The sequence below is a fragment of the Lepus europaeus genome, chromosome 23, assembly GCF_033115175.1.
Source record: "Lepus europaeus isolate LE1 chromosome 23, mLepTim1.pri, whole genome shotgun sequence".
Classification (NCBI taxonomy): domain Eukaryota; kingdom Metazoa; phylum Chordata; class Mammalia; order Lagomorpha; family Leporidae; genus Lepus; species Lepus europaeus.
The window spans coordinates 23,320,023-23,379,922 of NC_084849.1; the positions used below are offsets into that span (position 1 = coordinate 23,320,023).

General features: G+C 58.4%; 2 protein-coding genes across 3 annotated transcripts; both read right to left on the minus strand.

Moving 5' to 3' along the window:
* Nucleotides 1-14,117: 14,117 nt before the first annotated feature.
* CASTOR1 (cytosolic arginine sensor for mTORC1 subunit 1) lies at nt 14,118-17,951 on the minus strand. 2 transcript variants are annotated; one of them, XM_062182117.1, is made up of 9 exons: nt 17,753-17,951; nt 17,246-17,316; nt 16,226-16,413; nt 16,007-16,139; nt 15,689-15,815; nt 15,187-15,300; nt 14,983-15,065; nt 14,811-14,905; nt 14,118-14,720 (listed from the first exon to the last, which is right to left on the minus strand). In XM_062182117.1, the coding sequence occupies exons 1-9, from the start codon at nt 17,863-17,865 to the stop codon at nt 14,652-14,654; spliced, it is 993 nt and encodes a 330-aa protein (XP_062038101.1). In that variant the 5' UTR covers nt 17,866-17,951; the 3' UTR covers nt 14,118-14,651. The 2 variants fall into 2 exon arrangements, with proteins under 2 accessions (XP_062038101.1, XP_062038102.1); XM_062182118.1 differs by having other exon boundaries at nt 15,689-15,812; nt 17,753-17,949.
* A 2,503-nt stretch (nt 17,952-20,454) lies between these two features.
* On the minus strand, nt 20,455-51,436 carry TBC1D10A (TBC1 domain family member 10A). Its single transcript, XM_062182799.1, has 9 exons — nt 51,176-51,436; nt 30,756-30,855; nt 26,864-26,971; nt 23,535-23,641; nt 22,849-22,963; nt 22,706-22,771; nt 22,254-22,443; nt 22,009-22,163; nt 20,455-21,280 (listed from the first exon to the last, which is right to left on the minus strand). Exons 1-9 carry the CDS (start codon nt 51,382-51,384, stop codon nt 20,816-20,818), a joined length of 1,515 nt encoding a protein of 504 aa, XP_062038783.1. The 5' UTR covers nt 51,385-51,436; the 3' UTR covers nt 20,455-20,815.
* Between the last annotated feature and the right edge of the window lie 8,464 nt (nt 51,437-59,900).

Genomic DNA, 59,900 nt, shown 5'->3' on the forward strand with positions numbered 1-59,900 from the left:
TCCCGGAGGAGACAGGTGGCCCCGGCTCAGCGAGCCGAGCCGGCGGGAGGAAGTACTCACTGAACAGCGACCTCCATGTGAGCTGTGCCCGCATGCTGGGTGCCCGTGCTCCAGCCTGCGCCCGCCGCGGGTGACGCCTCCCGGCTGGGAGCCCTGCGGGCTGGCAGCCACTTTATGCCCGCCGGGGCGATTGGCCAACACCTCGTGAGGTGGGTGGGGAGGGGGTGGGGGGAGGGCAGGCCTTCTGGGAACATGACCCCAAAAACCAAACTTTCCACGGGCGGCCAATGGGCGCTGGGCGCGGTGCTATGCCCGCTCCTCCTCCTCTTTTCTTCGAATTCGTTCTTCGAGGTCAGCCCCACGCCCAAGGGTGATGCAAACTGTAGCCTCAGCCCTTCTGGGGTGACAGCGGGGAGCAGGGGGGTCCCTGCCATCCCTGGGGAGGCCCGGAGCGGTGGGGGGAGGGGCCGGGAGCCGCGTCTCTCTGCAGGCCCCGGGCCGATGTCCGCTCAGTACGCGGCGGCCTCGCGGTCACGGAGGTTTGGGGCTGAGGGCAGCGAGACATCCTCCTTCTTGGGTGCCTATCCCGCCCTCTTGCTGGGGCAGTTGGGACATCTGTGAGCGGAAACCACTGGGCTCTGGGCACAGAGCCAGACCCAGGCCAAAAGCCTGGTTGTGGTTCCAGCCCTGGGACCAGCATCACCACGGCCTAGGTTCCTGCTGTGTCGCTGTCTCCTTCTCCCCTCCCATGCACCACTACTCAGGCCCCTCTCTGCTCACCGCGTCCTCTAGCGGGGACAAGAGGCTTGGGTCAAGGGAAACAGGAGGCTGATGTGCTGTGTGACCCGAGGCAAAGCAGTTACCCTCTCTGGGCAGCTGTGGAATGAGGGAGAAAAGCCCTGGCCAGCCCACTTCCTAGGGCTGCTGCTATCATGGACATAAAAGGCAAAAGGCCTTCGAAAGGAAAAGGAAAGATGAAACCAATTCCAAGTATTTGCTCTGGGGGATGGGATGGAGGGGGTGGGCGAGGACATGGGGAAGCGGTGAGCTCCGAGGGGAAGCTGGGGAGGGGAGTCGCCCGCCCGGTGACGGTTGAAGACCAGGTTTCACTTTCTCTGAAAGATAGCGATCGTGGGTTGGTTCTCTGCTTGTCTGAACATCAGAGAGGGAACTTGGAGAAGGCACCTCCCCAGCCAGGTGCCGCTGTGCCGTGGTACGAGGCCCAGGGGACCGCAGACAAGGCGCCCGGAGGCCTCAGCACATGCACAGGCCCGGAAGGGGGTCCCTGGCCCGCCCCCTCTGGAGCCAGGCTGGGGTCCCTAGTGCTGCACGGGGAGGAGGGTTGGCTGGGCTGCTCCGGCCTGCAGAGCCGGAACTGGGAATGGCACAGACCGAGGCTGTGCCCACCACCCTCCACCTCCGCACACACGCCCCCGTCAGTGCCAGCTACTCGCAGGTGCATCCAGCCACAGCTGTGACCACACCAGCTCCCCGGTGCTGTCCACCCGCTGGGGGACTCCCCGCTTGGGGCTAGGACCCACCGTAGCCACGCCCACTCTCATCCTGAGAAAGATGCCTTCCGCTAAATTCCTTGTGTCTTCGCCTACTCCTGCCCACCGTTCCCTGGGGCCTGTGCCCAGCTGGGATTCTTCTCCATTTCACATCCCTGAGCTCACCTGCAAAGGCTCCCGGGAGAAAGAGAGGAAACCCAAGTCCTGAGAAGTTCACGGCTGCTGAGCTCCTTGGCCCGTCTCGGGTAGGGCTGGGCTGGCTGCACGGGAACCCAGCGCTCTGCCCTCCCTGCAGTCCGGGGAGGCCACCTTGTGGACAGGTAAGAGAGAGGGCTTCAAGCCCAGGACCAAGAGCCCTCAGATACCCACATCACCAACAGCCAGGAGAGCTTGTTTATGGCTTTGCTAGGGGACTCTGCACGAGGGGCCAGTTTCTGGACCCCCCCCCCTTCCTCCTCAGATACCCAAATCCATGGATGCTCAATTCTCTTCTGCAAAACAGCATGGTCTTGGGGCCGGGGCCGGCGCTGTGGCACAGCAGGTAAAGCTGCCGGCTGCAGTGTCAGCATCCCATATGGGCACCGGTTTGAGTCCCGGCTGCTCCTCTTCCCATCCAGCTCTCTGCTTTGGCCTGGGATAGCAGTGGAAGATGGCCCAAGTGCTTGGACCCCTGCACCCACGTGGGAGACCCGGAAGAAGCTCCTGACTTCTGGCTTCAGATCAGTGCAACTCCGGCCATTGCGGCCAGTTGGGGAATGAACCAGCAGATGGAAGACCTCTCCTCTCTCTCTCTCTTTCTCTCTCTCTGCCTCTGCCTCTCTTTAACTCTGCCTTTCAAAAATCTTAAAAAAAAAAAAAATAATGGCAGTCTTTGCATCAAACTACACATCGCCTCCCCTGTTCATCAAATCACCTCTAGATTACCCACGATGCCTGACACATTGCAAACGCTGTGTAATAGCTGTCACGCTGATTGGCTTAGGGAATTATTTCCGAATGTTTTCCATTGTCGGTTGAATCTGGGGATGTAGAGCCCTCAGGTGCGGGGAGTGGGGGAGGGGAGGGCAGTAGTGGTAGCAGGTGCGTCATAGATGTTGCAGCTTAAGCCGCTCAGATTCGATTTCTTCCACCCTGGAGGCTTGGAATCAGATTTGAGCAGAGCACCGCTGGTGACTGCTGAGCCTCCCCCACCCCTGCTTTTTTTTTTTTTTTTTTTTTTTAAGATGTATTTATTTGAAAGGCAGAGTTACAGAGAGAGAGGTCTTCCGTCTGCTGGTTCACTCCCCCAGATGGTCGCAATGGCCGGAGCTGTGCCGATCTGAAGCCAGGAGCCAGGAGCTTCTTCCGGGTCTCCCACGTGGATGCAGGGGCCCAAGCACTTGGGCCCTCTTCGACTGCTTCCCCAGGCCATAGCAGAGAGCTGAATCAGAAGTGGAGCAGCCGGGACTCGAACCGGTGCCCATATGGGATGCCGGCACTGCAGGTGGCAGCTTTACCTGCTACACCACAGCGCCAGGCCAGAGACCGCGGTCTTTGGTTTGAAGATGGCTCCTCGCCACATCCTCACGTGACGGTCGCTTGCTCTATGCATCCGGGTCCTTGCCTGCTCTTCTGAGGCCCCCAGCCAGGTCGGATGGAGCCTCCCCCAATGACCTCCTTCTACCCTAACCACCTCTTTCCAGGGCCCCACGTCCAAATACGGCCACTCTCCGAAACAATGAGGGTGGGGGCTTCCACGTCGGAGCTTGGAGGGGCCCCAGTTGGGCTCCTAAGAGCTTGCGAAGGAGGCGTGGTTGGGGGCGGCAGGGAGAGGGGCTCAGAGCGAGGTGGTGCCTGGAAGAGGCCTCGCAGCCGCCGCAGCGCGGGTGAGGGAAGGTGCGTCAGCCGCGCTGGTGAGCTCAGCGCCCAGTGACGTCTCTGCCGCCAACAGGAAACCTTGCAACACAGCGCAGCCAGTATAAATAGGCTCCCCGACCACAGGCCCCAGGCTGTCCCCTCTGCCCGCCACGTCAGTCAGGTCCTCGTGATGCGGAGAGGAAGAGCAGCCACTCGGTTCCTCAGAATCACTGTTGGCTCGCTTTTCCGGCCCGCCCTCCCATGGTGGGGACAAGGACAGAACCTGCAGCGGCCTGGGGGTCAGGGTGGGGGTGAGGAGTCAGGGCAGAGCTGGAGGGGGTGGGAGGAGGTGGCTCGGCAGCTCCCGGGTCAGATGGAGGTAGACTCCAGGCTCTAGACGAAGTCTGCTTGGGAGCCCGCTGTTCTCCGCCCTCTCATACCCCCACCCCCGTCTCAGCCTCAGTTTCCCCTCTGCAACACAATCAACAATAACAACGAAGACAGATAATCCCGTTTAATAAAAATGGACAAAGGATAGCCGGCGCCGCGGCTCACTAGGCTAATCCTCCGCCTTGTGGCGCCGGCACACCAGGTTCTAGTCCCGGTCGGGGCACCGATCCTGTCCCAGTTGCCCCTCTTCCAGGCCAGCTCTCTGCTGTGGCCAGGGAGTGCAGTGGAGGATGGCCCAAGTGCTTGGGCCCTGCACCCCATGGGAGACCAGGAGAAGCACCTGGCTCCTGCCATTGGATCAGCACGGCGGCCATTGGAGGGTGAACCAACGGCCAAGGAAGACCTTTCTCTCTGTCTCTCACTATCCACTCTGCCTGTCAAAAAAAAAAAAAAATGGACAAAGGAGGGGCCGGCACTGTGGCTTAGCGGGTAAAGCTGCCACCTGCCAGTGCTGGCATCCCATATGGGCACCAGTTCAAGTCCCGGCTGCTCCACTTCTGATCCAGCTCCCTGCTATGGCCTGGGAAAGCAGTGGAAGATGGCCCAAGTGCTTGGGCCCTGCACCTGCGTGGGAGATCCAGGAGAAGCTCCTGGCTCCTGGCTTCAGATCGTTGCAGCTCCGGCTCTTGCAGCCATTTGGGGAGTGAACCAGTGGATGGAAGACCTCTCTCTCTGTGCCTCTCTGTAACTCTGACTTTCAAATAAATAAATAAATAAATTTTTTTTTTGGACAGGCAGAGTGGATAGTGAGAGAGAGAGACAGAGAGAAAGGTCTTCCTTTTTGCTGTTGGTTCACCCTCCAATGGCCGCTGCGGCCAGCTCATTGCGCTGATCCGAAGCCAGGAGCCAAGTGCTTCTCCTGGTCTCCCATGCGGGTGCAGGGCCCAAGGACTTGGGCCATCCTCCACTGCACTCCCGGGCCACAGCAGAGAGCTGGCCTAGAAGAGGGGCAACCGGGATAGAATCCGGAACCGGGACTAGAACCCAGTGTGCCGGCACCGCAAGGCGGAGGATTAGCCTGTTAAGCCATGGCGCCGGCAATAAATAAATTTTTAAAAACAAAATGGACAAAGGCTTTGAAGAGACACATCTCCCCGAAAGACAGAAAGCAGCCGACAACCACGTAGAAAGGTGCTCACATGTTTTTATCCAGCCTGGGGTGGGAGTGGTGGAGGGGAATCCAAACTCTACGAGATGCCGCATCACACCGCACATGGTGGGAAACCAGTGAGGACACACAAGGCTGGAGCCCCGGATGTCAGTGGCAGGGAGGTGCAGTTGGAGCTCCCGGAAGGGTCACAGATGGAGCAGTCAGGGGCCCGAGGACCCTACTCCCAGACACAGACCCTGGAAATGCCATGGGCACGGAAACCCTCACAGGTTGACGAGAGCAACTATTCATGGCAGCCAGCCAGCGAGCGAAAGCGGCCCACGTGGCTGCCAGTGGAAAGTGGACTCACACAGGGGGAAAGCAGTTTTTCATAAGGTTTTTAAAAACAGGTTTTATTTGTTTGAAACACAAAGTGAGCCAGAGAGAGAGAGAGAGAGAGAGCGAGAGAGCGAGAGAGAGCTTCCATCCATAAGTTCACTCCCCAAAGGCCCACACCAGCTAAACCAGGCTGAAGCTGCAATGAACTCTATCCGGGTCTCCCACACGGGTGATGGAGGCAGGACCTCGAGCACCTGGGCCATCTGCTGCCTCCCAGGCGCATCAGTAGGGAGCTGGATCGGGAGTGGAGCAGCCGGGACTTGAACCAGCGCTCTGATGTGGGCTGTGCGGGAGTCCCAAGCAGTGGCTTAAACCTGCTGTTTTTCAACGCCCGCCCCAGTGAAAAAATTGCCAAGTATCGAAAAGGAATTAAAAACTGAAATGAGCTCCAATAGGAATGAAGCTTGAAACGATGATGCTAAGTAGGAGAAGCCAAGACCCAGCAGTCCACGCACCTTGTGGTCCCACTTACATGAGACATCCCGAAGAGGAAAACCCGCAGACGGACAGCAGCTGCGCACTTGGCGGGAGCTGGGGGATCCAGAGCAGGCGAGCGACAGCCAGTGGGTACAGAGCTCTCTGCAGTGATGATAAAGACACCCTGGAGTTAGATGGCAGTGGTGCTTGCACAATCGTGTGCAAATGCTCAGGCCCACGGACATGCGGCTGCAGGTGTGCCAATCGCATCGGAAATTTGAGTTGAGAAATGTGGTGGCGGTGCGGCCGAGCCGCATCTTCAGGGAGACGCCGAGCGTGAGCGCCTGGCCCGCAGCAGGTGACCCAAACACACCTACCCAGAGGCCTCTGTGGCCGAAGAAGACTTTCGCTTATGTCACAGGGTGGCTGCGAGGGCGGTTGGGAAAGGCCTTGTTACATAAACGCCTGGGGTGAGTGTGTGTCCGCCAGGCGCCTGCCCCGAGAGGTTAGTGAGGTCACTCCCGGCCTTGGAATCCCAGCCTCACAGCCTATGCAGAGTTCTCCCTGGGCCCTGGCCTGTCCCCTGCTCCCAGCGCTTCCCCCAGACTGGGTAACTGACCCCTCCCAGGAGCTTGAACAACTATTCAGAGAAGTATAGCGTGGGGTATTGGGGGGGGGGGTCCCTCTTTTTTTTATTTTTATTTTTTTGACAGGCAGAGTGGACAGTGAGAGAGAGACAGAGAGAAAGGTCTTCCTTTTGCCGTTGGTTCACCCTCCAATGGCCGCCGCAGTAGCACGCTGCGGCTGGCGCACCACGCTGATCCGATGGCAGGAGCCAGGTGCTTCTCCTGGTCTCCCATGGGGTGCAGGACCCAAGCACTTGGGCCATCCTCCACTGCACTCCCTGGCCACAGCAGAGAGCTGGCCTGGAAGAGGGGCAACCGGGACAGGATCGGTGCCCCGACCGGGACTAGAACCCGGTGTGCCGGTGCCGCAAGGCGGAGAATTAGCCTAGTGAGCCGCGGCGCCGGCCAAGGGGGGGGGGTCCCTCTTTTTAGGTTTACTTATTTATTTATTGAAAGGCAGAGAGGGAGAGTTTTGCTATCCATTGATTCACTCCCCAAATGCCCATAATAGCCAGGGCAAAGCTGGGGGTCTGGAACTCCATCTGGGTCTCCCACACGGTGGCAGGGACACAGGCACTTAGGTCTATCCTCTGCTGTCTCCCAGGCACATTAGCAGGGAGCTGGATCGGAGGCGGAAGAGTTGGGATTCAAACCAGGCACTCCCGAATGGATGTGGAGGTCCCAAGCGCTGGCTTAAGAGGCTGCACCAGGACCTCCCTCTTCTTGTCCACTCACTCCAGCTGTACCCCAGACCAGGCTGGTCACGGGGAGCCCCCAGACCGTGGGGTGACCGTCACCACGCAGGCAGGGTGGCAGGAGGCAGCACTGGCCTTCTGTTGTCTCCAAGCCCAGGTCCTGTCTGTGAGGTGGGGACTAGCGATGACCCCAGGGGTGTCAGAGCCAAACCCTCACGCTGAGATATCAATGCCAAAGAAAAACAGCCCCCTGGGACCAGCCCTGTGGCACAGCAGGTTAAAGCCCTGACCTGAAGCACCGGCATCCCATATGGGCACCGGTTCTAGTCCTGGCTGCTCCTCTTCCGATCCAGCGCTCTGCTATGGCCTGGGAAAGTCGTCTCCCCTGCACCTATGTGGGAGTCCCAGAAGAAGCTCCAGCTCCTGGCTCTGGATCAGTGCAGCTCCAGCCATTGTGGCCATCTGGGGAGTGAACCAGTGGATGCAAGACCTCTCTCTGTGTCTCTACCTCTCTCTGTAACTCTGTTTTTCAAATAAATAAAAATAAATCTTAAAAAAAAAAAAATCAGTCCCTGGGGCGGCTGTGGCTCTGCAGTGGGTTAAGCTGCTGCTTGGAACACTGTGCCCCCTGCAGGAATTGCCTGATTCAAGACCTGGCTGCTCCGCTTCCAATCCAGCTTCCTGCTAGCGCACCTGTAGGGCAGTGGGTGGTACCTCAAGGACTTGGCTCCCTGCTACCCACATGGGAGGCCTGGATGGAGCTCCTGGCTCCTGACTTTGGTCTGGCCTAGCCCCCGCCATTGCAGGTAGTGGTGGAGTGAACCAACAGATGGAAGATCTCTGTTGCTCTTTCAAATAAGTAAATCTCAAGAAAGAAAAAAAAAAAAAAACACTAAACAAGGAGAAGGAAGTCCATGGAGCCCTCACCCTTCTCAGGGTGATGACATGCAACACGTATGTTGAAACCCGAGGTCATTGCCAAGGACGTTTTTGGGCACATTTCCGGAATCTTCTGTGGGCTGGGCCCAGTGCCACGCCTTCCAGGTGAATCTTTGCAACCACCTTAGGAAGCCAGTATCACTGTCCCCATTCTACAGATGGGAAAGTGGAGGCCTGGGAAGCAGAGTTCAGGGCAGGTCTGAGCCCCAGAGCCACGAGATTAGCCAACATGCCCCATGGGCTTCTGGGGTGGTGGGAGGGGCTTCACTGAAGAGGGGGAGGGAGGAGCAGGTCAGTCAGAGAATGGTGGGGAGGAAGCCTGGAGGGAGGGGTCCCGGCAGCCCCCTGCGGGAAGGGCTCATACAACACAGCCTGTGCTTAGGACAGTCCCCTGGCTCGCACGGCCACTAAGACCTGTCCACCTCCCCAGCCTCCCTCCTACCTCTCTCACCTGCTGCCTTCTCTGGCCATCTTTGGTCCCTAGGGGAAGTTGAGTGCTCACCTTAGGGCCTTTGCACAGCCGGTGTCCACCTCCTGCACAGTTCACCTAGTGAGGTGCCTCCCAGACGTCCAAGCCCAGTCCATGCTTGACCTCTTCAGGGAAGCTGTCCCTGACCTTCCTCCACGCCAGCCTGGCTGGTCCCTGTCCCCTGGGACCCTTCCTAGAGGACTACACACCTCTCCATGGAGCACTCTCACGAGGCGCAGACTGCAAGTTCCAAGAAGATGTGCGTGGAGCTGGCGGCTGCCATTCTCCACCGCCTTAGGATAGGTGTGTGGTGGCTCCCCCTGCAGGGCCCCAGTGTGGTCCATCCCACACCTGTGGCTCTAGGGGGCGGGGCCTGTTGCCCAGGCGCAGCCTCCTTCCAAGGAAGACCCCGCCCCAAGGAAGTGCACACTTGCTCCTTCCAGCTCGCCTGGGCACGTGATGTCCTTTCTGAAGTCTCTCGTCTGGAAAGATGCTGACTTTTTCCTTTATGTTACTTTTTTTTTTAAAGCAAATTTGAGATCTGCGTCTTTGTCTACTTGCAGATTGCAACACTTTCCTGGAAATCAAACCCCCTCCCCCTCTCCAAAAAAAAAAAAAAGAAAAGAAAAAGCCGACGCATTTCCCAGGCCTCCTTTAAGGAATTCATTCAGAGCCAAGGGCACGTAAGCTGCACCGGGAGCGGGGCTGTGCGCTCGCTGGGACGGGACAAGCCCACGTTTTGCAAAAAACAAAGACATTTCGCAAAACTAGAGCAGACGTTCAGCCTCTGTGGGAGTCCCTAAGGGCCGCTGTGTGTGCTGGGCTCGGGGCTGGCGACAGAGCACGGCTCAGCGAGAAGAAAGTGCAGTGTCAGGCGAAATCCGCTGGGGGTGCCGTTTTACACCTAAGTTCTGCGCGAGTGCACGTGGTACCCCAGGGTCCAGCAATGTCCCTGTATCCTGGGCGGGAAGCAGATCTCTGTGGCTCAGCTGGGGGGTGGGGGTGGGCTCGGAGCTGGGATGACACCACCGTCCTGGGAAGCCATCTCCTGCCCTGCAGGGTTGGGGGGCTTTTCTTGCCGGGTGTCTTTGCACGTGGATCTGTTTCCTGTGGCACTGGGAGCTGGGAGTGCTGGGTCTGGGAGGCGCAGGCCGGGATGGGGGTGGGGGTGGGGGTGGGGGGGAGGAAGGAGGGACAGCACAGAGCTCCACAGTGCACGACGCTGCAGTAAGCAGGAAAGACCAAAAGCTTTGCTCAACAGAAAAGGCAACTGGAGAAAACTGCTTGGAAGAACCCCGGCTTGGCTTCCGGCGGGGCTGTGGGTGGATGAATGACAGCGTCTATCCCACGGGCCAGTCGGGGACGCCCAGGCGGCCGCACTGGAGGAGGAAGTGACCTGGAGCAGATGTCTGGAACGAATGCTTTCTCCCCACCCTGTTCTCGGGGAGGTTCCCAGGAACTTTGGGCATGCACTATATTGTATTTAAGACTTCCTGGGGCCGGCGCTGTGGTGCAGCAGGTTAAGGCTGTGGCCTGCAGTGCTGGCATCCCATATGGGCGCCGGTTTGAGTCCCAGCTGCTCCACTTCCAATCCAGCTATGGCCTGGGAAAGCAGTGGAGGATGGCCCAAGTCCTTGGGCTCCTGCACCCATGTGGGAGACCAGGAAGAGGCTCCTGGCTCCTGGCTTCGGATCAGCTCAGCTCTGGCCATTGCGGTCATTTGAGGAGTGAACCAGCAGGTGGAGAACCCCTCTCTCTCTCTCTCTGGCTCTGCCTCTCTCGCTGGCTCTGACTTTCAAATAAATCTTTAAAAAAAAAAGACTTCATTATTTATTGAAAGGCAGAGAAACAAAAAAAAGAAGAAGAGAAATCCTCCATCCATTGGGTCACTCCCCAAATGGCCCCCAATAGCCAGGTCTGGGCCAGGCCAAAGCCAGAAGCCAGGAACTCCATCCAGGTCTCCCATGTGGGTGGCAGGGCCCCAAAGACTTGAGCCATCCTCCACTGCTCTTCCCAGGCACATCAGCAGGGAGCTGGATTGGAAGCTGAGCAGTCAGGACTCGGTGCTCCCATGGGAGGCTGGCAGGTGGTGGGTCAACCTGCTGTGCCCCACCCTGGTCCCCAGGCGTTCATCTTCACAGGTTTCCCAAGGGGAGGGAAGGCCATGGAAGCTCCCTCTACCCCAGGATGATGGGCATCAGCAGCTGGGGTCAGGGTAGCTGTGCACAGAGGCAGCGCGGGGGGAAGGCAGGCATTGACACTGCACAGGTGCAGGGGAGCCAAAAGCTGCAAACAGACGATGCTTCCACAGGTCACGGGCACAGGAGCCAGGATGGCAGCAGAGCGCCCGAGTCTGGTCCCGGCTCCACTTACGACTCCAGCTTCCCACCAACGTGCACCGTGGGAGGGCTCGTTTTAGCAGCAGGTGTTGTGACACAGAGGGTTCAACTGCTGCCTGTGGCACCAGCATTCCATACCAAAGCACCGGTTCGAGTCCCGGCTGCTCTGCTTCCAATCCGGCTCCCTGCTGATGGGCCTGGGAAAGCAGCAGAAGATGGACTAAGTGCTCGCACCTGCATGGGAGACCTGGAAGAAGCTCCTGGCTCCTGGCTTTGGATCGGCCCAGCTCTGGCCATTGCGGCCATCTGGGGAGTGAACCAGCGGATAGAAGACCTCTCTCTCTCTTTCCCTCTCTCTGTAACTCTGCCTTTCAAGTCAATCAATCTTAACTCACTTGAAAACACATCAACCCCAGGAAACCTAATGGAGCTGGGATGCCGTGAGTCGGGGCGGGGGGGCAGGAGAGAAAGTCGCAGGCCTCCCATGGCCCTTCCTGTTCCACAGCCGGTGGGCAGTGGAGGCAAAGACAAGGCTCGCTTCAGTGTTGAAGCCCAGGGCCCAGGGCGGTCTGGAGGGCCAGGCGGCTGGCGAGGGTCTCAGGGTGGCCTTCACAAGCAGGGGGCTGTGATCAGGCAGGGAGGGGACATGTGCTGACTGGGTAATGGAGGCTGGGGCGGGGGGTGGAGGGGAGACCAACGGGGCGGCAACCCAGGTGAGGAACCATGTGGCTGAGCGAGGGCCGGGGGCAGGTCCTCCGGGGTCAGGACAGGAGCCCGGGCTTGGCGGCTCTGGGCACAGGGTAGCAGGCAGGGGCAGGCCGGCTTCAGCCGCAGACAGAAGAGGGAGGCAAAGAAGGAGTGGGCGGAGAGGCTACAGGGAAACTGGGGAGGCTGAGGACGGGGCGGGGGGGGGTGGGAGGTGGAAGGCGGGGGAGGGGCACCCGTCCAGCGCCTCCACGCCCCTGTGGCCACAGGTGAGAGCTGGGCTCTGGGGGAGGCGGTGAATGTGGCAGGGAGAGGCAGGGCGGCACGCACAGGCACCCACGTGACCATGAGAACACCAGAGACGCCGACCCGTGTTCCTCCCGTGTGCACCAACATACAAAGCGAGCCGGGCCCACGTCAGCACACACACTGGGAACCAGAGGCCCCGATGCTCACGCACGCACACACAGGCACAAGCAGGCACACACATGTGCAGCCATGCGTGTGAACTCACACACACACACACACCCCGGCCCCTGCTCATTGCCAAGTGCCAAGTGCCGCTCTACAGGGGACCACGACCAACCCCTCCTGCTGCCCCAGGGAGGGAACTCTGGGCATCCCCACCAGCGGCAGCCTTGGTCTTGGAACCCCCAGCACCAGGGCCCAGACCGTGGCCATTGCCCAACACGTACCCCCCCCACACCGGGGCCGGGGGGCGGGGAGGAGCCAAGGCGGAGGCCACCAGCAGCAGACACTGGATTGCCACCAACGCAGACAGCGGGGATTGCAAGGGGATCTTGCAAAATCGTCCCGATCCCTCAGGGGTCAGCTCGAGTGTGACCGTCCCTTGGGGGAAACTTCCTGGGTTCCTGTGGGCACACTGCTCCTTCTTGTGGAATTCTGCCGCGGCCACGCCCGGGCTGTGTGACCGTGGACGAGTCGCTGGGACCACAGGTGCACGTGCTGAACACAGCTATGAGGGTGTGGGGGGGCAAATGAGGCAGGAGCTTCCGGGTGCCTGCCCTGCGGGCCAGCTGCAAACAGGGCTCCCCGTTTTCCCTACCCCCTCTCCTCTCTCTCCTGCTCGGGTCCCAACAACTGGGGAGCAACTTGGCAAGCAGGGGCCAGCAGGTGGCTCCGCCTTACGGACACAGACCCCACAGCCCGAGTGTCGCCTGGATATAAGCGGTCACTTCCTCTGTATCGCCGTGGAGATCACAGGGGGTGTGAACGGGCTGCTGCCTCTCCCCGCACCCCCACGCCCACATCCTCCCACACATGCTGGACATGGGGCGGGGTGGGGGGAGGTCCAAGGCCCCAGGGGCCCAGGCGTCACGACTGGTGGGGCAGATGGGGGCTTCCCAGGGCTGGGGGGGGGGGTTGCCACATGGGCTGCAACCTGGAAGCCGCACCCCCTCCCCGTGCCGAGCCCGACCTGCTGTCTTACTTCCTGGGGCTCCGCATCGCCTGGCAGAGTGCAAGGCCTAACTGACCGGACCCTGAGCATCGGTTGGGTCCGGGGCCAAGGTCGCACCATAGCTGAGCGCCCAGACCCCTTTTCAGGTTTTAAACCGCTACCCCCTCCCCGGCACTCACAGAGAAGACCCTCCCATGCATGTGTGAGTTGCTGGAGGCCCAGAGACCCCCTCCCCCCACCGCCCAAAGACCCTAATCCCCTGGGACCCGCCTTGAGACACCTGCGGGAGCCCGGGGGTGCAGCGACACCCGAGGCAGAGGCTGTCAGCCCCACAGAGGTCAGATCCTCAAGCCAGACACAGGGCCAGGAGCCTCTGGTGGCTAGCTGCGGGGGACACTGCCCTGGGGCTGTGGATCCCGAAACCCCCACCCCAGTCACGCCCAGGACACCCCCCTGAGCCACAGGCAGCGAGGGAAAGGAAGCAGGCACTCTCCCCAGCCCAACCCCTTCCCAGGCTTCCTGAAGGAGCTGCCTCCTAGGTTTCCAGGCCCAGGGGACACTGAGGCTGGAGGGACGAGCTGGCTTGGGTGCTCCCTGCTCACTCACCCGGCCTCAGCTCTGCTCACGGTCGGCTCCCCCAGTCTGCAGCCTGAGGCCCCAGCCCCCCGGGGGGCCGCAGGGGCGAAGGCAGGTGGGCGGACTGCCAGAGGCCCGGCCCCCTGTTCTAGCTTTTTCCAGGAGGCCACCACGACCTCTGGGTACACAGAAGTCACACCCTTTTCCCTCCCTGCCCGAGGCTGAGGGCACCTGATAACCTCCAGTGCGCATCAGACCTCGGTGGGGAGGTGGCCCCTGCGGCAGGAAAACCCAGGCCCAGAGAGACCCAGGGCAGGAAGAACTGACGAAGGGCTGGGCCGACTTTCGGAACACAGGCGAGGCCCCCGAGAAAGCAGGCGGCGGGGCGGGGAGAGGTGCCTCACGTGCCTGCCTTGAGGGTCTCCTGGCCACACCCACGCGGCAGGGAGGGGACGCCCAGGCAGTTTCTGCCCAGGGGTCCACAGCTTCCTGGGCTATTCTGGAAGCAGCAAGGAACCAAGGAAGAGCCCCCCACCCCCATCTCAGAGGCAGACAGCGCCCCCTGGTGGGAGTTACGTGACCCTAGCTCAGCCCAGCCAGGTCAGACCCAACCAAGAACAGAAGCCCAGCCCACGCACTGTCAAGTCCTTTATTAACTGTCGATTAAAAAAAAAAAAAAAAAGCGATAAATGTAAAAAAGACTTTCTTGGAAGCCCTGGAAGGAGTCAGGCACTGCTAGAAGCCGCCTGGCCGGGGAAGGCATCCCGGCCGGAGGCAGGAACGGACATCAGAGCCCCGCCCAGGGGGGCAGCCGGCCCTGGGAGGGCAGCGAGGGGCTTGGCTCAGGCCTCAGGCGGGGACTGTGCAAAGGCCAGGGCAGCACAGGCAGGGCTGGGTTGAGGGGCGGATCCCCCGAGCACCGTGTTCCCACTGCCACCTGCCCACCCCACTCGTGGGCACGCACCCGTGTCCACGTGCGGGCTGGTGTGCATGGGCACAGCTTATACATACGGACAGCAGGGTGAGGGGCCCCCTAGCAGGAAGGGGGGGCGCTCATCCCAGAGCTTGAAGAAATAGCTTAGAGAAGTCTTTGGAACCCCCCCAACTCCCGGGGGTGGGGGGAGCATGAGGGAGGGGCAGGAAGCCAGCTCTGGTCCCCTCCCCCCCCCCCGCGGGGCCTCATGGGGCCAGGCCCTCCTGCCGCCGCTGCAGCACCTCGATGACGTTGCTAATTCCATCCTCTGGCACCTGCAGGCAGGTGGGCGGGAGGGAGGGGGTCAGCGCTGGTCCGAGCTGCCCCGCCCCCCCACCCCCGCACCCTCAGCCTCGGGCACTCACCAGGGCGTGGTCGAAATTGAAGGTGCTGATGTAGTAGGCAGAGATGTCGGCGGCCGCCAGGGGCCCAGCGATCTGGGCCACGATGCCACACTCATCTAAGGGTTGCAAGAGGGCCCTGAGTGGCTCACCCTGGCCGCCCCACCCCCACCCCAGCCTGGGCAGCGGCCCTCACCGAAGCCCAGCGGCTGCCCGCCGATGCGCACCATCCTCCACAGCTCCCCGGAGGAGCTGGTCAGCAGCAGGTCGCTGGGGAACCTGGGAAAGGCAGGGCGGCTGAGCCGTGGCCACACGGAGTCCCCAGGGCAGGTCCCACCTCCTCCCTCCGGTGAGGCCTGCGGCCCCAGCTGGGGTGGGGGCGGGGGGGGGGGTCACGTACTTTTTCTGTGTCTCGGCGTCCATGACGATGGAGATGTAGCCCTCAATGAGGGAGAAGGCGAAGAACGGGATGGAGCTGGACTCCAGGGAACCCGAGGCGGGCTCCTTGGGCGTGCTGGGGAGGGACAGCCGGGTGAGGGGCTCTGAGGGGCCCCCAGCCCGCCCCTTCTGCTCCCCAGCAGCCTACAGCCCCCCTGGGAAGGGACTGGCAGGGGTGGTGCTGGGCCAGGACCTCTCATCGCTGCTCCACTGCCCAAGGGCCCTGACTTCCTGTAGCTGTGGGTGGGGCCCTGCAGGACCCTGGGAGAGAGGGCCTGGCCAGGGTTCGGCTCGGGAGTCGCTCTGCAATGCCAGTGGAGACGGCACTTCCCCGAGCATCGGTGGAGGGCCCACGGGCTCCCCAGGGGGCTGGGAACCCCCCACCCAGGACACAGGGCAGGGTGGACCCCAGAACCAATGGAGGAAGATGTTGGGGGTGGAAAACAGGGGCTCACAGGGCTCACCTGTGGGAGTAGAAGAGGACATCGATGAGGGTGATGGCGATGGCCGGCAGCGTCTCGGGGTCCACGGTGAGGACACAGAAGCGGTTCTGGGGGCTCTGGATGGGGTGCACCGTGGGGCTGGGCCCTGCTGGAGACAGGGCAGCCAGTGACGAGTGTCTGGAGCAAGCGCGCCCCCTGGTGGTCAATCAGGGAGGCACCGGGCCCGGTCGGCTCCCACCTCCTCAGGGTGTCAGGTGCAGGTGCACAGACCCACCTGCAGGGCCCCCGTGGGACAAGGCAGGCCCCGCTCCGGTATGGGTGTCCGGGGGCAGCCCTCACCATGCTGGGCGCGGGGGAAGCCGTTGCTGGAATCGTCCCTGACAACAGGCACAGCTTCCCCGCCCACCTCACGGTAAATGGCGAACTCCTGGGCCAGCGTGTGGATCACCACGGACAGGTCCTGCTCCCGCACCTGGGCCACAGGCAGACGGGCACATCAGGCGGGTGCCGGCCCGGGCGCCCTTGCCCCGTCCCGCCACGCCCCCGCGGGAGACTCACCAGGATGAAGTCCGTCTGGTAGGTGGACAGCATCAACACGGACACGTGATGCTCGGCCAGTGGCGCGATGACGGAGCGGGCGATCTTGGTGACCCCGGCGGCCTGCACCGCCGCCCCGCTGGAAGACGACACGTTCAGCACCAGCCACGTGGCCTCAGCCACTTGCAAAAACTCGGAAGGGGGCAGCTCTGTGGGCGGGGGCACGTGCCTGGTCAGGGCTGCCTGCTGGGGCCTGAAATTTCCCAGCAAGTCCAGAGCTCCAGGCTCAGATCTGGACCCAAACTCAGATTCGCCATTTACTTGCTGTGGGGCACTGGGGCTAGCGACTTGAGAGTTTCCTCATCCGTGAAATGGGTTCCACGGGACTCCTCTCTACTGGCTAAGAGGCATTACGCCAAGTGGCACCACCAGGGGGCGCCAGCAGATCAGGTTGGCCCCTTCTTGGCAAGACCCAGGGTTCCCTGCAGCACAAACAGGTAAACTAAGGCCTTTCGGGGAGACCCGGGCAGGGGCCAAGCCCCACTTGGCTGGCCTGAGATCCCAGGCCAGGACTGCAGGAGCCAGAGTCAGCTCCAGGGCCAGGCAGGGGCCAGGCTTGGCTTTCGGCCCTGAGCTGGGGGGTAGGGGGGCCCTGCGCTGGGATGCCCACACACTCTAGCATTCCTTCCCCCACCCTCAGATTCCCAGAGTCCCCTGAGCAGCCGGGTCCGAAGGTGGGCGATAAAACTCGGAAGGAAATAGAACGCCCACGGGGGTTCTAACAGCGCCGGGAACCCTAACCCTGCTGCAGGCCCAAGACCGCCCGGTGCCCCTCCCTCACACACAGTCCTCGGAGGAGGAATCCCCCTAGGTCAGAACCCTGTCTACACCCCTTTCACACAGCGCACGGAGCTCAGAGAGGGGCAGCCAGTTGTTCAAGTAGGACCCGAACCCAGGTCCATCAGCCTTAAAAAAGGCCGCAGCTCCTGGGACATCAGAGCCCCCACGTCTGGCGAGAACCCTGCAGCGCCCAGCCCCCACCTTTAAAGCCCTCGTCGTCCACCATGAGCGTGTAGTCCTCGGGCGTCTCGGTCAGGCTGAAGAACTTGCACCTGGTGGGGGGCGGGCGGGAAGCGTTCTCAGCCAGGAGTGCAGGGGGCCGGCCTTGGCCCTATCCTGGGGCCAGGAGTACCCTCCTCCCCCAAGCTGAAGTTTCCTCCCCAAGGCACTGGGGAGGGGGCCGCCTCCCCGAGAGTCCCCCCCCCCGCTCCTCCATCCCGCAGGACAGGAGCGGCCCGAGGCGGACCCGTGTCCCCCTGGGGTGGCTCCGCGGGCCAGGGTCCAGCACTGTCCACCCTCGCTGGGGCTGTCTGCGCCCAGACGGGCCCTGGGACAGGGGCCCCCGCCAGGCCGGATAGGCGGCGGTCCCGGGGAGGGCAGGCCCGGGCCGGATGGCGGCCGGAGAGGGAGCGCCTTCCCCAGCCACGGCCCCCCGGTCTCGGGCCGCCCTCGTCCTCCGCGGCCGGACCCCCGAGCCAGGGCACGCACCGGCTGCGGTGGGACAGGAAGAGCAGCTTGACGAGCGGGTGCGTGTAGAGCCAGAGCCCGGGGCGGGCGAGGCTCAGCACCCGCACCCGGTGCTCCAGGATGCGCAACTCCATCGGGGATCGCGTGGACCCGACCCCGCCGTCCACCCGACCCAGGCCTAGCGGGAGGCGGGGCGGCAGGGGTGGCGCCCTGCGCTTAAAGGAGCCGCGGCGCGCCAGCGACCACGCCGCCAACTACGCCCCGGGCCCGCCCCGCCGGGCGTCCGGCCCGGAGTCCGGCTCCTTGACTGCCGCGCCCTGAGGGCCGCGCGGCCTATCCGGGCTGGCCACGCCTCCCCGCCGCGGCTCCGCCCCGCCGCCTCCGACTCGGCGAGCCCCGCCCCCACGGCCGCGCCGCGTAGGCTCCGGCTGGGATCGCCTCCTGGCTCCACCCCGGTCCCGCCCCCTGGCCCCGCCCCGCCGCCTCGGACTCCGCGAGCCCCGCCCCGACGGTCTCGCCGCGTTGGGTCCGGCCGGGATCGCCGCCTGGCTCCACCCCGGCCCCGCCCCCGCCCCGCCCCCAGGCCCCGCCCCGCCGCCTCCGCGAGCCCCGCCCCGACGGCCCCGCCGCGTTGGCTCCGGCCGGGATCGCCGCCTGGCTCCACCCCGGCCCCGCCCCCGGCCCCGCCCATTCCGCTGCGCGGGGGACGTGGGTGGGGCGGTTTCTGGCCTTGAGGCCCGCACGTGGTTTTTATGCCTGGGACGAAGCGGAGCTCCGCCAGCGGGGTCAGCACGCTGCCCTCGGGCCGCCGGGGCGTTGCGGGGCAGCGGGCCGGTGTGCCGTCGGTCCGGCCGTGCCCCGGTGCCGTCTGCTCACGGTTCAGCAGGCGCGGGGACCCCGGGGCAGTGGGCTGGGCGGCTGTGCCCGAAGCCCCTTGTCCCTCACAGCCGGGGTTCCTGGGATTGGTTTTGGTACATACCCCTCCCCACTTTATTTTTCAAGATTTTATTTATTTGTTTGGAAGGCAGAGTCACAGGGAGGGAGAGGGACGGAGATGTCCATCTGCTGGTTCACACCCCACATGGCCACGGTGGCAGCGGGGACTCGAACCCGTGTCCATACGGGCCCCCACTTCCCCACCTCGTCGTGGGCTGACCGGGTGAAACCCAGGTGGCCTCACATGTTGCTCTCAGCCGACTTCAGAGTAGGAGGCTCCCTACCAGGGGCAGAGAAGCCAGGGGCGTCCTGGCCGGCCGTGCCGAGCCACCCACGGTGGGGTAGAGGGCTTTAGGTGAGTGGGCTGGGAAGGCCCAGGGCCACACTCTAGGGGTGCATGGCCGTGTGCCAGAGCAACTTCAGGCCAGAGCCTTGAGCCTGCTCAGGCCTTCCCGAAGCCTGTGGCCCCTGGGACCCCCATCTAAGCTGCTTCAGGCCCAAGGCTCCCAGCTCCCCCCTCCCCCCCCCCCCGGCAGGTCTAAGAAGACCCCTCAGGCTGAGCAGGCATGAGCAAGCCCAGGGTGGGCTTCATAACAGGGCAGGGCACGCTCCGGGGGGGCCCTTATCTGGCCGGATCATCTGCAGGCCTCTGGTTTGCGGCTTTGAACCGAGTAGGTTGAGGCAGGCCTCAGGGTGAGCGGGCAGGCCTGAGCAAGCCGCCTGCCCGCTCAGCGCCTGCACCGTAGGCAGATAGAAGCCTGGATAAGCCTCCTGCCTGGCCTCCTGTGGACAACAGAGCAGCTGCCTGTCCCCTGGAGGACCAGGGAAGGAGGGGTGTTTCTCAGGGGCTGGGCCCAGCTCATCAATGGCAGGTGCAGTTAGAGTGGGAAACAGCAGGGGCTGGGGGGCGGGGGGCAGGAAGTGGCTGGCCTGCCCGGGCCTCAGTATCCCCAGCTTGGCCGGGACAAGATGTTCCAGGCCCTGGAGATGCCTGCAAGCTCCCGGGGAGGCTCTGCCCCTCCCTCCCCCGCCATGTCTAACCCTGCCTGGGCCCCTGCCAGGAACAGCGGCTATTGTTTGACTGGGAAAGCTGCTTCCTCAGCAGTGGGGTGGGGTGGGGGTGCTCCCTGGGACACGCCGTCCTGGCTCTTGCCAGTCATCAAGGGATGACCACCGGGCCTGGGATGGTGGCCGGGAGAAGGAGCTGAGTGAGGGGCTCGGGATGTAACGGGTTGGCGCCCCTCTCCAGGGGAGTTGCTTTCTTCCCCATCAGCTGTACGAAGAGGGCGGCCACAGAGCTACCTGATGAGCCACCTGACAGAGCCAGCCCAGCCGGGCACATGGGCACACGGCGAGGGCTAGTGACCAGCACCCAGACTTCTCCCGCCGCCTCCGAGGGCGGGAGGCCTGGGCTGAACAGGTGAGGATACTCACGGGGCCCCAGCCCTGGTGTCGGCCTGTGACCCAAAACGGGCATTCAGAAGCTGGTCAGGGCCTGAGGGGCGTCCCGGCCAGGCCTGGAGGAGGAAGCTCCTGCAGCCCCCCTCAGAGTCTGCTCCCCCTGGCAGATGGTCAGGGACCAAGGCCTGGGACGCACCTGCTGCTTTGCCCAGCACCAGGTTCTAGTCCCAGTGGAGAAGGGGCCGCAGGGATGGGGCGAGGCTGCCCCTGGACTTGGCATCTCTGGTGCTGGGCTGGAGGGCCCAGCTGGGGGGCTCTGGAGGGTGTGGAGAGGATGCTGAGAGCCAGAGTGGCACCCCTTTCCCAGCCCCCAGCTGCACACCAGCTCTCTACACAAGCTGTTTATTTCTGTACAAAACCATGTTTCTATTTTACACAAAGAGCACCCCACCCTCTCCCCTCACGGCAGCGCCCTAGCCCTGGGAGCAACCCCCCAGGAGGCGGGGCTGAGTGGGGCCCCACCCACTTGGCCCTAGCGTTGGCCTGCACTGGCTGGGCCAGCCTGAGCTCCAACTCTAGAGAAAATAAATAAGGAGGCTCAGGCAGAATCTGTGCTGGGCCTGCCAGACTCTATCCCAGTGCAGCGGCCAGGCGGCTGGTCCCTAGGAGGGTGGGCGGGCCCTGGAGTGTCCGCCATGAACCGTGTAGCAGTTGGAGACCCCGCCCCGGAGGCCGGAGCTGCCAGGGTTACAAGTAGGTATCTTCACTCTCCTGGGATGTCAGGCTCTCCTGGGAGCGGTGATGTGTTGAATCCTGGGGAGCCAAGTCCTGGGGGGCTGGCTCCTGGGGGGCCAGATCCTTTGGGGGTGCATCCTGTGGGGGACGTGCATCTCCCGCAGCGGCCTGATTTGGGGCTGGGGGCTTGTCCAGCTGCCCACTCGCCTTTGTCCGCTTCCGCTGCTCCTTCTGGGTCTCCTTGGGTGGCTTGGGCTTGGCTTTGGAGCCGGGGAGGGGGGCGTCCGGAGGCAGACGGATGGATGGCGAAGGCTGCAGGGCGGGCCGGGGACCGGGCTCTGCGTCCAGGATGGCCTTGGCGCCGTGCAGTCGGGGTGGGGAGCGGCACTGAAGCTCACCCCGGGTTTCTTGCCAGCGCCGCAGCTGAAGGAGGTGCTCCCGCTCAATCTGGCGCTCGGTCACGGGCAGCTCCACCACCTGTGGGGGCAGTGAAGGACAGGTGGGCACCAGGAAGAAGGACCTTCCCTTTCTGCCCCTCAGCCCGGGCTCCCACGCTCCCTCGGCATCTGCTAACCCTAAAGACTGACACCAGGCAGGATGGGGTCTGGTCCCAAGCTGTGAGCACAAGTCCCAGGGCTGAGTGCCAGGTGAGCGCAGAGTCCAGGAGGGGTAAGGCCCAGCCGGGGTAAAACCTGCTCTCGGCCACTGTGCCCCCCACCCCCAGCTTCCCAGAGCAGCCTGGCCACGCGGGCTCGAGCTCCAGCCCTGCTGCTTTCTAGCTGGCGGCGTCACGGGCCTGCGTTTCCTCCTGTGTGAAGTGGGGACAATGCCTTGGCCTGTGACTGCCGTTGGAGAAGCCAGGTGCAGAGATGGGCTAGTGTTCTGCTTTTGTGCCCCCAACACTGGCCTCAGCCCTGTTCCCAGTCTGGCCCTCACCGCAGCCCAGAGAGGCCGGCCACTCACGTGTCACCACATTACAGCCCCGAGAGACAGGAAGTAAAAAGGAAGAGAGCGGCGGCCTTGAATGTAGGACAGGGAGGGGGGCTAGGGGCTGCAGCTCCTCCTGACTCCCAAGGGGTCAGACAGGGATGGCCCTGCCAAGCCAGGCCTCCACCCACACTGTCCTGGGCTGCCAAGCAGTGGGCTTGGCACAGGGTGGGGGTGGGGCAGAGTTACAAAGTCCCCTTCCCAGTGGTGGGCCGCACCTCCTGGACCAGGAAGGCCTCCTGCATGATCTTGGGGCTGAGGCTCCGCAGTCGCTCGATCGTCTCGTACTGGCCCTGGCAGGCTTTGAGCTTCTCAGGGGAGCCCAGGGCGTGTTTCAGCAGCACCAGCCCGACCCGGAAGATGATCTTGACTCCTGCAAGGGGGGGAGGGGGCAGGTGGTAAATGCAAGGGGGCCTTCAGGGGGCTTCTCTGAAGCTGGAGGCCCCGGAGCCCAGCCTGGTACCTTCGCAGAAGAACATGTCCCAGACGCGAAGCACGGAGCTCCAGGGCAGGGTGCGGGCGAAGGCGCACATGAACCACTCGGTCATGTAGAGCAGCGGGTCGATCTTCTGGCGGCTCAGGTGCTTGTGGGCCACCGGCGACACCTTCTGCAGCAGTGAGAACAGGATTTCTCCGTCCAGCTGGATCGCTATCTGGCACGACACAGAAGCCACGGGGCCATGACTGTGGCCTGCGGGGGTGACCACCACCAGGCCCCGTGAGCAGAGGTGGGGGCAAGGGGGCGACAGGGCCGTGGCAGGCACAGGGTCGAGGGGCCCGCTGGTCAGGGCAGAGGAAAGCTTGGATAGGAGAGATGGCGCTCCAGGCAGGGGTCGTGGCCTGGGCCGTGCAGAGGCCTAGCGGGCAGTGGAGGCCTCCAGGCTGCAGCGGGCACCAGGCCAGACAAGCACTCACCAGCTTCTCACTGTAGTAGCCAGGCAGGTACTTCTCACAGATCTGTACCAGGCACCAGAAGGCTTGCTGCGGGGGAGAGAGACGTGAGCAAGGCCTTGCTGCCCACCTGCCCGCCCGCCTGCCCAAGGCTTGGTGGCACTCACTTCAGCCGGCATGTGCATGAGCAGGACAGCAGCAATGGGTGCCTGGGCCTGGCAGTAGCCCTCCTCCGGCCGATAGAGCGTGTAGGCCTTCAGCACACGGAACAGGTCCTGCTGGCTATGGTGAGGCCAGGCAGGGCGTGACTCTGATGCCCCAGGATCCGGCCTTCCCCTTGTCACCAAGGGGTCGGTATCCAGAGTGGGACACGGACCCTCAAGTGACCAGTGAGGGCACAGGCTCAAAGAGAGCGGGGCTGGGGCCAGGCCAGGGCAGGATGCCAGCCAGACACAGGCTAAGGAGGTACTGAGGCCTGTGAGTGGGGGGACCCTTACATGGCAGCCACGCCCCTCAGCCAGGTCAGCTTTGCCCCAGCTGTCTGTCTTGGTCCCCTTGCCTGCCTCATCTCTCTCTCCCTGCAAGCCTCCCACCCATCCAGCTCCCCCTGCCCTTTCTGATGAAGCCTGCTTCCAGGAGAGGGCCAGGCTGTGCCAGCTCTAGCACTCAGAAGTCAATGATGAAAGTAGCCGCAGGTCAAAGAAGCGGCTGAGGGCCTCCCTCAGACTCAAACCAAAGGAGGGAAATGCTAACAATGGAGTTCTGGGCACGCGGCTTCACAGCCCTGCCAGACTTCCTTGCCCCCGGAGGACAGGCCCAGGGTCACCTCCCAGCCCACAGGCCCGCGGCTCACCCGTGGCCCCCCCGGGACACAAACATCTCATGGAAAGGGAACTGCCGGTGCAGGTCACGTTCAATCACATCCAGCCACTTGGGGTCCCCAGGGGACATGTCCAGCTCCTAGAAGCAAGGGTAAGGGTACACATTAGGGGCCGAGGAAAGCAAAAGGTGGCATTCGTGCCACGTACCACCGTCTCAGGTACCAGAAGAGCCCACCTGATCCCAACACAGGACTGGGCCTGAGAACAGGAAAGGCTGGGCACGGGTGAGGAGGATGGGGCCCTGGAACCCAGGCAGCGTGGCTCTGGGAAGCCCCGTGTGGACAGAGCGCTCATCCTAGGTGCGGCTGGAAATAGCCTCTGGGCACTTCAGGTAGGACTTGGGCACACACAGGATGTCCCATCTGTAAGAAGGAAAGCTGCTTATCCAAGCATTAGCTGCCACTCTGAGCCAGGTGCTAGGCAGGGAGCACCTGTGGGCCCCACTCACTCCGAAAGACAGGTCCTATTGTTACACCCTATTCACAGATGAGGAAACGGGGAGGGGAGGGTCAAAGAAAAGTCACTTGCCCACGGCCTTGTAGCTAGAAAAAATGGTGGAGCTGGGACGGGAGCCAGGTCTGATCCAGCGTCGTCAATCCCAGCTCCTGTGCTGCCTGCCCCTGCGCTGGTGGCGTCACCGCCTCAGGAAGGGGTGTGTGTGTCCGTGTGTGACCGGCCCAGAGCACCATCGGGGAGGACACGACATCTGTCAAACCATTAACCTCAGCTGCTTCTCTGGGTCCTGGGGTTTCAACAAAGCTCCTTTTCTTTGAACTTCCGGGAACATTTTAGCATGTGTACCTTTATGACAACAACAATACTATTACAAAAAACAAAACCGTTCCTTGGCCATTTGGAAGGCTCTCCCTCCTGACTGGCCTGGTGGTGACGTGGAGCTCTGTCATGTGTCAGAACTGAACTGCACGCTCAGGATTGAAGTGGGTTTTAAAAAAGAAGGCAGGCCAGAGGGCTGAGCAGGGAAGCAGAGCACAAGTGGCCTGCAGGACGGGTCCTGGGGAGGGAGGCCCAGCAAACACACCGAGCGAGAACAGACCAGGCCGTGGCCCCGGCTGGCAGGTGTCTTCGTACAACCCCCTTGCCCCTTTATGCCCCTCAGTGGGGGAGGAGGAAGGGGCCAGCATTAAACTAAAGAACTGGGGGTGCCAGGAATGTGAGCGTGGGCAGAGGGAGGGTTGACAGGTGCGCATCCCCTGAAGCCCCCCACCCCATCCCCAACTCAAGATAGGGCCAGTGTGTCTCCTGTGCAACCCCGCTGCTGTGTGAACACAATTCAGGTTTGCTTTTGTCAGAAAGGGGAGGAGGGGCCCGGCTCCCTGGCACAGCGGGTTAGGCTGCTACATGTGGGTTCAAATCCCAGCACCTCCATTTCCCATGCAGTAGGGAAGGTAGCAGAAGATGGTCCAAGTGCTTGGGTCTCCAATACTTGGAGATCCAGATGGAATTCCTGGCTCCCGGGTTTGGCCTGGCCCAGACCTGGCTGTTACAGCCAGCCATTTGGGGAATAAACCAGCAGATGGAAGGCTTCTCTCTTGGTCTCTCCTTCTCTGTTTCACTCTGCCTTTCAAATACAGAAATAAATACATCATTCAAAAAAAGAAAGGGCAAGTGGGCCTCACAAGTTCTCTCTGTGGTTCCCATGAGGTAGGGACTTCAGAACCCCAGAAGTCATTTCTAGGTACCTCAGCAGCTCAAGGTGCCTGACCGTATACAGGGCTGCTGAGAAAGGACAGGGGGCGGCTGTGGGGTGCCCGGGGAGAAAGCTGGGTGCGGGCACCGGCAGACCCACTGCTGCTGCACTCACGGTCTGGGCCTGCAGCCTCCGTAGCCTGAGAGGCGCGGATGCCTGATGACGGGGGCCAAAGAAAACCAGGCAACAAAAGGCAGGAAGGTTCTGTCTGTCCAAGGAAGAGTTAGAAATAACAAGAGGTGGAGGAGAGGGAGCCACCAGACACTGCAGTTGGCCAGACGGCTGAGATGGGGTCAGCCACCGGGCTGTGGGTTAATGGCGGGGAAGCACAGGAACAGGTATGTGCTACCACCACAGCCCCTCCCTTGCTCACGCAGCCGCGGCAGCCACAGGGAGCTGCTCACCCCAGCCTGTTTCCTCTGGGTCACCCACAGGCAAAGCCTGACCCGGTGTGTGCGCAGCCCCACGACAGCCGCAGGGAGCTTCCACTCCGCCTCAGAGCACTGAGAAGTGCCTCTCACACCAGTAACCTGCCAGGCCCCACTCTGCACTCCGCGCCACACTCTGCGGACTGCCTGCTGTGCCACCAGGAGGCTGGCCGGCCCGCCCACCCCTGGCATTCATCCCGGGGCTCTGGACTGGGGTGGGGCTCCCACCTGTGAGCCTCCTGTTCTCCCAGGATGCAGCCCCTTGGACTGAAGTGATGGGAGACCACTCCAGGGTTTGGAGGCCACTCTGGTGGGGCCTGGTATGGGTGCTCACTGGGATAAACAGAGCTGCCCGCCCTGCCCCCACTCATCTCTCTCAGAGAACAAGTTTGGCAGGACAGGAGTGCTCACTGAGGCATGAAGTATGTCAACAAAGAGCTGGTGGCTGGCAGCTCTGTCACACTGTCTGCCTGTCACCAGCCCCAAGCACCTGGGAGAACCCTGATGCCTCAGGCCAGGTAAGCTGTAGGTAACCCACTGTTCTCCTGCATGCCATGGGGCCAGGGAAAGCAAGACCCAGGATGGGGCAGAGGGAGGCGGGGCTGTACAGGGAATCCTCTCTGGCCACGGAGTGGCTTCTGACCCCCTGAGGACGTGGGTTTGGCTCTGCCACCCCCAGAGCTGATGACCCCATTCGGGGAACTGTGTAGGGCTGAGTTTGGCTGAGGTGGGACACAGAGCAGAGGATGGGAAGCCAGGAAGTGCTGAGGGTCCTGAGGTCCTGCTGGGCAAGCCCCCAGAGGCCCAGAGCAGGCCCAAGGCAGCCAGGGAAGTGATGACTGCTCCTCCTGATGACCGAGCTGGGAGGCAGCTGCTGGGCCCAAGAAAGCGGACCTGAGTGCCCGGAGAGGGTTGCAAGGGCGTTAGCAATCTGTCCATCCCACCGCGGTCTGTCTTCAGCTGAGGGCTAAAGCCTCAGAAAAGCAGAGCCTCCAGGAGCTACACGTCCTGATCTGGGCCGCTCAGGGCCGCCGGGGCCTGCGCAGTCAGGCACGTGATCGGAGGCTCTGTTGATGGCTCATCCTGCCGAGGGCCAGATGAGCACGTGGATAGCCGTCGGGGAAGACACGGAAGGAAGGGCGGGGTCGAAGGCAGGGAGACTCACGTCAAACTTCCCTGGGTTCTGCTGCAGCTTCACCTTGCCTCCTGACAGGTACTGCCACGCACGGCCCCGCAGAGAAGGTGGGATGCCCTTCTGGCACCGCAAGCGGATCTGAAAGTCAAAAGCACAGGTGTGCCCGTGCACCCCCCCCAGCAGCTCCCCCAGCCCGGCCCCTCTGCCAGGTCTGGGCGGGCCTTCGGCCAGCATTTCAGCAAGAGCAGAGAGGGGGAGAAAGCAGGACTGTCTCCTTGTTGCTGCAATGCGGAGCCCGAGTTGGGGGGCAGAGGAGTGACTGCAATTAGACACGCTGCCCCCAGGTGCGGGTGGGTCTGTATCCCCTGGTCCAGGGACAACACAGGCAGCCCTGAGGTCTCTGACAGCACTGCAGACCCCGCCCCATGCCTAGTTTCTAAATCCAAAGGGAACCGTACAGATTGGGGCAACCCCATGGTTTATCACCAGGGAAGGAACTGCACGGGGTGACCCAGTCACTTTCATGGGGAGTGGGAGGGTTGGTTTCAGCAGCTGTGTACTGGAGAGGAGAAATCTCAACAGAGGTTTCAAAAGTTCCTTCTCTTCTCTCCTCTTCTCCTTGACCCTGAGCTCCCAAGATCGCCAGCCCGGAGCATAGGCGGCCATCCTGACCCCAGACCTTGCTCAGATGGCCCGGGTCTCCCCTGCCACTCACAGAATGGGCACAGCGAGGGAGAAGTGCTGCGGTAGCCCCTTTGGGCTGGCTGTTCTTACTAGAAAAAGTCTTCCACTACCAAAACCCAGGTTGAGACCATAATCTTTTATGAATGGGAAAACTATGAATGCGGAAAAGGAGGTATAGAGTGGGAAAAATTAAAGTCACACTGAGACTCAACTAGTTCTCTGACCGTACTGCACCGGCTGGAGGGAGCCAGCCCCATACGTTCCCACTGTGCCGGCATCGCAGAGATGAGTGGGCAGGTGGGCTCCCCTGGGCTCGGGACCAGAATGAGGCTCTGAAGGCAGCTGCCCCGCCCTGCCTGGTCCCAGAGGTGCCTTGGCACCACTGCCATGGAAGGCCCGTGGGATGGCAGGCGGCGGCCAGAGACACTCCCAGGGCTCCTGCACTGAGCAGCCTGGCCTGGGATCAAGGAGCTGGGTTCTCAAAGCATGAGGAGAACACCTCATTATGGGCTCGAGTCCAGTGCTGACCTCGGGCCAAGCACGTCTCTTAGCTGCAAGATCAAGTCGGGATAAGACCTACTTCTCTACAGCCTTGCCGAAAGGGTTCCACTAAGAAGAGGGGAAGTGCTGAGCGCGGGGTCTGTGTCCAGCTAGTGAAGGCTTCTCTCTACCCTGCGTCCCTGGGAGATGCCCACACAGAGGCCCAGGGCCTCAGTTTATGCCTAACTTCCCCTCACCTGGAAACCCCCTCCAGCAGTCCCACTGGAAGCCCTCAGCGGGGAGCACAGAAGGCTGGCCTTCCTGATGCACAGTGCAAACAAGAGAAAAGTTTCCAAGGGTCAGAGAGAGTCAAGAACCAGGAAGGAGCCAGGCAGCAGGGTAAGGGCAGTTGGGGGACAGCAGCAGGGGCTGTCGCAGAAGCCGAGCTGCCTGGAAAGGGGTGGGGGGGCAGAAGGGAACTGCCCCAGGGTCTGGGGACTGTTTCCTGCTGCTATGAGACAAGGGTTACCCGAAGGAAGCCACTCTGGGCAGGCGTTGGCACAGGGGCTTGGTACAGCCCAAACACAAGCCGTCCAAGCTTCCCCTAGGGCCAGGCTTGGCACGAGCACCCCCCTCAGCACAGCTCCCCTCATACTTGACTGGCAGCTCCATAGAGCCTGGGACACTTTCAGTCCCCTGGATCCCCAGAGGCCCCGTCCTCACTGCAGGCCCAGGACCGGGGAACTGCGGACCGAGAGCCGGGAGTGCAGCCGGTCTTTCCTGCTCGGGCCTCCAGCGTCAGCACAAAGGCGGGTCAGCAAGGAGGAAGTGGGAGAAAGTGCTCCCCAAAAGCAAAGAGGAATTCGCTGAGCACCGCCTTGGGAACGGAGGTCTCTGATGATAGCTGAGTGCGGCCGCACCCTTGCCTGCCAAACCTGGGCAGGGCAGGACCCTACAGGAAGACAGCATTCCAGCCGCAGCCCTGCCTCTCGGATGCAGCTGAGAGGGGTGGGAAGGCCCCCTCCCAGCAGGACTAGGGACGAGTCCAGGAGAAGTGTCGGGTCTGGGCCACACGCTGACTCTGACAGGTACAGCCGTCGGAGCCCTGACGTCCAGCGGAGTCCAGGCCTCCACGGCCAGGCGGGGAGAGCTGGCAGGGCAGTGCGTGGTGTGGCCAGAGCAGAGGCTGCTAGGGGGTGCCCGACAGCAGCCCTGATGTGGAGCAGAGCAGGGGTAGGTCCTGGGGCGGGTGGACTGAAGTGCGCCTGTGGAGGCCTCTGCTGGGCAGGGGCAGCCTTCGCCCTTGTGCTCTCACCACAGTGCCAGGGGAGGACGGGGAAGAGGAGGTGCTGCCGGCCCCCCTGCCAAGAGCGCCCAAGGCTCCCCTCTGGAGTCCCCATTGCAAGGTAGGTTGGGGCTAGAAGGACAGAGCCACAGGCCCTGTCAACCACCAGTCAGCACAACAAATAGCTAGAGAGCAAGCTTCAGCCAGGCTGAGTTGGAGAGGGCGAAAAGGCAGGAAAACAGACCTCAGAACCAGGCAGGAAGCGGTTGAAGAACAACTGCCTTAAAAGAGAGAGAGAGAGGAGACAGAGATGAAGATTCTTCCAGTAAGCAAACACTGAGTGCCTCAAATCCCACATAGACAGCAAGAAAGAGCCCAGGTCTGGGTGAGCCTCTCCTCCCACAGCCCAGGGCTTTAAAGTCTAGGAAGGACCTGTGGTCACTACCTCATAGGAGCCTTGCAACAGGATTATCACTCGCACTTGAAGGAAACTGAGGCTGGAGAGTCAGTGACTTACCCACAGCTGCACGGCGAGGCAAAGTCATGGAGGGAGGAAGAGAGCAGGGCTGGGCCAAGCCATTACCTGACCTGGGTCTTGAACTTGCCACCAGGTGAGCCAGCCTGGACCAGACCAGGGCATTCGGCCCCAGCTGACGACGGGGCCCGAGGGTGCACTCCGTGGACTGGGAACTAGTGCAGAGATACCCCGAGTGGGAGACGATGGACAGGCCTCCACAGGCCAGGCAGAAAGCACACTCTGCCAAGGGTGACCCAGAACACGGCCACGCAGCTTAAGCGTCGAGGCAAGAATGCTCTCATGGGGTGAGAGGGCGAGTGCCTACAGACAGCCTGACTAGGAAGGACTACTGGGTGTTTTCACTTTCATCAGACTGTCAGGAAACTGTGTTCTAACTTTGCTTTGTTTTGCTTTTGCCAGGAGCCAAGAGGGAAGTCACAAAGTAATGTGGCGGGTGCAGAAGGCCCCTTGCTGTGGTGGTTAAGAGAGAAGGTGCTACAGTTACACTGCTCTTGACTCTGCAGGCCATCCCTCCGGTGGGGCCTTACCGTCGCTGCCCTCACCTACGTCCAGTGAGGATTACGCACACTGCAAATGCTCACACACATCCACTAATGGGTGACGGGCAGCACTCTGGCCCTCTCCCAGGAGGCCTAGAGGAAAGCTGCCCATAATGGCTGTGGGCTACAAGCAGCTCTGAAGTTTAACCCCAGGACCAAGTCCTGCACGAATCTGAAGTCATCTGTGAGGGCCCAGCCTTCACTTGGGTCCTCAAGATCCCAATCTTCTCCCTGCCCTCTAGCCGGCCGCTGGAGGACACCTAAGGCGAGCCCCTGTCTCCTAAGCTGATGAAGTTCCCCTCCCTCCCCTCCCCCTCCCCTCTGCAGGCTGCCACCTCCCAGCCGAGGCCCGAGGCCCAAGGCCCGAGGCCCGAGGCCCGAGGCCCGGCCTCTCACCTTTTTGTGCTTCTTGGCCATCCACTTGTCCCAGTTGTTGAGCATGTCCAGCCACTTGGACTCCCTCTGCCTCAGTACCTCCAGGGGCACCTCCTCCAGCCTGTGGACAGAAGGCAGGGCTGTCAGAGGCGCCAGGAGAGGCGAAGGCCCTGGCTCTTAGACACCAGCCCGCTTAGCCCTGCACTGCTGCTGCGCCCCCTCTGGGACTCACAAACACCCTCGTGCACATGACAGGGAGGTCACAGACCAGACAGACACGAAGTTCAAGTGCCTACTCCCCCAGTGTGTCGAGGGGCCAAGGTCACCGTGCCTCTCTGGGGCAGAGGCAGAGTGTCTGCGTTTGTGCACCAAAGCAAAGCAACCCATTCCTGCCCTGGGTCTGCCTAGGTAAATAAGCCTCTTGGGAGGGCCTGTGTGCAAGGTGCGGAGCTGGACACGAAAACTAGTCAAACAAGTACAGAAATAACATGTTCACCTCTTCACTAGAGCCAGACTACTTAGAGTTTCCCCAGTTACGCCTCGGGCCTTTCCTGCCTTGCCACGTTTACTCATGCCAGACCCCTTGCCAGAATGCGCCCCAAACTGTCTACCTATTGAAATCCTACACACACTTCAAAGCCCCATCAGACGCCACCGCTTGTACATATTTGTACAATATCCACTGACTGGGCAATTTGCACACTGTGCTGGCATTGTTCTAGGGTCAGGGCCTCTGGAGGGGTGGTGGTGGGGCGGCATTCCTGTGACCAAAACAAAGTCTTGACCCTCATGGAGTTGACATTCTGGTGGGCGCGGAGTGTGGGAAAAATGTCTTGGCATCAGCACTCACCCCAGGCGGGCAGACCAGCACCAAAGCAGGCAGAGGGAGGCTGGGGTGAGAATTCCCGGCTTAGCCAGAGGGTGCTTCAACAGACCTTTGTACATTTCTTCTTCGTGCTTTGTGCGTGTGCTTTAATTTTAAAAAGGTGGCTGATAGTAATAATAGAATGACAGATGAGGAAGCGCACGCTCAGAGGGGTAAGATACCCAGGGAGGGTTATCTTGTTGAGTCAAAATTGGTGGAAAAACCTGGACTCAGCTCCAGGTCAGATCCCCGTCCAGAGCCGGCAGTCAGTCCCGCCCGACTTCCCAGAAAGGAGCGCGGGGCTGGAGGCACTGACGGCGGCACAGAGGAGCTCTCGGGAACAGGACGTGGTGGGGCTGGGCCTTGGCCCAGGCCTGAGTCTGATTCTCTTGCTGCCGGAAGGAAATGTACTGGTTGGAAAGCAGAGGGAGGGGCCCTGGCAGAGCAAAGGCCTGAAGACGCAACAGAGCAGTCGTCTTTTTCATGGCCTCTATCAGGGGAACTGTCCGGGCCTAAGAGCCAGCGTGGCGCTGAGTGGCCCCCTCCTCACGCTGACACGATCACCCCCTGGAGGTGCTGGTCCTCTCTCACCTAGAGCCACCGTGGAGAGGCTCAAGGACACTCCCTTCCTTTTTCTCCCTGATAAGAGAAAAGCTGAGCCCAAGTTTTCAGCCTGGTAATTTACAAAGGGACATGCATTTCCAGGCAACCCCAAACATCCAGGGGGGCAGAAACCGAAGGCCCACGGCCCCCCTGTCATTACGCCTTCCCTGACCCACAATGCACTTGCTTCTGCGACAAGTCAGGGTACAGGCTCCTTGCTAACTGAAGGAAAGGGTGCCCACACTGAGTCAACAGGAAGCTCTTGCTGCAGATAATATTTGAGCCAATCCTCCCGTGGTGCAGATGAGGAAACTGAGGCTCGGAGATGGCCGGGCTTTCATTTGAGATGGCCAGTTTCCCAAGAATTCCTATGTGAGTAAGTCCTGGGTCTGGCTCTGGTAAAAATCTGACTGCCGTGCCTGGCTGACACCAGTTCTCCCAGGTGCAGACATACCCAGGAACATGCTAGGTTGAGAGTTTTTTTTTTTTTTTAAACTGATGCCAGATAACAGCTTTGGCAGTTTCAAAGCCTCACTGCCAAACCTCAAACCGGAATTTCAATAGGGTACAAAACAAACGACCATACTTCCTGGATTCTAAGACACCACTGATTTTAAATTACACCATTGATTTGGCAAGATCATCCTAGAAACAAAAATCTGCTGCTTTAAATGAACACGTCAATCAAAAGATCTAGTTTGAGTTTAAAATTATTTTATTTTATTTTCAAGGCAGAGAGACACAAAGTGAGAAAAAGAGGCAGAAGAAATCTTCCATTTGTTGGTTCACTACTCAAATGTCCCCAATAGCCAGGGCAAGGTCATGCCAAGAACTCATTCTAGGCTTCCCATATGGGTGGCTGGACCCAGGTACTGAGCCATCACCTGCTGCCTCCCAGGGTGTATATTGGCAGGAAGCAGGAGTGGGACTTGAACCCAGGCACTCTGATATGTGGTACAAGTGGCATCTTAACTGCTGTTCCAAATGCCCACCCTATGTGATATTGTCAAAGGATGCTCAGAGAGGGTCTGTGAGATGAAGTTGGGGTCGGGGTCCCTGCACCATGTGATGGTGTAGAGGCTCTAGGGTGACTTCCTCCTGACAAAGGCATGAGCTGGTCACTAATGAGAGAGAAGCTGACCCAGTACATGGGACCAAATGGCCCCTGGGCGATGCTTCACCTGAGCCTTACATGCTCTCTAGAAAACCCCTTTCTGAGGGCCGGTGCTGTGGTGTAGCGGGTAAAGCCATCTTCTGCAGTGCCGGCATCCCATATGGGTGCTGGTTCCAGTCCCAGCTGCTCCACTTCCCATCCAGCTCTCTGCTATGGCCTGGGAAAGCAGTGGAAGATGGCCCAAGTCCTTGGGCCCCTGCACCCACTTGGGAGACCCAGAAGAAGCTCCTGGCTTCGGATCGGCACAGCTCCGGCCATTGCGGCCAATTGGGGAGTGAACCAATGGATGGAAATCCTCTCTCTCTCTCTCTCTGTAACTCTGATTTTCAAATAAATAAATAGGCCGGCGCCGTGGCTCAATAGGCTAATCCTCCGCCTGCGGCAGCGGCATACCAGGTTCTAGTCCCAGTCGGGGTGCCGGATTCTGTCCCGGTTGCCCCTCTTCCAGGCCAGCTCTCTGCTGTGGCCCAGGAGTGCAGTGGAGGATGGCCCAAGTGCTTGGGCCCTGCACCCCATGGGAGACCAGGAGAAGCACCTGGCTCCTGGCTTTGGATCAGCGTGATGCGCCGGCTGCAGCGGCCATTGGAGGGTAAACCAACGGCAAAAGGAAGACCTTTCTCTCTCTCTCTCTTTCTCACTGTCCACTCTGCCTGGCAAAAAAATAAATAAATAAGCAAATAAATAAATAAATGTAAAAAAAAAAAACCCAACCTTTCTTTTTTTATTTTTTTACATCTAAAACTTTCTTTTAAAATATTTATTTATTTGCTTGAAAGGCAGAGTTACCGAGAGAAGGGGAGAGACAGAGATCTTTCATCCACTGGTTCACTCCCCAAATGGCCACAATTGCCAGGGCTGGGCCAGTCCAAAGGCAGGAACCAGGAGCTTCTCTGGGTGCAGGGTCCAAGTTCTTGGGCCATCTTCCACTGCTTTCCCAGGTGCATTATAGGGAGCTGGACTAAAAGTGGAGCAGCCGGGACTTGAACTGGTGCCTATATGGTATGCTGGCATTGCAGGTGGTGGCTTTACCTGTTATACCACAAGGTCAGCACCATTGCCCCATTTATTTACTTATTTATTTATTTTCAGGAGAGAGAGAGAGAGCGAGAGAGAGAGACTGATTGATCTTCTATCCGGAGTTCACTCCCCAGATGGCTACAATCAGCTGGCCAATCCAAAGCCAGGAGCCAGGAGCCTCTTCCAGGTCTCCTACATGGGTGCAGGGCTGAAGCACTTGGGTCATCCTCTACTGCTTTCCCAGGCGAATTAGCAGGGAGCTGAATCAGAAGTAGACTTGAACTAGCGCCCATATGGGATGCTGGTGTCGCAGGCTGCGTCTTTACCTCCTATGCCACAGAGCTGGCCCCCAAAACCCCTTCCTTAGGGGCCTGGGGTGGTCTCAGAGCTTAATGACAACACTCTCTGCTGGAACCCCTCCAGGGATGAGGCCTCATGGTATCTGCTTGAGGCCGCTCTACTGTTGGCCATTTCGACTGCTAAAACATTCTTCCTCATACCATGTCCAGACTTTCCCAGTATCTTTTAGCTATAATCTCAACACCCTCAGAGGCCATACTATTCCCAGACCCTTCTCATATCAAGCACACCCACACTTATTCCCTTGTCATCCACCCATCCTTACCCGGAATGGCCTTTCTTCTCCCCTTATCAAGCCACAGCAACTCTTCAGGACCCAATACAACATTACACATCAGAACCAGGGGCAGGTATTAGGCCAACAGGGTTAAGCTGCCTCTTGGGGTATTTGCATCCCATATCAGAGTGCTGGTTCAAGTCTCAGCTCCTTTGCTTCTCATCTAGCTCCCTGCTAATGCAACTGGGAATCAGCAGATCACAGCCCAAGTGCTTGAGCCCCTGTCACCCACATGGAGACCCAGATGGAGTTCCTGGCTCCTGGCTTCAGCCTGGCCCGGACTCAGCTGTTGCAGACTTTTGGGAAGTGAACCAGCAGATGGAAGGTCTCTCTCTCTCTCTCTCTCTCTCTGTCTCCTTTCTCTGTCACTTTGCATTTCAAATAATTTTTAAAAGATTAGAATGGTAGACCCAGCAATAATAGTTACCTGTTACATATCATTTATTACTTATCAAATTCCTTCTCAACATTTCACATATGTTTATGACATGAGCATTTCATAAAAATCATACCCTAAAGTCATTCTCCCCTTTTCACAATACAAGCCTAGACTTAGTAAGGTGAAGTGCCTAGCTAAAGACCGTGTAGCTATAAAGGCAGACCTGGGACTCCAATCCAGGTCGGCCTGATTCCATTTGCCCACACTCTTGACCCATCCACCACACTCTCCACCTCCCCAGGCTAAGCCCACCGTGTACATACCTGCCTACTCAGATCTCAAGAGCTGTTCAGCTAAAGGCCTTCGCCTTGGCTTAGAACACCATTTCTCACACGTTTCTTTTTCTTGTTTTTTTTTTTTTTTTTTTTTGACAGGCAGAGTGGACAGTGAGAGAGAGAGAGAGAAAGGTCTTCCTTTGCCATTGGTTCACCCTCCAATGGCCGCTGCGGCTGGCGCGCTGCGGCCAGTGCACCACGCTGATCCGAAGGCAGGAGCCAGGTGCTTCTCCTGGTATCCCATGGGGTGCAGGGCCTTCTTTTTTTTTTTAATCCTTGTCCCAATCCCCTAAAACTAGTTTCGGCACCAATTCACAAACAGGTCAGGACATGAAGTGTGAAATGAGCACTTCATTATAACTTGCTCAGCACTGTCCCTCCCTACCTGAACCAAGTCTTGAACTTCTTCTGTAATCCTCACCACATACCTTACAGGTACTTAACAGGTGCCTGCCTGGCTTTTTACATGACATCATTACTTTCATCTCTATTCAGGGTTATTTCTGTCTACAGCAATTTTGTCCTCCTAATAGGCCCAATGACATGGAGTCCTCACCCATTAATTACAATTTCATTTTTATTTGTTTATTTATTTTGAAAGTGAGTGAGAAAGAGAGAGAGAGAGTTCCTCCATCTGCTGGTTCACTCCCCAGATGGCTACAACAGCCAGGGCTGGGCCAGTCTGAAGCCAGGAGCTAGTAGGTTCATCTGGGTCTCCTACCTGAGTGGCAGGGCCCCAAACACTTGGGCCATCTTCCACTGCTTTTCCCAGGCCATTAGCAGAGAGCTGAATTGGAAGTGGAGCAGCTGGGACACAAATGGGTGCCCACATGGGATGCCGGCACTGCAGGTGGAGGCTTTAACTGTTACGCAACAACGCCGGCCACAGAGTGATTACTATTTCCATTTGGCTCATGAGACCTGAGCTGATCAGAGAGGTTGTGTGACCTGAGCAAAGCCACAAGATAAAAAGGAAGTGGCTGAACAAGGGCTTCCCTCCGCCACAGTGACTCTGACTTCCCCAAGAGGCTCTTATCCAGATGCCACTGTGTGGCCCCACCTCTAGCCCCCTGCAGACAGTCTAACCCCCTGCCCTGGTGTTCTCACTGCCCCTGTGAGTGGCCTGCCCGTGCCTAACAGAGCTCTGTCAGGCCAATATGCTGGATGGGCACTGCTCGCGAGCACAGCCTCAGGTGGAGATGGCGAGGCTGGGTGATCTGCCATTGGCTGGCTGCCCCTCCCCTGAGGAGGAAGACTCAAAGGACACAAAGGCAGTGCCTGATCACAAATCCTGTTGGGCTCCCAGGCCCCGGCATGGCCCAAGGCAGCAGTGATAATCCGCTGATACCACTCTCCATAGGCTTCTGGTTCCCTGACCTCCTGAAACCCGGAGGTCGGAGGCTCCCAGAAGCTCAGAGGGACAAGATGGTTCCCAAAGCGACTGAGGCCAAAGGCTGGGGCTCTCTCTCCCTGGTCCTTCTAGCATACCTCAACCCTGCCTGCTTGGCAAACTTGGAGGCACTATGCCCGTGCCCATGACCCCTTTAGCCTCTGGTGGAAGATAAACTTTGGTCCCAAGGAACTTGTCTAACCTCTTCCTCTAAGCTTCACTCCCTAAACCAGCCCAAATGAAGAGAAACACTCTCCAGACAGAAAACTTGAGGTCATAGGATTGATCCTCTTCATGGAAGCCAGGTGGAATATGGGGCGGGGATTTAAAAAGTAGCAATCTTGCAGTCAACCAAGCTCGGATATTCCGGGTCCTCCATTTAGTAGCTGGAAGATAGGGAGAAACACCTGACCTCCTAAACCTGAACTTCTTCACCTTTAAATATACAGACCTCATATTTTGTGGAACTGCAGTGAGGAATAAGTGTGTACGAGGGCCCAGCCTGGTAGGTTGGCAGCAAATGGCAGCCATTGGGAGACCAGCATTTGCAGTTTGCCTAGCACTTTCAAATCCTCCGAGGTAGGCTGGGCAGAATTAGCCTCATCGCACCTGTGAAACAGGTGAAGCACCAAGGGATTATGTAATTTACCCAATGACACACAAACTGTCTCCGCTGGCTTCTGACCCAGCCCTCCCACATTACAGCTGTGTGAAACAGGGCAGGGCTGCTCCACTCTGATCTTCCGGTTCCTGTTCTCTAACATGGGGGCCATGCCACCTCCTCGGAGAGTAGAGGTTACGATGACGTGGGGCAATAAGAGACAATACATTTTGAGCACTAGCTCCACCAAGCACGACACAGACACACAACTCTCCAAGGAAATAGCTTGTATTACCTCTGTTAATAGACAGGAACATTACGATCTGCACAGTTGAGTAACCTGCCCAAGGTTCCCCAGCCTGGAAGTGCCGGCTGCTACCTGAACACTGAACTACCCAATATGTATAAAGAGCCTCAATGCATCATCTTCCCCTCCCTCTCCTTCGCCATCTCACGTGCTGAGAGGTGGCCTCTCACATTTGAGTCTCTGGGACAGAGAGGAGACAGAGGAAGCCTCACCAAAGTGTGGAAAACTGGAAAGAGTGTGTGCAGAGGGAGCGCCACCAATCACAAATCCAGGGACAACACGGTGGGACAGCTTCCCACTCCCACCCAGAGCTCAAAGAGAAGCGAGGATAAACACAAGGCTGGCCTACTTTGCACACTGGTAACAGTCTCTGGAATTCATTACCCTAAGAGGTGGTAATGACTCAAAGTATAAATAGCTTTTAGGTCAGTTCCATAAGAAGTGCTGATGGGAAAACAGAATGGGGGAGACAGGAGGGTGGTGGTGTGAAATGGCCGACTGTCAGGGCTGGGAGGCTGGCGAGCTCACCCAGCAGGTCCACTCCACAGCCGGGGAAGCCTCTGGCCCCCAGAGGGCAGTGGCCTGCCCAGGGCCATGCCATGAGTCAGGGTGGAGAAGGACGATGGTTGCTGCAGCCTGGCGCCCCCTCCGGCGGGCGGCCCGGCGCCCCTGTCTGGGCGAGAGAGCAGCGTGGCTTGCTTCACTCCCCCTCGTTCCGGTGTAGGCCAGTGCCGGGCCTGCCTCTCTTTCCCATGAGGAATTCCCTGGCTCTGCTCCCTCTAGCCCTGGGTCAGTGCACAATGGTAAACAGGTTCTCTCCACCCTTCACTGGCCTTGGTGCCCTGGGCCTTTGCCCAGCTCCCCAGTCTGCTCAGCTCCACCCTGCTCTGAGTGAGATGGAAGAAATGGTTCCCAGGCACCAGCCTCGCTGGCCCCAGAAAACCAGGAATCCTCCTCCTCCTGCCCATCTCACCTAGGAACGGTGCAGACCACAGTAGAAGCCCCCAGCTTGTCCCTCACTGACTACAGAAAGCTCTGGACACTATGTCAGCAGGAGAAACACCCCCTCAAACCCAAACCCCGACCCCTGCCAGGCAGAGTGATACTTGAAATTCCTGGCCTGAGAGTGAGTCCTTGGATCTCAACCTCACTGGACACTGCCATGACTCACATGGCCCACCCACCCTTATCTAATTGTAAGATCGAATTGATAGATCTTACCAAATAAGTCTTGGCTTACTGTTTAAACAAGCCCCTCCTCCACTCAGCCTGCCTCGTGACTCCCTACCACCCTCCTTGTCCAATAGAAACCGCAGGCGCTGGCTCCCAGGCCCTCCTGTTCTCCTCTAGCCCTCTCTAGGTGCCCTCCGCCTGGGCCACCCTCCTTCAAACTTCCCCTTCCTGTATCTAATCTGATCCTCTCATCTTCACGCAGACACAGCACAGCCCCTCATTACATTCCACACGCCTCTCTCTGGTGTCCTGTCTCTTGTGTCCCACCCCTGCCCTTGAGGGTGACTCTGGCAGACAGGCGGGTGGGTAAACAGCACACAGAGAAGAGCCAGGACAGAGGCATGTATGGGTGCGGGGACTGTCCCCAGGGTGAGGGCAGGGCTGAAGAGGGAAAGCCTCAAAGGGGAGCTGACTGTCGAGCTGGGGTTTGACGAGTGACAGGAAGTGGCCAGGCTGAGCAAGGGGAAAGGACACCCAAGGCAGAAGGCCCAGGTGCGTGCAAGGGTGAGTTATGGGAGAGAGCTTGCTTGCTCGGGGAATGTGAGCAGTCCCGCGGGGCGGGTGCCACCCGTCTGTCCGCTCTGCTGAGGCAGCACTCCAGGAGAAGGGGCACTGCTGGAGGCCAGGGCTCCCGGGGGAGCAGCAGCTCCACTGGTCTCATTCACTGCAGTGTGTGCTGCGCCGAGAACAGAGCTGGCGCCCAGTAAATGTGCGGGGGCGTGTCCGTGGGCTTGGTGACCTCAGGAGCTCTGAGGTCTAGAGTCCTCTGCCTTGAAACCAGGTGGGCACACAGCGTAGCAAGGGCTTGAACAAGGCCCTCTGCCTCTGGCCAGCTCCAGACCTCCCTCACAGGCCAGCACAGTACTGAGCACGGACATGTTTGATGACGGCTTCTTACAACACTGCAGTTCTAATATTCAATTAACTTAACTGAATGTTTGTGATAACACGTACCAGGCACTTGCTGTGCAGACACCGTGCTCAGCACTTAATTATTTCATTTAATTCTGCCAACAAGCTCCTGAGCTCAATCCTCCAATTATCCCCCTTTGCAGATGATGGGCCAGTAACTGTCCAAGGTCCGCAGTGAGCAGGCCACGGCACCGGGAGTGACTCCAGGCCCTGCTCTTCTCCCACTGGGTGCTATCCATTCGGCTGCATGCACGGTCATGTTCCCAGGGAGCGCGGAGCTCAGTGAACCCAGAGCCACAAGCCGAGAGATGCTTGGCCAGTCACTTCAGCTCTGGGATTGAGTTTTTGTCTCTGTAAAAGGGGGTTATGATGATAACTATTGCACAGAATTAAACGAGGCTGATACGTGAAGGTCCCCCATTGTACAGGCTCCCCTGGGCAGCAGCGTTACCGGACTGAGCTCGGAGGACAGAGCGGGTCACTCAGAGGCAGACTGGAAGCCCAGGATGACGTTTGGAAGGTGCACAGAGGAAGGTGGTGGCAGTTACAGTGCACAGACCCCCTCCCCCCTCCCCAGACAGACAGAGGCCCCAGGCATCTCTGGTGCATGCCTGGGGATGAAGCTCGCAGGAGGCCCCCCTCTGCTTTCTCACTTCCGCTTTCTCTTCACGGGCCGGGGGAGCGATATCAGGCCCTCAGAGTCAGGGCTGCCAAAGGGCTCTGCTCCACATGACTCAATGAGGAACTGAAGGGGGATTCCCAACCTGCCCTGGCAGGCTTGACTACAAGCTGAGTGTGACCAAGGCCATGGGGTGAGTGGGCAGAGCACATGAGGGAAGCCTTACCTTCCCACCACACCACCTCACCCCCTCGCCATTATGCCAAAGGCCCGCAGTGCAATCTCAGAGGGTCATTCAGTGTGCATTATGAGATCCGCCATGGACCACAGAGCCCTGACTCTGTGACAGACACTGTGCCAACATCATCTCCCTTGATCCTCCTACCATCCCCCTCTAGGACATCACTGGTCCATTTACAGAGACATCACGTCCCTGGAAAGCGACAGAGGCAGGAGTCACAGCTCGGTCTTGCTGCTGTCTGGAACCGACCTGGGCTCCCCAGGCCCGGGTTTAGTTTTCTCTTTTTGTGAGGCCAAGATGGAGAGGGAAGGGAAAGAAACGTCCTCCAAAAGGGGCTGGCCAGGAGGATCACCCCGGACACGTGGCATCCAGCGCCCAGAGTGCCTGAGGAAGGATAAGAGTTCCCCACACTTGTGCTCCCTCACTGGGTGCCTCACGACCCGACAGCACCTGTCTCAACCTGGGGTACATGTGAGGGACTGCGTGTACAGACCTGGGGCGGGAGTTGGGCCATAACAACTCGGGGCAAAAACAACCTGAGAAGCCTGTTAGGAGAAGTGCAGAGGTTTGAGGCTCGGCTGAAATCATAAGGCTGGGACAAAGAGGGGAAGGAAAAGCCACAAAGTGGCTCCAGTCTTAGTAAGATGGAAAAGTGGGAAGGAGGAGTCCAGACCCAGTTCCATCACTTGCTCAGCCATGGTTTCCTTGTTTAATAGGGCAAAAGAATACTTACCCTGCCAATTTCCCGTTGCTACCGTAAGGGTCACTGCGAAGTAAAGAAAATGAAAGTACCCTGCAGACTAAAGAGCTACATGGGTCAAAGCATCCTCTGATTACACCCCTAAGCCATGAGGGTCCCTGGTCCTGCAAAGAGCATGCTGGGAGCGTGGCTTGTGCGGGATGTGCACGAGGCCCCCTTGCATTCTTGTAGTAGGTGCCACATAAAGAACTCTTCAAGCATGGTTCTGCTTTGAAGTCAGTCGCAGAATGTTAGAAGTAGATGGTCTCATTAACATTGCCCCATTAAGAGTGTCTTACAGGACCTGGTGCTGTGGCACAGTGGGTAAAGCTGCCGCCTCCAGTGCCAGTATCCCATAAGGGCACTGGTTTGAGTCCTGGCTGCTCTACTTCCGATCCAGCTCCCTGCTAAGGCTCCTGGGAAAGCAGTGGAAGGAGGCCCAATCAGTTGGGCCTGCACCCACATGAGAGATCCAGAAGTTCTTGGCTCCTGACTTCAGCCTGGCCTGGCCCCGGGCACTGTGGCCATTCGGGGAGTGAACCAGTGGATGGAAGATCTCTCTCTCTTTTACTCTGCCTTTTAAATAAATAAATAAATCTTTTAAAAAAAAGAGAGAGAGAGAGAGAATGTCTTACTTTATGTGGGAGAAAGATTAAACCACTTTCTGAAGGTCACACAGCTAGTTAGTGGCTCAGTGAGGCCTGGGGCTTGGGTGTCCTAATCCTTGCTCAGCAGTCTTTATTTATACAATGCTCCTAATCCAGTTATCTCATATGATCCTCACAAGCCTCTGCACACAGCCACACCTGTAACTAAACTGTTTCATATCTGACTTCCCTTTAAGTTGTAAGGGCAGGGCCCGTCCTTTATCCTGAACCTAGCACAGGGCTGCACACACACCAAGTGCTGGGTGAAAAACAGGGACCATTAGCCCCACGACCAGATGAGGTGACATGCCCAAGTCACAAACCACAGGGGTCAGTGGGGGAGCTGGCACTAGAACTCTGATCCCTGTGCCTGGTTTGGAGCCCCTTCCCACACACAGACCTCAGTTCCACATTTGCAGCCAGAATCTCTTGTCCCCCAGAGCTGCTAAGTACAAAAGTGTTTGCCTTCTCCTAGGTGCTGGACTTGCACCCACCTGTCCCAGCCGAGGCACCACATCCGAGAGCAGAACAGAGATGCGAGCTGCCCTCTACCTCTCTTGAGAGTTGAGGCGGTGCCCAAAGATTCACACCTATCCTGCAAGCTGTTATCCCTGCCTTCAGGCCTCCGCACTCTCTCCTTGGGGAGGGGCCTAGCTTTCTTCGCATTCTTCTTGCCATCCAATATGTTTACCAGCAAGAAACCACAAAGTTCAGAAGCACTCACCCGACTCCCTCCCTAACCAGGTCAGCCAACCTGCTCTCCTGCTAGAGGGAGACAAAGAACCCCTTGATGTGCCCTGGGAGTGCCAGCCACACCAGGCACCTTGGGGAGCCCAGGGCTGTGACAGACCCTGCTGCCCACTGCTGCGGAAGGCTGTGGCTGGCCTTGCCTCCCTGTAGTCAGAAGGCTCCAGAACAGGTTCTCTGAGAGGCCTCCGCATCTCAGTGTTGGCCCACACAGCCAGTCGTGAACCAAGCCCTCGTGATTTGCCAGCCGCTTTTTCCTCATGGCTCCAGATCTGTGTCCAGGCCTCAGTGTTGCTCTTTCGGGCTATCCTGGGTTCTCCCGACAGGTCTCACTGCCTGTGGCCCAGCTCCTCTGCCGTCTTTCACACCAGACCCAGACTACCTTCTGAAGCACAGGAGGCCTGACAGTCAAGGTCAGAGTCAACTGCCCGACTTCTTTTCCTTGCTTATCCTTGGTTCACACCATCCTCCTGCCTCTCACTCTTCTGGTTACCTCTGCTCTAGCACATGACATCTCAAAAAGCTGGCATTTGTGGAAGGACTTGGCACAGGGGGCCCCCCCCATCCACTGGAATCCTGTTCATTGTCCCTGCTGAGGCCTGGATGTAGACTCCGATAGGCCCAGCTGCCTAACTTCACACCTCAGTCATGGCCTTTATCACCTGACATTGTCAAGACATGTCTGTGGTTCTATTTTCCAAACAGTCTGTGAGCCCTGTGAGTGCTACAAGGTGGAGACATCTTGTTCAGTTCTGTATCCCTTGTCCCAATCACAGGTTCTGGCTGAGTAGGTGCTCAGTAAATGTTTGGTAAATAAGCTCACTGCCTAGGCTAAGCTGGCAACAAGTGGCCGTGGCTTGCTCTCCCAGGATGCTGATACTGCCATTTCCTTACCTGAAGGAGGGCACAGCCTCTGAGGAGCTGGACAGGGCATGAATGGATTTGGGAGGGAGGGTTGTTAGCAAGTACAAGGAAGGGAACGATGAAATAGACAAGCCTAAGTTGGCAGGTGCCCCCAAGTCCTCAACAGGTGGCTTCCAAGCAGGTTAAGCATCAGGAATGTTGGTTTGCCAGTGGGGTGGACAGTTTTCTCCCTGCCAGAGGGGGTCCCTGGGCCCAAGATAGCAGCAGATTTTCTGGGGGCCGACTACGCAGCTAGGGGCAAGTGTGCTGCCTGCAGGGTACAGACAGCGATCAGTTAGGGTATTGACAATAGGCGTATGACGGCAGCACTCTGCTTTGCTGGGCAAGGCAGCCTAGGCCTGGAGGCTCACTGGGCTCGACAGTGAGAAGGAGAACAGGCAAGAGTGCTGGGCTGAGAGTCAGAAGGCCCGGGATTCCTCTCTGCTCTGGCTCCACTGTTAACTCTGCTTCTCCAAGCTTCAGCCTCCTCACGGGGAACACATGAGTAATGCCTGCCTTGCCTATAAACACTTCTTCCAAAAGGCACAGACCGGATATCAGTCAGATGGCCATTAGACAGCATTTTCGGGTCAAGACCAACATGCTGTGGACTTGAGCCTAAGGGAGGGTTAGGCCAGTCTGATCTGGCCATGTTTCTAGGGCTCCTCAACCCAAGGGCCTTCCTCCCTAGGTTTTTCCCTACTGGGATGGCCACGAGCTTTAACTAAGACTTGCCTCACCCTCCACACTGGGATGAGCAGGTAGCCAGGTTCCTGCTGACTCCTACCCTGAGTATGGGGGCCGCAGCGATTGCGAGGACCTGGCACCCTGCCTGCTGCCACCTTAGCCAGGCTTAGTCACTGGATTTAGCAACAAGAAACAGGATCAAGCCCAGTTTGCCACTGCAAACTTCGGGCAGTTTCCTCTCAAGTCTTCAGTGTGCTTAGCTACAGTAGGGATTCCTACCCCTCACAGGGAAGAGAGGGTTCACTGTGGATGAGGGTTCACTCACCCACAGGGACTGGGCCTCGCTGACACTCACTATCACAGCCAGAGATAGGAAGTCAAAATGGAAAACAGGGCCACCGTCTCTCCCAGGCTTTAAGAGAGGGCACCGCCTCTGTGCCAAGCTCTTTTCAAACATCCGTTTATTTAACCCTCACAACAACCCTACCAAGTTGGTATCATCACCACAATTTTGCATTTGAGAAACGGAGGTTCACAGAGGAGAAGCAACATATCCAAGGTCACAACGACAGCCAGACTCCAGAGCTCGTGCTAGGAGGGAGCCCGGAGCACCCTCTTTCCTCCATGTCTGTGTAAGCAGAGTGCGTGGCTAGACGAGGGTCAGGACGCACTGCCCCGGGGAGGTCTTGTTTCAGGACCAGATGCTGGGAGGACAACACAGCAGGCAGGGCCCACCGCCTTATCGCTTTCCCACAGCTTAGTGTTTCCTAGCTGGCGGACACAGGCACCTTCCCCGGGCAGCAGCTGGTGCGTCGGCCCCGCCTTTACCAAGCCAGGTCTTGTCTGAGGCCCTGGAACACCCACAGGGCCAACAAACCAGATTTTCTTTTCAGGCTGAGAGAAGGGAAGAAGGAGAGAGAATGGGAGGGCCTGTGGTCTAGAGTCACAGACCAGGGCCCACATGTGTAACTGACTCCTACCAGATGGGCCACCCAGGGACCACTCCATTGCCTGCTCCGTGCTCTCCTGGGAACTGTAATAGCTCAAGAGAAGTGGATGCTCTGGACTTTTACAAACTAGGGAAGTTGGTGGGAAGATAGGGAGGCAGGCTCTGGCTTGCCAAGAGGGCCTTGGCCCCATCCCAACCAAAACTGGCATAGACCAAACTACAGGGATGCCAGTGAAGCCAGTTCTACGATTTCTAAAGTCACAGCACTGTCATAATTGGCCACAAGTAGAAAGAAGGCCCAGGAAATAGGGAAACTGAAGAAGGCAACACTGCTGTTCCAGTTATTTTTCCTGGGCCCAGCTCAGATCCCTCACTCCCACAACAGGAAGCCAACACCCACGAGATCCCAGAGAGCAGAGCTCCTCGCCTCCTCTGGCCCAGCGGGAAGCCCCAGCCTCAGGAGCCAGTCCTGACAACGCAGGGAAATGGAAAGCCAGGGACCCGCCTCTCGGGCCACCTCCTTTGGGCCAGGAGATGTGCTATCCAACTTGATCCTTCTTTCCCTTCCTATTTCCTCTCTGCTGCCCACGGGACAAACAAGTCTGCTCTTCCTACCCCAAAGTGACAGTGAGGGCAGCATCATTCCCTTGCCCTCCCCTGCTGAGAATACTTCTTTCTCCTTACCTGGTCCTTCCTGGGCTTCAGTGCCCAGCTCAGCCTCCAGCCAAGCCAGAACCACTGCTACCAGCACCCCCGTCCGGCCTGTGCCACCCACAGTCACTGCTATCCAGCGGCTTTCATGCCTCTGGCTACTGCTCGACGGCAGCCAGGGGCTACGTCATCCCACCAGGGATCCCCTGCAGAAGCAGGCACAAAAGACAGACAAGCTGAAGGAGTAGGAAGCCTTAGGGGCTAGGAATTGGGAGTCCTGGGTTCAATTCCCAGGTCTGCTCCTAATAGACGGAAGAGGGGGAGGCTAGCCACTCTTCTCAGGCCTCAGTTTAACCAGCTGTATGACGATGGCCGTCTCTAGGGTGATTTCCAGCCTTCTGAGTTGGCATGTCTACCGGTAAATCATTTAGTAAATAACTGTGCTTGAGCTAAGCAGAAAAGGTGCGTCAGCTGGGTCCCAGCCCTGACACAGACCAGTGTGATGGACTGGTAATGACAACACACTCTTGCCCTCCTGTGCCAGCCCTTGTGGCCTCTACACTGCTGGGGGACTCAGAAGTGCTGAGCTAAGCCAGGGAAGGTGAAGGAGGCGCTTTCTGCTGCACCTGACACCTGATTTCCTGCTGGGGCCACGGGCCACATTTATGGATGGTGAACACAATGGAAACTGCCTGACTAGGACCTCTTTTGAAAGATTTATTCGTGTGAAAGGCAGAGTGACAGAGATAGAAGGAGGGAGAGAGAAAGAGCGATCTTCCATCTAGTGGTTCATTCCACAAATGGCCCAACATCCAAGGCTGAGTCAGGCTGAAGCCAGGGGCCAGGAATTCCACCGAGGTCTCCTACGTGGGTGGCAGGGACCTAAGTGCTTGGGTCATTATTCGCTGCCTTTCCAGGTGCATTAGCAGGAAGCTGACCTGGAAGCAGAGCAGCTGGGAGCAGGGTCTCGAGGCAGCACTCCAATGTGGGATGCAAGTGTGGCAAGCTGCAACTTAACCTGCTGTGCTACCACACCAGCCCAAGATAGTCTCTCTAAGCCTCAGCTCCCTCGTGTTTAATAAATAAGGACTAAGCTGGGCAATCTCTTAAGCTCCCTTCCAGCTCGGTCTATGACTTTTTTTGTTGTTGTTGTTAAGATTTTATTTATTTGAGAGGTAGAGCTACAGTGAGAGGGAGAGACAGAGAGAAAGGTCTTCCTTCCGCTGGTTCACTCCCCAAATGGCCGCAATGGCCAGAGCTGCGCTGATCCAAAGCCAGGAACCAGGAGATTCTTCCCAGTTTCCCATGTGGGTGCAGGGGCTCAAGGGCTTGGGCCATCTTCTACTGCTTTCTCAGACCACAGCAGAGAGCTGGATTGGAAGAGGAGCAGCCGGGACCCGAACTGGCACCCATATGGGATGTTGGCACCGCAGGCGGAGGATTAACCTACTGTGCCAAGGTGCCAGCCCCAGTCTATGACTTTTTGATTTACTGGTGCCAGGTACCAAACAGCCATCTGACCTACTTTCTTCCCCATTCCTTCAGCCCCTGGCAACTGCTAAGATTGACCACATTTTTTAAAAAGTATTTATTTGAAAGGCAGAACAACAGAAATAGAAATAGAAATAGAAACAGAAATATAGATAGATAGAGATAAAGATAGGCCTTCCCGCCATCTACTACTACTGGTTCACTCCTCAAATAGCCACAAATAGTTACTGGACCAGGACAAAGCTAGGAGCCCAGAACTCCATTCACATCTCTCATGTAGGTGGCAGAAGCCCAAGTACCTGGGCCATCCTCTGCTGCTTTCCCAGGCACACCCGTAGAGAGCTAGATCAGAAGCAGAGCAGCCAGGACTCAAACTGGCACTCCAATAGGGGATGCCAGCATTGCAAGTGGCAGCTTAACCCACCGTGCCACAATGTTGGCCCCAGATGGACTGTTTTGAGACAACCTTTGGCCCAGGGTGGCTGAAATAGACCTTTAATCTGGAGCCAGAGTCCCTTGCATCTCCACGGCAGCCATCGGCGCTAATGTTTCACTTCTCTGGGACGGCACATGGACTCCTAGCCCTCAACCACGAGACTGGGCTCAGGGCGGTCACCCTGAAACTTCCCATAACTTCCCCTCCATGGCCTTGAGCTGGGACTTACTCTTGGCTTTTTTTTTTTGAACCACACCATAAACTAAGCAGGAAGCAGCCAAGCTTTCAGATACCAGAGATTTTAGGTTGACCAACAGGCTTAAGAAAGTGAGGCGGGGAGAGAGGAGTTGGGCTGGGAATCCCACCTCCTCCGCCGCAGCCCCAGACACCAGTGATGCAGAGAAGTGGAGGGCATGTGCAGAGCCACAGCCGGGTTTGTGGTTCGGGGTAGGGAAAGCAGATGTCTGGCTTGCAAGGCTGGGAACCAGAGCCAAAGGGAGGTGCTCCCACTGGGACCTCTCGCTGCCCACAAATACCAGAGGTACGCCCTCATTTCTCAGATATTTCGAAGGAAAAATAAAGAAAACCAACATCTTCTGGGCCACTCTGTACACCAGGCAGTGTGCTAGGCTCCTCCCCTTACCTGATCTCAAGTAATCCCCCCCGCGAGGACGGTGGAAGTGTTGCTCCTCCCTTTATAGTGAGTAAACAGGCCCAGAGAGCCAGAGCTTGTTCAAGGTCGCACAGCCAGCAAGTGTGATTTCTAAATCTGGCCTTTTCCCACTCTATCGCCCTGCTCTGCGCCCGCCCTGAGACCTGGTCAACTGCCTGAGAAGCTACGGTACAGTCTCCCGCCCTAGCATTCACCAACAAACCCGAGCTCTTTCTTCCAAGACCCCGCAGACGAAAACGAGAATTTGTTTCCCTGCTCTTGCGACACCACACTTCCCTGGCCTCCGGTCCTCAGTGACTGCTCCTCAGTTCAAAAACTCACACCCCAAGTCCCCTTTGGGTTCTCACAAGTGAATCCCTCCCTGGGGCGCTGTGAGGAAGCAGCAAATCAGGATGGGGAATCCTGACTAGGGGTGCTCTCTGAGGCTCCCGGTTGGATAGTCTGCTGGGGAGGGGCTGGAGGAGACAGCGCCAGTGGGAAGAAGGAAACTCCCCTTAGGGGAGTGGCCAGATTCCTCTGCGGGAGAGAGGCCTGGTGAATGAGAGGCTTTGGGGCTGGGGAAAATCCCGGAAGTGACCTTTATGGGGCTGATGTGTGGGGTGCGGTTCCTCGACAGTCAAGGCATGTCCATAGTCCTGAGAGAGGCTGCAGAGCCTTGAGGAATCTCACGGGGTGGGAGAAGGGGGGAGGAGGGCCCCCCCGCTGGAGGAGGGTTCTGGAGGGCCCCATGGGGGCCATCAGTGAGGGGCTGCCTGTGTCGGATGCGAGGCACAGCAGAGAGGGGCTAGCCCGTTCTGCGCACAGCACCACCGGTCTCATGTGACAAGACAGCTGGCGCGAGAGGAGGGTCTGGAGTCCATGTTTCTTTCTTTTTTTTTTTTTTTTTTTTTTTTTTTTTGGACAGGCAGAGTGGACAGTGAGAGAGAGACACAGAGAGAAAGGTCTTCCTTTTGCCGTTGGTTCACCCTCCAATGGCCGCCGCGGCTGGCGCGCTGCGGCCGGCGCACGGCGCTGATCCGATGGCAGGAGCCAGGGTGCCTATCCTGGTCTCCCATGGGGTGCAGGGCCCAAGCACTTGAGCCATCCTCCACTGCACTCCCTGGCCACAGCAGAGAGCTGGCCTGGAAGAGGGGCAGCCGGGACAGAACCGGCGCCCCAACCGGGACTAGAACCCGGTGTGCCGGCGCCGCAAGGCGGAGGATTAGCCTAGTGAGCAGCGGCGCCGGCCAGGAGTCCATGTTTCTTAAGCAGGCCCACATACAGCCCCAGTTAGGATTGGGCTCAGGGGGTTCTGCGGGGCCAGAGTGAGGCTGTCCTGGCTGCCCAGCTTGGAGGGAAGGTGCTGCTCTACTCCCTCGCCAGCCAGCTGGGTGCCTGGGTGCTTGCTCTAGGGGTGGGGAGTCTGGCTGTGCTCCATGAGCAAGGACCCTGCCACCTCCCTGCCTCCCACGCCCCAGGTGTGGGTTTGGGAGGAGGCGCAGGTGCCTGTGGCGTGGCACCAGGACGGGGGAGTGTCTGTCTGCTCACCTGTTGCCAGTGACAGCGGGGAAAGAGCCTTTGGGTGGGGGAGGTGGAGGGGAGCCCTCTGTGACCCTACAGGGATGAAGGGACTGTCTGTCCTTGCATGGGGCTGTCCACCCGGGAGCTGACCAGTGTCAGGTCACAGAGGCCTGTGTGTCCGCAGGAAGGGGTCAGTGTGTCCTGGGCTGGGGTCGGGGCAGGCCTCTGGTCTCCTGGTGTGTGTGTGGGGGGGGGGGGGGCAGCGGGGTGGGAGGCGAGGGGGCTGTGGCCCGTGGGGGAGGGGATAGGGATGGCGACTATCTGTCTGGAAGAGGGGCAGCCATCCGTGGGCCTGTCAGGCGTGGCAAAGCCAACCCCAAGGCCAGGAGACAGTGGAAAGTCTCGGGTGCTATCTGTCCTTCTGTCCCGCCACGGGGACAGGGCACGGGCGGTCCCTCCCGAGGGGCGGGTCAGTCCGTCCGGGGCGGGGGAGGGGAGTGGGCCTGCCTGGCCCCGGTCGGAAGCAGGGCTCCCCGTGGGGGTGGCTCTGTGGGGGCGGGGTGGGGGCTGGGGCCGCGGAGGGAAGGGGGCGGTTGTCGCTGGCTGGGCGGGGGACAGGTCAGCAGGTCCTGCGGGCGGCTCGGCGCGAGTCCAGGCCCGGCCGCGCGCCTCCCGCGCCCGATCCCGACCCCCGGCCGTACTCACGCGCCCTCCACGCCTTGAGAGCCCACGATGAAGCCGAACTTGTCGATGCGGCGCTCGGCGAAGCCGTTGGCCTCCGAGTCGGAGCCGAGAGAGCTGAGCTCGTCCGCGGCTGCGGCGTCGGGGCCCTGGGCCAGGCTCTCTCGGGTCCCGGAGAGGCTCCCCGCGGCCGCGGGCGCGCGCGGCCCATTCTCTCCGCTGCTCTTCGCCATCCCGGCCGCGCCCGCCGCCCGAGCCCCAGCGGCCACCTCAGCCACCTCGGCCGCCTCAGCCTCCCGGCCGCCGCCGACGCCGCCGACGCCCCTCCCATACGCCGCGCTCATTGGCCACCGCACGGCTAGAGGCGGGGCTCTAGTCCCCCTGGGGTGCTTCCCCCACACCCAATAGGCGCCGCGAACCCCGGGCCCCGCCCACCTCCCCCAAGCTGGCGCCAACAGGCCCGACTGAGGGGGCGGGACAGCCGTCACTCCGGGCCCTCCCCACTCGGCTGCCAATCACCGGCACTCACCTGGACCCGCTCCTACGGCTTTTCCGGGTTGGCCCCGGCCGTGCCTGTCACCTGCAGCGGCGCTCCCAGTGGCCCAGAGGATGTCACGTCTGCCTCCTGAGCCCCTCCCCTCCTGAGACCCCAGAGACAGGGATGGAGCTGGCTTTACCCCTTCAACCTGTCGGGAACTCCGAGGAGCTCCGAACGGGCTCGGGGACGCACCAGGGCGGCTGAAAGGCTGTTCGAAGTTTTCCTCACTGCTAATGGGGCTTTAAATGAACTCGTGGGAGGCCTATTTTTAAAATATTTTATTTTAATTTATTTGAGAGGGAGAGGCAGAGAGAGAGGGAGAGGCAGAGAGAGAGGTCTTCCATCATCTGGTTCACTCCCCAAATAGCTGCAACGGCCGGAGCTGAGCAGATCCGAAGCCAGGAGCCAGGAGCTTCTTCCTGGTCTCCCACACCGGTGCAGGGGCCCAAGGACTTGGGCCATCTTCTACTGCTTTCCCAGGCCATAGCAGAGAGCTGGATGGGAAGTGGAGCAGCCGGGACTCGAACCGGCGCCCATGTGGGATGCCGGCACTGCAGGCAGCGGCTTTACCCGCCTCATTATTAATAAGGACCAGGTCCGGAGTGGTGATGCAGGGGGTTGAGCTGCCTCACATGTTGATTCCCTGCTACTCCGCTTCGGAACAAGCTCCCTAACTCGTCTGGGAGGCAGCAGATGATGGCCAGGTCTTTGGGTCCCTGCCACCCACGTGGGAGACCCAGATGGAGTTCCTGGCTCCTGGCTTCAGCCTGGTCCAGTCCCTGCTGTTGCAGACACTTGGAGAGTGAACCAGCAGATGGAAGATCTTTCTTTCTCTGCCATTCTGCCTCTCCCTGTCACTTAAATATTTTTAAAAGGGAGTAAGAGGGGGGAGGGGGGCAGCGCTGTAGCATAGTGGGCCAAGCCTCCACCCGCCGCACCAGAATCCCATGTGGATGCTGGTTCTAGTCCCAGGTGCTCCTCTTCCACCTTAGCTCTCTGCTATGGCCTGGAAAAGCAGTGGAAGAAGGTCTAAGCCATTGGGCCCTTGCACCCACATGAGGGACCTAGAAGAAGCTCCTGACTCCTGGCTTCGGATCTGCCCAGCTCTGGCCGTTGCAGCCATTTGGGGAGTGAACCAGGAGATGGAAGACTTTTCTTTCTGTCTCTCCCTCTGTAACTCTACCTCTCAAATGAATAAATAAAATCTTTTTTTTTTAAGTCTTTAACTTAAAAATAAAAAGGCATAAGGACCAACCTTCACTGTGCCCTCCCACACTGCCCTAAGTTCTGCTTTCTCTTGTAATCTTTTTGACCCCCACAGCTTTATTGAGATATAATGAACATACCATCAATTCATGTTTCAAGTGTACAATTCAGTGGTTTTCCGTGTGTTACAGAGCTGTGCAGTCATACCCGACTCACTTTAGAGCGTTTTCATCACCCTAGGTGAAACTCCTCTTCATTAGCCGTCAGTCCCCAGTCCCCCTTGCCCAATCCCGGGGAAATCACTTTTCTGTCACCATAATTTGCCTTTTCAGGGCAGTTCATACACTATGTGGCCTTCTGTGGCCAGCTCTTTACTTTTCCAAGGTTCACCCACACTGTAGCACACATGAGCGCTTCCCCTTCCTTATGGCTGGATAATAACCCATCACAGGGACAGGCTGTGCACCCAGTCAGCAGTGATGGCCGTTTGCGTGTTTCCATGTGGGGGCTGGCATGAATAACGCTGTTTGAACACTCAGGTACAAGCATCTGTGTGCACACACATTTTCATCATTTCTCTTGGGAAGATTCTTGGGAGTGGAACGTCTGGGTCATATGGCTCTGTTTAACTTTCTGAAGAACTGGCAAGTTGTTTTCCAAGCTGGTTGCATCATCTCCTGTGTTCTTTTAGCGATGAGGTCTATGCTACTGTTAGTCCTGTGTCACAGTTAAGGATTTCAATGCAGCTTACACTGGGAGGGATGGGCCAACTTTACCTACGAGGTCTTAGCCCCATGGCGTCCTAGTTCTAACCCGAGGGACTGTCAACTCTTGGAGCTATAACGATGGCTTCTCAGTGTAGCCCTTCATGGCCACAAGTCCCCTCCCCTAGACCTACGGAAGAGACAGGCTCAGAGAGCGGAGAGGACCAGGAGTCAGGCCTGAGCTGCAAGGCCTGGGAGAGGCTAAGAGCTCCAGGTCTTCAGCCTTGAGTGACTTCACCAGCTGTTTCTTTGATGGCACGTGGCTCAGACATTCTTGAAGACTTTGCTGTGCAATCTTCGCATTCCATGGGTTTCTGGTTTTCCATAAACAGGGCCACAGCAGACATGGCAGTGGGCACAGACTATTTTGGTCTTAAACTCTCAGTCTGGGAAGATGTTCCTCTTTTCTAGTGGCTCCAGAGTGGTGGGCTTGAACTCCCGGCTCCTGGGAAGGGCAGAGTGGGCCTCCCATCGGGGGGTGGGCCTATCCCAGGGAAGGGAGAGAGAAGCCAGGCACACCTACAGCCAATGTGAAGCCCTGAGCACAGCAAAGTATCCACAACCCTCTGACTTCCTAATTCTTGTCTAGGGTCACATCCCAGACGCGTCTGTAGCTCTGTGAGGGAGCAGGCACACAGATGTTCACACTGGGAGTAACTGAGGTGGGGCCGGGGGCCACCTGAGAAGCCCCTTGGCTGGGTTAAGCCACCACTGGCAACCACAGCTTCCCATGTAGGAGCACCAGTTCAAGTCTCGGCCGTTCCACTTTCGATCTGGCTCCCTAACACGCCTGGGAAAGCAGCAGCAGATGGCCCAGGGCTTGGGCCCCTGCCACCCACGTTGGACACCCAGATGGAGTTCTGGGTTCCTGGTTTCAGCCTGGTCCAGCCCCAGCCGTTTCAGCCATTTGGGAGAATGCAAGATCTCTCTCTCTCTGTCTTTCAAGTGAAATAAATCTACAGCAGCAGCCCCTGGGTGTCCATCTCTGGGAGACTGGGTAGATGTTACTCCAATTGAGGCCTTTAAACCCCAGCTTCTAATTTTGTTTCATCAGACCACCCAGGATGCACACTGCTGCTTGGTGACCTTGAAGCAATCACTTCTCCGAGTCTGTCTCTTCATCTGTAAAACAGAAACACTGAGTTGTTGAGAGCTAAGCATCTGCCACGCCGCCGAGATGCTGGCAATGGTGGCATCTGTAGCTTCAAAGCACTTGCCAATTCATTGTCTTGAATTTTTTTTTTTTAAATTTAGTTATTTATTTGAAGGCAGAGAGGCAGAGGGAAGGGGGGGGGGAGGGAGAAGTGGAGGGAGAGGGGGAGGGAGGGAGGTCTTCCATCCACTGGTTCACTCCCCAGATGGCCACAACGGCCACAGCTGCGCCGATCTGAAGCCAGGAGCCAGGAGCTTCTTCCGGGTCTCCTAGGCAGGTTCCATCTTCCACTGCTTTCCCAGGCCATAGCAGAAAGCTGGATTGGAAGTGGAACAGCTGGGTCTAGAACCAGTGCCCATATAGGATGCTGGCCCTGCAGGCAATGGCGTTACAAGCTACGTCACAGCGCCGGCCCCATGAGTGTTTCTCACCACAGCGTGTGGCTGCAGCAGGGGATCACCCGCACACAGCCTGGGAGACTTAGCTTCATGACTGTGCCCCTCAATAACCGGATGTTGGAGGTGGGATGTGGTGAAATGGCTAAGACACCACTAGGGATGCCTGCACCCCATGCTGAGAGTGCCTGGTTCCAGTGTCCGCTCCATTGCCAAGTCCAACTTCCTGCCGATGCACGCTTTGGGAGATAACAGGTGACGCTGGCTACCTGCCACCCACACGGAAGACCTGGATTGGGTCGTCAGCTTCCTGGCAGTTGGGGAGTAACCTAGCAGATGGGAAGTTTCTGTCTCTCATTTATTAAAAATGCTTTTAAATAAAAAAAAAAAACAAATAGGGGTGGGCATTGTGGTGTAGCAAGTTAAACTACCGCCTGCAACAGCCACAATCCATAACTTTGTAGTGCCGGTTTGAGTCCTGGCTGCTTTACTTCCCGCCAGCTTCCTGCTAATGCATTCATCACAGGTAGATCTTTGTGTTTCACTGTAGATGACGGCTCAGATGCCTGGGCCCCTGCCCCCATGTGTGAGACCTATATGGAGTTCCAAGCTCCGGCCTGGCCCAGCCCAGCCCTGGCTGTTGTGGCCATTTGGGAGTGAACCACTGAACAGGAGATCTCTCTGTGTTTCTCTTTCTCTTTCTCTCACCCTGCCTTGCAAGTAGATGAATAAACATTTAAACTGGGTGTTCTTATGCAAAGCTGTTTCTCATTTTTTCTTGAAATTTATTTGAGGCTGGCGTTATGGCATAGATGGTTATTTGACAGACAAAGTGAGAGAAAGAGAGAGAGAGAGAGAGAGAGGTATCATCCATCCACTAGTCATTCCCCAAATGGCTACAAGGGCTGGAGCTGGGCCAGGACAACCCAGGAACCTGGACCACCGTCCGGGTCACCCACCTGGGTGGCAGGGGCCCACACATTTGCACCGTCCTCTGCTGCTTTCCCAGGTGCATCAGTAGGGAGCTGGACAGAAGTGCAGCAGCTGGGATTTGAAACTGCCCACGTGGGGTGCCAGCATTGCAGGCAGCAGCTTAGCTTTTCAGAACACCACTTTCTTCCTTTAATAGTTACTTAGTGTGGTCGCTGTTGTGGCACAGAGAGCTGAGCTGCTGCCTGTGACGCCAGCATTTCGAGTCCCAGCTGCTTCCCTTCTGATCCAGTTCCCTGCTAGTGCTGGGAAAGCAGCAGCAGATGGCCCAAGTGCTTGGACCCCTGCACCCACATGGGAGACCCAGAAGATCCTGGCTTTGGCTTGGTCCAGCCCCAGCCACTGCAGCCATCTAGGGGGTGAACCAGCAGATGGAAGGTCTCTCTCTGTCTCTCCATCTCTCTCTGTAGCTCTGCCTTCCAAATAAATAAATAAATCTTAAAAAAAAAAAGTTATTTGAAAGGCAGAGAGACAGAGATAGAGACAAAGATAGGGATAGAGAGGTCTTCCATCTGCCAGTTCACGCCTCACACGGCCACAACAGCTGGGTCTAGGCCAGCCTAAAGCCAGGAGACAGGAGCTCCCACCTGGTTTCCCAACCTGGGTGGGAGGGGCCCAAGGACTTAAACATCATCTGCTGCGTTTCTGGAGCATTCGTAGGAAGCTGGATTGGACTTGAACCCGCACTCCGATATGGGAAGGCTGTGCTGCACGTGACAGCTTAGCTCACCGCACCACAACACTGGCCCCATGATGGAGAATCTTCTGGCCCAAGGAACAGAAAACACGACTGGAACAGCTTAAACCAAAACCGCATTTAGTGGGTCCCATGGCCTAAAACTTCAGCAGCAGTTTCATCCAGAGGTTTTTAACTACTTGCGCCTTGACCTCATTTTTCTTTTCCCTTTTCTCTGTCCTCCCTCCTACTGTTCCATCCACTAGCTAGTTCCCCTCGTGGCGGCAGCTCCCGGCCTCACGTCATTCCTTCTAGATGCACGCAGTCTTTTTGAAGCTCTGTTCAGTGAGTGGTGAGGAGCTTGCATTCGGAGCTGTCACTCACCTGTCCCAATCTCATCACCACAGCTCAGGGAGAGGGAGCACTGACAAGGTGAACTGAACTCAGCTCGAGGCAACAGCAGTACCTTGTCTGTAATGACAGAACAAGGATCAGGAGCATCCCCTCATCCTACGTCATGACCTGCACAGCCCCGTGTATCTAGAATGGCTAGCTTGCGTGCTTTAAAAAAAAATGCAGAATGGTTAAGCGTGTACCCTGATTGTCTAAGATCTTACTTTTATGAGTATTTTTACCAAGCAGACTCTGAAAACCTTATAGGCCAGTTATGTGTACCGATACAGACACCCTTTTTTTTTTTTTTTTTTTTTTTTTTGACAGGCAGAGTGGACAGTGAGAGAGAGACAGAGAGAAAGGTCTTCCTTTTGCCGTTGGTTCACCCTCCAATGGCCGCCGCGGTAGCGCACTGCGGCCGGCGCACCGCGCCGATCCGATGGCAGGAGCCAGGTGCTTCTCCTGGTCTCCCATGGGGTGCAGGGCCCAAGGACTTGGGCCATCCTCCACTGCACTCCCTGGCCACAGCAGAGAGCTGGCCTGGAAGAGGGGCAACCGGGACAAGATCGGCGCCCCGACCGGGACTAGAACCCGGTGTGCTGGCGCCGCAAGGCAGAGGATTAGCCTATTGAGCCGCGGCGCCGGCCAAGACACCCTTTTTAAGAACAGATTTATTTATTTATTTTAAAGGCAGAATGACATAAAGAGACAGAGCTCTTCCACCCACTAGTTCACTCCCCAAATGGCCACAACAGCTGGGACTGGGTCGGGTTGAAGCCAGGAGCCAGCAACTCTATCTGGTCTTCCATACGGATGGCGAGAACTCAACTACCTGAGCCATCCCCTGGGAAGCAGGATTGGAAGTGGAGCACCCAGCACTCAGACCAGCACTCTGATATGGGATGCAGGCATCCTAAGCAGCAGCTTAACCCACTGTGCCACACTGCTGGCCTTCATATATACCCTTAAATATGAGTCATATTATACTTACTTTCCCAAGATTTTAAAAAATTTTATTTTTTATTTTTCTTAAGATTTATTTGAAAGGCAGAGTTACAGAGAGGAGAGGAAAGACACAAAGAGAGAAAGACAAAGAGATCTATCAATTTTCCATCCATTGGTTCACTCCAGAATGGCCACAATGGCCAGGGCTAGGCCAGGCCAAAGCCAGGAGCCAGATGTATCATCTGGGTCTCTCATGTGGGTGCAGGGCCCCAAGCACTTGGGCCATCTTCTGCCACCTTCCCAGGCACATCAGCTGGGAGCTGGATGGGAAGTGGAGCAGCCTGGACTTCAACCAGCGCCCCTATGGGATGCCAGGGCTGCTTAATGTACTGTATCACAGGACTGATCCTGCTTTTCTGAATTTTTAATTAGAGAGATAAATGAAATGAGGGTACTTCAAAAAGTTCATGGAAAATGAAATGCAAGGACAAAATTAAATTGGTGTAAATTTTAAATCTGGGCCCAGCACTGTGGCATAGTGGGTAAAGCCACCTCCTGCAGTGCTGGCATCCAATGTGGGCACTGGTTTGAGTCCCAGCTGCTCCACTTCCAATCTAGCTCCCTGCTAATGCACCTGGACAAGCAACGGAGGACAGCCAAAGTGCTTGGGTCCCTGTACCCACGTGGGAAACCCAGAAACTCTAGGCTCCTGACTTCGGATCAGCCCAGCTCCGGCCATTGCAGCCATTTGGGGAGTGAATCAGCTGATGGAAGACCTCTGTCTCTCTAACTCTTTCAGATAAATCAATAAATCTTTTTTTTTTTTTTTTTTGACAGGCAGAGTGGATAGTGAGAGAGACAGAGCTTGAAAGGTCTTCCTTTTTGCCGTTGGTTCACCCTCCAATGGCCGCTGCGGCCGGCGCATCGCGCTGATCTGAAGCCAGGAGCCAGGTGCTTATCCTGGTCTCCCATGCGGGTGCAGGGCCCAAGCACTTGGGCCATCCTCCACTGCCTTCCCCATGCCATAGCAGAGAGCTGGCCTGGAAGAGGGGCAACCGGGATAGAATCCGGCGCCCCAACCGGGACTAGAACCCGGTGTGCCGGCGCCGCAAGGCGGAAGATTAGCCTGTTAAGCCACGGCACTGGCCAAATCAATACATCTTAAAAAAAATTTTTTTTAGGCCGGCGCCGTGGCTCAATAGGCTAATCCTCCGCCTTGCGGCGCCGGCACACCGGGTTCTAGTCCCGGTCGGGGCACCGATCCTGTCCCGGTTGCCCCTCTTCCAGGCCAGCTCTCTGCTGTGGCCAGGGAGTGCAGTGGAGGATGGCCCAAGTCCTTGGGCCCTGCACCCCATGGGAGACCAGGAGAAGCACCTGGCTCCTGCCATCGGATCAGCGCGGTGCGCCGGCCGCAGCGCGCCTACTGCGGCGGCCACTGGAGGGTGAACCAACGGCAAAAGGAAGACCTTTCTCTCTGTCTCTCTCTCACTGTCCACTCTGCCTGCCCAAAAAAAAAAATTTTTTTTAAATCTGTCTAGTTTTTTGGTAATCCATATTCCCCTTCAATTCTTGGCAACCCTTGTATTACGACTGCTGCTCCACTCAAGTATATGCCCTGACACAGCCACTCTGTGCAGTCTTTAATGCAAAGCCCAGCTGTCAGTGGCCTCTGTTGGGCTGTAAGTACTG

Bases quoted from the DNA above. Each gene is read 5' to 3' on its own strand.
- CASTOR1 (XM_062182117.1), bottom strand. From the start codon at position 17,865: ATGGAGTTGCGCATCCTGGAGCACCGGGTGCGGGTGCTGAGCCTCGCC. The intron at 16,414-17,245 runs GTGGGGGCTGGG...CCCCGCCCACAG, and splicing joins GGACGACGAGGGCTTTAAAG to AGCTGCCCCCTTCCGAGTTT. The intron at 15,301-15,688 runs GTGAGCCCTGTG...GTCCCTCCCCAG, and splicing joins GTCCTCTTCTACTCCCACAG to CACGCCCAAGGAGCCCGCCT.
- TBC1D10A (XM_062182799.1), bottom strand. From the start codon at position 51,384: ATGGCGAAGAGCAGCGGAGAGAATGGGCCGCGCGCGCCCGCGGCCGCG. The intron at 30,856-51,175 runs GTGAGTACGGCC...TTCTGTCCACAG, and splicing joins TCTCAAGGCGTGGAGGGCGC to GCTGGAGGAGGTGCCCCTGG. The intron at 23,642-26,863 runs GTGAGTCTCCCT...CCTTGCTTCTAG, and splicing joins AGAACCCAGGGAAGTTTGAC to GAGCTGGACATGTCCCCTGG.